The sequence below is a fragment of the Solanum lycopersicum genome, chromosome 1, assembly GCF_036512215.1.
Source record: "Solanum lycopersicum chromosome 1, SLM_r2.1".
Lineage (NCBI taxonomy): Eukaryota > Viridiplantae > Streptophyta > Magnoliopsida > Solanales > Solanaceae > Solanum > Solanum lycopersicum.
Genome location: NC_090800.1, coordinates 80388654 through 80455790, shown reverse-complemented (window position 1 = coordinate 80455790; position 67137 = coordinate 80388654). Strand labels below are relative to the sequence as shown.

Genomic DNA, 67137 nt, shown 5'->3' with positions numbered 1-67137 from the left:
TTTGGTTTGGTGAAGGAATGTTAGTAGTTCTTGCAAGTTGAAATTTAAATGATCTTACTCATGATCATATGTACTTCTTGAAATGCTACAATGAGTTTTTATATACTTTTTGCTTAATTTTTTTTTGTCAAATATTGAGTTTGATGCACTTTTGATACAGCAAATTCAGGACGTCTCAATAAATTTAAGGATCTAATCAAACTTTATACAAAGATCCTTTTTTAAAAAAATATATAGTTGTCATATTTAAATAAATAAATATAACATATATACTTTGATGTATACTACACCTAAAACAATTTTTATTGGCAATTAATGAAGGAAAAATAGCTTAATTGCCACATAAGACTTTTTAGACGCAATTAACACTCTTTGTAAGTGTCTCTATAACATATAACGACATTGGGCGATAGTTAACTATTGTCAATGAAGAAGTTCAACACTCTTTGTTAATGTGAGTATTTATTATCGCTAAAATGATTTTTATTGTAGTAATAACCTTACAAGTAAAGTCTCGAAAAGGTTAGATGTACGCAGATTTTATAAAGTAAGAATGTAAGCAATGAAAAATTTAATAAAAAAATATAAAATAAAGTTATAACAATAAAACCTAGCTCAAAAAATTTGAAAAGTTTAAATAATGATATATGTTGAATAGTTGTGTCAAAAGTTGATACATTGATATTGTGTTGACAAAATAATATTGGTTTGTTGCGTGCTTGAAATTTAAAGAATACACTAAAAAACATATTTTATCTTTTTATAACACACAATAAAAATTTTTACACCATTTGATAGATTTTAAAATATTCAATAATAAGAGAATAAAGATAAAAAGGGGATTAAAAGAGATAAATGTAAGAATAGTACTGTGGGTTCTGATAATAGCCAAGATATAAGTAGGTCAACAAAATTGATAGCTACGGAAAAATGATGGTTATAATTAACTAAATACAATTTCATTTTTCAATTATGATATACTTTAGTAAAAATTTGGGGCTCAAGCAATTTTTTAGTGGCCTTATAAATTATAATTGAGATAGTCCTTAGAGTAACAAATATAATAATAATATTATCATTTTGAATATAATAAATTCATTGAGAAATGATATTAAGAAAAAATTAGCAATTAAGTAATAAATTGTATGTTGATTTTTTAAACTGCTGCACGAATAAAAATAAATATTTATTTTTAATATGATAAATAAATAAAAATAAACAAAGAGAGTATGAGATATTTTTGTGATGTTAGAGTTATAATTTCGAGAAAAAATTTAAACAAAGTAAAATGGTGAAGAAGAGATTAGCCAAAAGATTGGGGACAAAAGCTATATCTTGGGATTTGGTAATAAAACTATAGCTTAGATTAAATCGATGAATTCATTTTTCTCGATCTTCATGATGTCTGCCAAGCATATTACTCCCTTCGTTCAGAATTGTTTGTCATGCTGCGCTTATCAAAAGTTAATTTAATTAATTTTTAAAAGTAAATTAGATCATATTAATTCGATATTTTAAACAAAAAAATAAATATTCTAAAACTACATGAAAAGTACTATAAATTACAATTTTCCGCATATTAATAAGATGAAAAAATACAGCTAATTTAACTCTAAAATAAAAATCATGACAAATAATTCCGAACGGACGGAGTACTATATTAAATCATTTTACATGGAAACATATTGGAGATATATATCTGGACATCATTTCATTTATGCAACAACTACAGCATACATGCACTATATATATATATATGTATGTGTGTCTAAGTTTATATATACTACAATAGATATGATTATTAAAATATGAGAGGTGATTATTGATTCCTAAACAAGAATCATAATATAATCAGGTGTTTGCGTCACTATAAGATCTTGAATTCTACTGGCACAACTTCCACGAAATAAATATAATGTTCTAAATCATAGTAGACTAATAATCAATTGACTACAACTTTTACAAATTTATTACTAAATAATTATAAAAGATCATTTTCATCGTATTTTATTGGTGTTATACAATATTTATGAATGGAAATTAATTTACCAATAGGCCTCTCGAAGTAAGAAGATTTCTAGACATGAAGTAAACAATTAGTTAAGAAAATACCAAAAACTTATTTAGAATAGATTATTATAGAAAAAAATATTGAATATTTGAGCTCTCGTAGCGGGTCAAGCCATTAAATTGGGCCCATATCAAAATCAAGTTGGGCCCATGTCGAACAAGCCCATAAATGCTTGCATCACGAGCCTGTTTAAAGCCTTAGACTTGTTTTGGAAATAGTTATTTCTACATTTCACTATTCATCCAAAATCCACAAATAAATAAATAAATATATAAAATCAAATTGTTTTTTTTTCCTTTTTAGTAGTAAAACATAGAATCAACTAGTATCTTGAGAGCTGCCATAGGTTTTAAAATCTACAATTCAAATGAGATATACATAATTCTATAACACGATAAAAAATGGAATATAAATATTGAATTTCGAACCGATTGAGTAATAATTTAAAAGACTAATTTTTAATAGTAAATTATTTTTCCTTTAGTATTCAAACTTTTTCTCCTTTGCAACTTGTGAAGGTTATTACAAAGTTTTGGCCACTTCAATTATTTTTATTTGTGAAGGTCCACTTTCGTAATATAATATTTTTAAAGTTGTTATTCAAAAGAATGTTTTCAAACGAGCAATCAATACTCATAACTGGGACATATTTTTGTTCTTTTATTAATAAGTGTGTGAGAAAATAGTATTAGTAGGCCCAGCTATCAAATCGGGCCATATACAAGCCCATATATTTCGACATCACGAGCCTGTGGGCCTTAGTTTTGTAAATCCTTGTTTCTGCTTTTCAACACAATTATGTGAGTGTTATCATCTGAACAATCTCTCGTGTCAAAACAAATTGTATTTGTATAATTAATAATGTACTCCTTATGAAGAGGTCGAGTATAAGAATAGAAGATAAGCATGGATGGAGTGTCAGCTTGTTGTGCATAGGTTTAGGTGTATTAGTATCTATTATAGTACTAGTTGTACTCTTATTTATTGTGTTTCGATTATCACACTATTTGATTTTTTATTGTTTCTTTTTTGTAGATTTCAAATTGCTTTTCTTATCAATATGTTCTTTTTCATCGTTTACTTAGATTTGATACATTTGAGATAATGGTCTTTTCAGAAAAAATCTTGATTTTCATGAGATTGTGATAAGATTTGCGTATACTCTATTCTCTCGGAGTCACTTGATAGAATTTCACTAAATATATTATTATTAATCGAAAGTTGATGTAATTAAAAAGAGAGAGAAAGAAATTAAAGATATAAAATTAAAGCTAAGAGAAAGGAAATCCAGCACCATATACCACTTCAAGATTAGTACTCCTATATTTAAAATAATTTAAGCTTAAGTAGTTATAGAAAAAGTAATTCCAAGAAACCTTTAGCTTTCTATTATTAATTAAAGTTAAGAAATTTTCTCCTTTTTGCCGTTAGTAACTTTTCTACTACTTTTTTTTTTTTTTTGCCCTCTGAATGGCGTGGAATTCATAAATCATTGATAATTAAACATTTTTATATGTATCATAATTGAGCACAACTTTTGCACCAACAAAATCAATATTGTTGTGACAAATAAAGCAAATGTTTGCAAATCTTGGAGGTGTTATTCTTATTTCAAGTGAAAAAGTTGAAGATTGTCTTAGTTTCTACACCAATTAGAACACAATAATGCCCAATCTTTTGGCCAAATAAGTTTAATTACAACTTTACGTGCTGGCCTAACTAATCTTTTTTTGTTTTCTTTACTTTTTGCCCTTTATTGTTTAATTTATCCATGATATATCTTCTATTGTAGGTTTGCTTTTTTAAAAAATTAATGGAGAGCACCTATATTGCGATCTGTTTGCAAGCAATAAAAGGAGCAAAAGCCTAGCTAGATGAATTCAAAATGAGTACTATGATATATCATTATTAGAAACATGTGTTTTTTTTATCGTGAATTAATGATAAAGTTATGTTATAAAATATAATTTTTTTACTGAATAAACTTCATTGAAATACTAAAAATGGCTATCGAACTTTCTTATTTCACCAACTCAATCAAGAATATATTTGAAAATAGCATTTCAACATTTTTTTTTACGGAAAAAATTTAATGGAAAAAAAGTATAAAAAATTAAGGAAAACCATACATAATTAGACCATAGATATTTCCACCGGCATGTTTCCAACGTAGTAATTATGACAAAACATCCATAATTACTTAATTAGCTATTACATATTTAGTGGTGGTACACAGCTCAAATTAAATAACCTAAAGCAAAAAATAAATTTGAGGCTTCGCTTTTATTTTTTTATTTTGAAATCTAAAGTTGTTTCTCTGTTTTAATGAATAAAGTTTGTTTTTTTCCTATTATCTCAAACTATATCTATCTATCTATCTATATATATAGAAATGTTTAAATAAACAAATATAAGATATATATAGTATAATTATTTTGCTAAAAAGCTTATAATATTTTATTATTTTTAAAATTAATCTCGCGGATACATATTATTCAACAGTGGTAAATTAATACTTCCTCTAGTGCAAAACAAATTTACTTGCACTTCTTTTTTGGTCTTTTTCTAAAATTACTTTTCTCTTTAATGGAATTTTAAGTCATCCTAGTTTTAAGAAAAGTCTAAAAAGAAACAGATGGAAAATATATGACAAATTATCCTTAGATAGATGTGATTAATTAACTTTCTTCCCCCAAAAAATATTTATTTTGAACTAGAATGAATATGATTTGATAAAACACTAGATATGCGATTAATTTTAGTTATCATATAAGAAATTTATTTAACTTATTAATATTGAAGTAAACTTACCCTAACATATGATTCATGCTAACGGGTGCAAACACGTTCTTGGCTACTGTTACAATAGAAGACTTTGAAATTTAATATTATTAATTATGTAAATATTTTGTACTTTTATAAATTGAGTATAGATGAGGAAAGGTATATATGCAATGTATGTGAATGAAAGTCTAATTAAAATGATAGATTTTTTTTTGTTTTGTTTTTTATGTAGCAGTTATATATAAACGAAATGGTCCCCGTGATATATTTACTGACTTTCCCCTACAATTCATGAAGTTTTGTTCATAATAATATATATAATTATACAACCAATTTTTTTTAAAAAAATACTAAAGCCATGTTCACATGGTGTCAAACTCTAAAATGTGTATTGATAGATTGGATGGCTACGTTGAAATTTATGTATATCTTAAGATAATGTACATATATATATTATATGTCTCTTTTTGTAGAACATATACATTATTTTTTTGTTATTTTAACGTGTTGAATAGTTGAGATTGTCTCCCTTTGTAGCCAACAGGGAAAAGTGGTGAGGTTGTAACAACACTGTTTCTGTTTCTTTTTGTTTGTAAAATTTCATTATTTCAACGAACCTAGTGATGGGGCACTAATGCTTCATAATAAATCAAAAGCTAGCTATGCTTAAAGTCATTTATAATAATTAATTTGATGTAGTTAAAGAGACACGACAGAGTTATGTATTATTCATGTTTATAAACATAAAAATATTTATTTCAAAATTTTTAATATCTTAAAAACTAATTAGCAACGATCGTTTGATGAATCCATTCACTATTTACATACATTGGGTTCTTGGAACGTTGTAGTATATGTACACATATAATTTTACAATTTCTAAGTTTTGATGATATTATTATTTATATATTAAAAAGTAAGTATGTGGAAGCAATTGGTTTTGGGATTTATTATGTCTTGAGAAGTAAGTTTCCTTGAAAAGAGAGAAAGGAACATGTCAAGCTAGCAAATCTATTTTAAGATTAATTAATTAAATTAAGTGTTATTAAAAAACTAAATTATGAATATTAAATTATGATTAAAGAATTCAAAAAAATCCAAGAGAGAGGCAAGTAAAGAGGATTTGAGTTGGATACACTTTGCACTACTAGCTAGCTTAGAGGAAAAAGAGGGTTGTTTGTAACCCTAGCACATGGGGGGTTAACCCTTCTTCCTGACAAATACAAATCATGGTTTTCCTAAACTATTCATCATATAAACCCCCCCCCCCTCCTCAACCCCATCGTCTCATTTAGAAATACTATTATCTTACAATAAAAAAAATATAATAGGATGATTAGATTTTGGTTTGTGTCTTTAATTACAAACACTATAATAATACAATATGAAATTAGTTATGAAATGTATTTGCAATCCCTAATTAATTTATGGCTAAAAACATGTTAAGCTAATTTGATTTTCTTATAATCTATCGCTAAATGAGATTAACATGAAATAATCGCTGTTTAATTCCTCATTTTCTAGTATTGAAAGTTCATATGTTCAAACATCTTTTGATTGCATCTTATTCCTCAATAAACCTACTCAACGTGAATTCTAGTTTAATTATTTAATAATTAAACTTATGAATTTCAGATAGCTAAATGTTAGGAAAAAGAGGTACTGATATGATATTTTCTTTGTCCACTTTTAATTGTTAATTGTTAATGTTACGCATTTTAAAAGTCAATTTAATTTAGTTTTATTAAATTATATTAATTCAATATTTTAAATTAAAAAATTTATATATTTAAATATTGTACAAAAATATTATAAATATTTTACATTGTAAAATATCAATTAAAATTCTTATCGTTTAATTCTAAAAAAACAAAACTACGAGAGACAAGAAGAAGGCTTCACCCATGATGATGCATGAAATAAATTTAAAAATAAAAAAAAGAACACTTCGTATAATAAATTTATAATTTGTAGAAAAATGATGACTGTTGACCCCATTAGTTTCCTTCTGTTATATTCAGTTATATACCTTTCTTCTTGTTATACTCAACTTTTCGTTTTTTCCACATTTGTCCCACCTATAAATTCCTTATTAACCCTATAACTAAATAGCTTCGAAATAATATTTAGTCATAGTAGTAAAATAATATATTTTATATTATAATATTATTTTATTTTTTTAATTTTACTATAATTTAATTAAATATAAAAAAAATAAAAAGGAAGATCAATTTATTTTAAAGTAAAAAAAGGATATTTTAAATTTTAAAATTTCTGATCAAATTAATTATTCTGGCCAGAAAAGATAAATATTTTAAAGGCGTTTGGATATTAATAAAGTAATACTTGAAATTTTATGTTTGACTATATATAACCAAAAAAGAAAATCCAAATATGACTCAGCTTTATCTCTATTATATTATTTTTATAAATTATACTAATGACTACTTGGATTAAGCCAATTACAGCCAGAAAATTGTGGGTAATTTAATATAATAATAACTAAACTAATATTTAATGTATAACATAAAAAGATTGGTAAATGGGAAGAAGAGTTGAACATGAAAGATCAAAAAGGCTGGCAATGTATATAGAGGAAAGGACATGTTAGTTTTTAATTTTGGTTAATTTTGTCGACCAACATGCCCCTAATCATATTGATTGCCTATACGACTCCTTTTTTCCTTTCATCTTATAATATAAAAAATAACCTTTTTATAATAATGGTTTATATTTGCTCTTTATAATTCATCAAGATTTTGTTGGATTCTTGTCTTTTTCCATAGATTTGTTAAAAAAATATTGATATTCGTATTAAAATTCAATATTCATATTTTAAAGTGTTATATTGAGAAAATAAAGCAGATTATATTATATTTGATATAATTCAAATATAATGTGTTTAATTATGAATGAAAAGGTACTTGTAATCGAGAATAACTTGATAATTCAGTTGGTTATTATAAAATATATTGTTAGCTAAAAAGAATGTAATAATTTGTTTCAAAATCAAAATTCACAAGATTTTATAAAATACAACTATATATTTTATTATAACATATGTATATTTTTAATATTTCTTGTACTTTTTGTCGTGTATAATTTACATAAGGTGTTCTTCCTTAGGATTCAATGTTCTCACTAAAATTTATCATTTTAAACTTTGATTTATCTTTTCGATATCATTATATTTGCGTAAAGTTTGAAATTTATTCCAGCTCACTCATAACATAGTTAATTTTGGATTTAAATTTCATATTCATTTCAAAATGCATCAAAATCTTCAGCGTGATTCTTTATATACCTAATAACCAAAAGTAATCACACTAATACTACAACATATAGTTTAGTAGGTACCATAGAAAAATATAAGATTAAACAACAGTTAAATGATGAATGTTCTTCATTACGAAATTTGAATTTGCAATTATTAAATTAAATTATTACAACATAAAATTAGAAGACATTGTTGAAACTTGAAAAGATATTAAAGAAATATATAGTATCTATTTAAATTTAATTGCTTGATAGTTTGGAAGTGTCACCATCTATATCATACTCATGGTTGAGTGAAAGCCAAAAACTATTACTAATCGAAATTCGACATTTCATCTTACTATTAAAATATTGCACTAATTAGTTAGTTAATCATTCATGGATCATGCTTAATTAATTAAATTATAACAAATGGGTGATTAAGATGGATGTTCATTATTATTTTTTCCCCACATATTATAATTTGCTAACCTGCCATTTCATGTTAAAATACTAGTGAAATTATATTTCTAAAATTTGCCAGTAATAGTGAAAAATTAGCGCGGTGTTTAAGATATAATTAGACAAAATAAACGCAAATAGAAAAGGATCTATAATTGGATTACTTGAGAATTGTTACACCTTTTATTTTAATCCTCATTTGCCTTTTTGTTCTTTCCATCCCAATTCCTAGGGGTACCTGATTGGGTTGATTTGTTTTTTTTCTCCAAATATTAAATCAAGTTATTTGTGTTGAATTCACAAATTTATTAATCAAATTAAATTAATAAAATTCAAATTTTTCAGTTTCATATTTCCAATTTTTTCATATTTTTTTGATAAAGTGTTCATAGTTCATACAAACATATAATTAATTTGTGTTTCAAATATTTCTTCAATTGTATTAAAATATATCTATTTACGATGCTTCTAAAGAAAATAACACAAAATATGAGATAAGGGTTGACGCTAAAATATCCAACAAAAATTAAATAACATAAAATAGATATTGCAAATTAATGAGTCATTAGAAAATGATTATATATTTAAAAGTCCTAAATCATGCAAAAATAAATCTATGTATTTAAATATTAAAGAAAAATTAAAATTATGTATATTTTAATTCTCTAAACCAATGTTAAACTAAATAACGAATATATCAACATTGTTATTGTCATTCTTAGTGTTGAATTGATTTATTTTGTTAGCATTGATATTATTTTGATTTTAATTTGAGCTTTATTGGAGATTTAGAATTACTAACATTCACTTTAATTTTTTTCTAATATATAATCAAGTCAAACTAAATCACTAATCGAAATTTTTTTCAATTTAACTAAATTTGTGATTTGATACAATTTTTAATTCAATTTTGTACACCCCTAACAATTTCATTATAACGTATATAATATCAACAATTTCTTTTTCCTCTAACGAGACTAACACTCTAGGTGAAATAATATTTTACACAACAACAACAATATTAGGTAATATAGTTCCACAAATAAAAAATTCCACAAAAGAATATATGTTAACTTTACTTTCAACTTTACAAATTAAAGAAATTGTTTTTTACACATCATTAACTAAAAAAATATTTTGACAAAATTGAAATGTAAGAAAAACAACAACAGCAAAATAACAAGCTAAACAGAACTAATAAAATAACAAAGAGTATAGTAATAAGAATCGTAGCAAAGTACTATGTTAATACAACATAATATTAATTCTAATTTTTACTTTCCCACACGCTAGTGAAATGTGATAATATTTGGATAATATATTTCACCTTTTAGAAAAAATAAGATATATCCTAATAAGTTATTAAAATTATCAAAATTAACAGTTTGTATTTCAAATCAATTAGATTTTCATTGTAACAAATAATAAGTAATTTTCATGATCGGAGTAATGTGGTAGTTTGAAGTAATATAACAAATATCTTTCATATATTGTGAAGTAGACAAATCACATTACTTTGTTATTCTTGAGTCGATCGTTCATCATTTTCATCAAAAATCATATCATTACTTTCATATTCACTTTCATCGTTACTTTGGTGTTCACGTAAAAGAATATGTAATACAACGCAAGCAACTACTATAGAACGTGTTCTTGTAAAAAATTAAAGTTTGGTGTGAAATTTTAACTTTTAAAAAAATTTCAAATAATGAGAATTTGCCCAAGTCCTAAAAAAACCAATATTTGAGAATATTTATCAAAATATTTGACAAATCATGATAAATTATATGAACAAAAATTATTCGTTAAATTTTTCTCTAAATATTACTTGAAAAATCTATGGCTAAGCGAAAAAAAAAAAATATAGGTTAAAGTCGTCGATAAGGATTATAGTATTGGTCCCAAAGGAATTAGAACATGCATTTTTGGCCCCAAGGACAGCTAACAAGAAGCTCTGAACCTAGACTTTTCATTAGCTTCTTAATTTTTAACAGTCATGAAGAAAAATGCAAAGAAAACTAAAAACTAAATTAACGTGGAGTTTGTTTTACATGAGATTAATTCCTCATTCAAATTGTCTTTTCTTCTAGTTCGATTTTAATAATTTGTTCGATTACTTTTTTTCTTTTTCGACATGAAAGTGATTACTAATAATCTATCTTATATATATTTTATTTTTTATTTTAAAACATTTTTTATACTGTTTAACGTACTTCTCCAATAAATAATATATTATAATTATCATTTATTTAAAAAGTCCAAATCAAATAAGGTAATTAGTGAATGACTCATAGAATAAAAGTACATTAGTTTTAATCAACCAAATCAAATTTTAGTGACAATTACATCACTCCTACTATTCCAAAATTAGGTGCCCTAATTTGGATTTATTTTTGTATTAAGAAATAATCTACTATTTTGAACTTTCTTAAATAAAAAAAAGTTGTAGCGCTTAATTTTTAACTTTTTTTTCTTCACAAAGTTACATAATTGTATTGAAAATGCAGGCTTGGTGCTTAATAAGGCCTTCTGGGCCGAGAATTCTCAATGCAAATTTACTTGGAAATCATGAGCCAATTGTTTAATAAAGGCCCTTTTTTCTTTTGTAATTAATTCTTCTTTTAGACCACAATATAAAGATTTTCAAATAATATATAAATGTGCTAATTAATTTGATTTTAATTAATATTTGCATCTTTAGTTCTGAGTATGCACAATTAAATAAGTACACTGGCAATTTAAATTGATTTATTTATAAAGATGCGTGTATGATACTTCTTTAATTTTATACAAATTTAAATATTTATTTGTGCGTACTTAAAGTTGAAAAAATAGAATACCAGATGATGCCTTTTTTCTTTTTGAGTAAATTGAAACAACTCATATGAAAACACACTGGACTAGGAAGTACTGTCTATAATTTTGTAAATTATTACAATTTTGTCCGTAAAGTTCATCAATACATAACTAAATATTTATCTAATTTAACAATGTCTAGCAATATAAATTTCTAGATATATTTCCTAAACCATCGACATTTAGGGCATAAACTTTCATTTAGTTATTCCTTTATAGCAAACAATTTTTAAAAATTAATGCATGAACCTTTCATGTCGTGGTCTAAAGATATTTTGTAAACAAATTGAAAATAAAAGTATTTGCTTAAATCAACCAATTTTGTATCTTTTTTTTTCCCACAATACATTGTTTATCCCCCATCAACTGCCATAGTACTATTTTCCCTATTCCATATACGTGATACTATATTTTTTTTTGTCTGTTCTAAAGTATATGTCAATTAGAAAAAGTTTGACTCTAAATTATTATTTTTACTATTAATCTAATCAGACAAATATATAAGTTTAAGTATGGAAATTTAAAAATCTTTCAATTCTTATCAACTTAAATAATATTGTAAAAAGAAAATAAAAATTATTTTTGATAAATTAGATAAATAATCTCCCATATGTTTAGCATAAAAGTGATTTTCATCACTACTTTAGAACTTCCTCGGCTAATCTGAGCCGTACATTTCAATCCCACAAACAAGATCTGAACCGTTAAAAATCCGTCTCGATATTTTCAAAACTCACACTTACAACAAAAGCCTCTCATTATATCGTGTCGTCAGATTCAGCTTCGAAAAAGTAAAAACAGTACATCAGAAACTGCTGCACTCGAAAGTACCAATAAGCCCTTCACTTCACACTGAACCACTTCTCAAATCCTTCACCCAGCTCAAGGGCATTATAGGAATTTCACAACACGACGCCATTTGAGCCAGTTCCCTTTTCTCTGTATCGGTAAGAAATAGTGCACAAATGAAAACTCAAATCTCCACTTCCACGCGCATCGGGTGCGCGTGGGTAACGATGCCATTTTATGTGAAAATATTTAGGATAAATAAATATTTTCTCTCAATAGTTTAAAAAAAAAAAGGATAATGTTTGGTTAAAGTAATTAAGGGAGTGATTTTGAAAATTCCTTTCTACTCTTTATTCTTTCTTAAATTGGAAATTAATTAGGTAAAGGTAAGCAGTCACATCAAAATTGAAAGTTCACTTATCCTATTTTTGCTAATGTAATGAACTTTTAAAAAAGAATTTATTGAGAATGTTTTGGTTAACAGAAATTGATATTGAAAAAAAAGTTTTATTTAAAATATAAAAATAAAATGATTAATCGATTGTCTTCTGTAAATTTATTTATGTGAAATTTGAATAGTTATTTATCGTTTTATATTTTTCTTTGACTTAATGATATATAAAAAGATCAATTTTTATAATCGAAGTTTCAATGCTTTACATTTTCTTAAATATATTCTTTTTCACGTGTCTATATCAAAACACAAGAGACACGTTTGAAGTTCCTGCAATACTCAAAAGGATTGTATATAATTAAAATGTTCAATTAATGAATATTGTTGGTAACAAAATGTTTATATTATTACTTATAAAGTAAAGAACCTTTACCTTCCAAAACAGGGAGTACTCAACACGCGCCTTTATTTGCGAGTATGTATGTAAACCCTCGCAGAAAAGATAACTGCGTCTCCAGACAAGCCACAAAAACTAAAATATGTATATATATATATATTTTAAAAAATAAAAATGAAAAAACAAAAAGATAGAGAGAGGAGAAGATGAAGGGCACTTTACTACTTTTTTATGTTGCACGCATCCATGGCAGAAATCAGAAGGAAAATAAGAGTAGTATTACAAGGGCAACAAGAAGAAGAGAAGAAAATAGCTAAGCCAAATTCTTGCTAACAGAAAGAAAAAAACCCCTTTTTATTTTTCTAAATCTTCTCCACAAACTTTGGCTTAGCTATTTGGTCTTATTGAGTAAATGATTATAGTATATGAATGAGGTGGGTGTCCTTAGATGGACATCTCCAGTTTGATGCATTAATTTAGTTTTTATTTTTAGGTTTTGATTTGTGGGTTGGTACTTTAGATGAAGGGGATGCCCTTACCCTTTGAATTTGAGGGGAAGGGGGTGTTAGAATTAGACGTTTTGTTCAATAAAGATAGTATCTTGAATTCTTGGAGTAACCACAATACCAGCAAAGAAAGTAGTAGTTGTTGTTACTTTGTAAATAGTCCAAGTGCTGTCCTGGATACTATAAGGAGTCCAAGGCCTATTAATTCCTCTTCAACACTGTCTTCATCTTTGGGTGGTGGTGGTGGTGGTGGAGGCACTGCTTCCACAGACACTGCAGGAGGAGGTGTGGCGGCAGTTTCTGCAAACCCATCTTCTAAATGGCAGCAGCAGCAGCAAGACAATACTACTGCTACAAGCTCCAATGTGGGAGCTGAATCTGAGCTTCAACAAGTTCAACCCCCATCTTCTCTTGAGATGGGTGCTGCTGCCACGGGAGGGGATAAATGTGCTATGGAGGAGTGGGAAGGAGGGTTATCAGAGTCCGTAATGGCTTCACCTTGCCAAGAACAGTCTATACTAAGGTGGATCATGGGAGATGTCGATGACCCATCCATGGCTAACTTGAATAAGGTGTTGCAGGTTAGTGGTACAGGGGACTATGAATTCAATGGAGGATTTGGGGTTGTGGATCAAGGTTTTGGTGTAGACCCAGTTGGCCAAATTGGTAGTTTTATGCCTGCAATTAGCTCATCTGTTTCTATGTCAAGTTCAAGTTTTCCTACCAACAGAATGAACAGTGACAAGATTGGCTTGGTTTCTAACCCACCCACAAATCTCCCTCAAAATCCAATCTTTCCTTCATTGTCTAACAATCTTGGGCCAATTGCATTTGGCCAGACACAGCAACAGCCGTTTGAGAGCACTGATTTGAAGCCTCATGCTTTCAATTCACAGTTCTTGATAAACCAGCACCAAACACAGATTCCTCAGAACCCATCGTTTCTTTTGCCACTACCATTTGCACAACAGGAACAAAATCTTGCCTTGCCACCGCAGGCGAAACGACACAACCCCGGGACCATGGGAGGGCTTGAACCGGGCTCTCAGATCTCCAAAGGATTGTTTCTAGATGCAGGGCACCAGCAGCCAACACCATCTCAGGGGCTTGCTCATCAGCTCCAGCTACTTCCCCATTTTAGGCCAGGAGCAATGGGGACAAAGCCAAAGATGGTGGGGGAAGAAATGGCTCAGTTTCATCAACTACAACAACAGCAGCAGCAGCAACAACAAGCGATTATTGACCAGCTATTCAAAGCTGCAGAGCTGGTCCAGACAGGGAATCCGGTACTCGCGCAAGGGATATTGGCGCGGCTCAATCACCAGCTCTCTCCAATTGGTAAGCCTTTCTATAGGGCTGCTTTTTATTGCAAGGAAGCTTTACAATTGCTACTCCATGCCAACACCAACAACTTGAACCCATCAATGGCCTCTTCGCCTTTTAGTCTCATTTTCAAGATTGGTGCCTATAAGTCCTTCTCTGAGATCTCACCAGTTGCACAGTTTGCTAATTTTACTTGTAACCAAGCCCTGCTTGAGGTCTTGGATGGGTTTGAAAGAATTCATATTGTAGATTTCGATATCGGTTATGGCGGGCAATGGGCCTCCCTTATGCAAGAGCTTGCCTTGAGAAGTGGTGGCGCACCTACTTTGAAAATAACTGCATTAGCCTCACCATCCACACATGACCAGCTAGAGCTTGGACTCACCAGAGAAAATTTGATCCATTTTGCTAGTGAAATCAATATGGCATTTGAGTTTGAAATTTTAAGCATTGATTCTTTAAATTCAACGTCATGGTCACTGCCTCCTTTAGTCTCAGAGAATGAGGCAATTGCTGTCAATCTTCCAGTTAGCTCGCTTTCGAGCTATCAGTTGTCCCTTCCATTGGTTCTTCGTTTTGTGAAGCAGTTGTCACCTAGGATTGTGGTTTCTGTGGATAGAGGTTGTGACCGGACTGATCTACCATTTCCAAACCATGTAATTCAAGCCCTTCAGTCCTACTCAAATCTTCTTGAGTCACTAGATGCTGTAAATGTGAATTTCGATGCCCTCCAAAAGATTGAAAGGTTCTTGCTCCAACCAGGAATTGAAAGAATTGTAATGGGTCGTTTTCGATCCCCTGAAAAGACGCAGCATTGGAGGTCACTGTTTTTGTCATCTGGATTCGCCCCATTATCTCTCAGCAATTTTACAGAATCACAGGCCGAGTGTGTAGTCAAGAGGACTCCTGTTAGAGGTTTCCATGTGGAGAAGAGGCAGTCTTCACTTGTTCTCTGCTGGCAGCGGAAGGAGCTCATCTCAGCTTCAGCTTGGAGGTGCTGAGGAGCAGGAATTAAACTTGCAGTTTCCAACCAACCATGAAAAAGAAGGTGCTGCATAAGTCACAATCACTGTTTTAGTATCTGAACCTTTCAATTTTTGTTGCCCGCAATTTTTATTTGCTAATTTCTTGTGGCATAGGCAGATTGTTTCGGCATTATAAGAAGAATCAGTCATTCTGTTAACTGTTATGCTATAGTTCCTTATATCAGGGTTTATGTTAATTATGGTATTACTATCATGGTGCTCTATGATTTTCCGGAGGTAGGCCCTCCGATGCTTCTAGTTATGCCAAGAACCTTGTTGTAATCTTGACAAAATTACAAACCAGAAATTTTAAAAAGATGGAATTTTAACCCATTTCATTGATGCTCCTGTGTGATATATAGCATTGATTGTTCCACTAGCATGACATGCTTTAGTTTTTGATTATTTACGTCCTGATCTGGATATTTTTGTTGTTATTCCATGCTATTCCTGAAACCAGGTATATAGTGAATCCAGAGTTCATATTTTCTCCAGGGATTCCACGGGTGGAATATCTGTGATATCGGTGAATCTTCTGATTAAGTTGCTAACACATGTCATTGTTCTGTCTTTAGCTCTTTAAACATTATATTTGCTCAAACTCTTGCTCTTTATTACTAATTTGAAGTTATGTCATCTGCATTAGTTATTCACTAGAATCCACTCTTCAGACACAGAAGGAATTGCGTAACATAGATAGGAGATGGTCAGAGAAGTTATATGAAAAACATCCTCATGTTATACCTTTAGATTTAAGAATATTTGGTTATGATATATGCTTAAGTTGACACACTGTGATTAGCTACCACACATTGCATATACTTGTAGCAGGGCAGATAGAATGTTCCTTTCTTCAGTGGATATACATGACCATTTCTGACTACTCCAGTTGTCTAGGAAATGTGGAGTTCTAGTCGTTCTGTTATCCTAGCTCATCCTTTTGGAGAACTCAATTCATCATGTTTTCTATGGATTTCGATGTGTTCTAGGAAACAACGGTGGGATGTTGGCCTAAATTACATGCAACCTTAGAAACTATAATGCTACTTGCTACGGCGTTGCTAATTATCTATGAGGTAGTTGCATTATAGTATTACTTTTGGTATTAAATAATGAAGTTGATTATTTTTGTATAATGTATCACGTTATTATGCATGCCAACACTTGTATTATATGCATTATAAGACATTGAATTTGCTGCTCTTTATAGTCTATAATTTGTTTAATACCTGTCCTAATCAAATCACATGGGGTTAGCAATATTGGACCCCCACATGAGTAGTTTAATCTCTCTCTCTCTCTTTCATTTCCTTGGAAGTTCTGCTGCATTCATTACTTTAATCTGGCAATATTTTATACTTAATCACAATATTAAACAAGAACGGCCATGTCGATGGAGAGAGATGTTTGGCCTTCTTATTAGTAAAATGATTAGCTGACGTTTATTATGTTTCTTTATGAACAATAAACGGACAGAGGTGTTGTGCCCTGGATGTTACTCTGTCGTTTATTTATTTTACGTTGTTGTTTTTGTTACGTGTCTTTGTAATTTCATATGCATATACTGAATGTGGAACTTAAAATGGTTATTTCCCTCTTCAGTTTTGACCTATTTTAGAGATTCTTTACTTGTGGAACTGTAGAAGCTGTAAATTCTAAGTAGAGGCAGTCACACTGTTTGTCCTTTTTCTTCCTCCTTTATTCAAGGTTCTCTGAAGGAAATGCCCTTTTCATTAGAGTATTTTCTTCTTCCAAGTGTTTAGGAGAAGGATGATGAAATGTTATTGTACACTATATGTCATCCACTCGATACTTGTGTTGGTGAGAGGTGCTAGGTATTCGTAGAATAGTTGAGGTATCTCGGAAATCACCTTTGTAAAAAGGAAAATAAAAAAAGAATCTAATTTTATGTATGTGGCTTGAAATGGCAAAGCATAAATTGTGATGGATGTTGTGGTCCTTGAGATACAATTAAAGTGGTAATGCAAAAATGTTGGGATGTTATTAGAACATGTTCATTTATGAGGCTAGCTTTGAAACAATGTGTTTGTTTCATTGTTGTTGATGAAAATGAGAACAAATAGCCAGCCTCTTTCATCACTTAAAAGTAGTAAAGTATTATTTAAGGTTTCATTAATTAAATTAAATTATTAAAACATAGAGAGATGGTGACATACTGACAATGGTTCTTTTATAATGTTTACCCTCCTCCTTACTCAAAGATTTGATGATATGAGCTCTCTTTTTAAAATCTTTAGCTTTAGTAGTCTAAAGCACTTGGGGACACACTTTTCTTTGGTCTGTAGGGGGTCCCTTTTTTTTTTATAACAGTATTTATTTCTAATCGATTCAACGTCACATTGTGTACCTGCACTTCATTAATTCCTTTTTTTATCTTCCGTTTGGTTACGGGTATTAATTAGTCTCAAAATTATTTAATTCCACCCATTTATATTACAACGATGAGATAAGTTATTCTATTATATGGTGGGATATACTATTGTAAAAAGGCAACACGGCTGAGTTGTTATTAACTTACATATAGTTGATCCTAAGCGATCGTTTGGTTAAATTATACACAATAAGTTGTATTAGTAATTTTACACACTATTTATAAGTTTCTATATAAGGTTTTGAGTTTTATTTAGGAGTAAAACACATGCTTTGCTATATAATTTTTGTATTTATGACAAAGGTAGTTTGTTCTAACAATTGGGGTGTTCTAAATGTGACTTTTCTTAATTTGGATTCAACGTGGATTTGCTGTCTCTTGTCTAATTGTCTTTGGCGTTTCCCACATTACCTCTTTATTAAGTATACCTCCCCATTTCTTTTCAATATAAATAAATTTATTTTAATTAATATGAATTCTATTAAAAAATTAATTAATACAATGTCTCGTTTACTAAACTAATTCTAATTTAATTGATTTACTAAATCCACTCTAAATCAGGCAGCTTCTAAAAAAGTGGCGTGTTAAGTCATCTTTTTTACATGTTCCTTAAGAAAATATTTTAAGAGGGCTTTATAATCTTTTTATCCTTATTTATGTTATAAAAAATGTAATATCTTTTCACTGAATTAATATTTACTCATATGTCATTTCCTCATAATTATAGTGTTTGTAGTCTTTTCACAACAATTATTATTAGGATTAAAATAATTTTATCTTAAAATTTTAAAATAACATCTTAACTTTGAGATATTTATTTTTTTAATTTAAATTACAACAGATAATTTGAGACGATAGAAAATTCAACTTAAGACTTTTTGGCGTAGCAAAGTAGGGAAACTTTTGTAATTATCTTTTCATATTTCCTTTTTTACTTCTTTTTTTTCCAAATCAAATGCAACTTATTTACGATAGTGGACAAGCTTTTTTCCATATCTTAAAAAATAACTAATGAGGTGTGATGTTTACTTGCCTTCAATTTTTTCCTAATTATAAAAATGGTTAATTTTACACATAAAAAAATAACACCATAAACTGTGGAAATGTTTAAATAATTCCACAAAGCCATGAAGCACATGGAAACCAAATTATTGAAATGAACGGCGGCGCATTCTTTTTTTTATACCTAAATATATGATATTATAAAAAAAATTACAATTTAAGTAACCATTATTGTTCTAACAAATTTTCAATTATAGTTGACTTTAAGCTATAATTATCCTCTGCAGTTGACGAACCGACACATAATATCAATTTTCAATATAATTAATTCGAATGTTTTAATATAGGATTTTTGATTATCTATGACTCATAATGGATCCGAGAATGGGTATATTTGTATTATAATCATAATATTGACACTATTTTTGTGCGTATAGTATAGAAATAAAATTCGTGACTTTTTATTTGAGAAATATCTTTCTCAATATTTCAATTTTAGTTACAATGGAATTTTAAAAAAATTAAAATTGAAATACATTTCATTTTATTTAAAGAAGTTAAAGATTTCTTAGATCATGATTTTGCTTGTGTTCTTGACAACATGATTAATTAAAAGAGTTATCACGAGAGCTTAGCTACTTTTGTGTTTTTCACGAGTTGCGTAAAAACAAAAAGAGAAAGTCAGTTTGAGATAAATTTATGTTTAAATAAATAGTGCTATTAAAATAATTTATGATATTTATGGGCTAGGTACTATTTATATTTCTCATCTCATCTCACTGTTAAAATGAAAATGACAATAGATAACCTTAAAACAAATATTTATTGTATATTGAAGTTGCTAGGACCCAATGTTTTCACTACGATTTGTCCCAATCAAAGCCCTTATGCCACATGTATGGCTTCATTGATATATTACAATCAATGATACATGGACTATTGAGGATATGATTCAGTACATATATATATAAATTTTAATTCAAGTACATGAGATAGATTATTTTATTTTTAATAATAATGTTCGAGTCAAATTTTACGTGTGCACGTACCTTTAAACATTCACAGAACACACCAAAGATCGATTTGACAAAGGAAGTAGACAAGCACGGACACAATTGTTTTATTACCTGATAGTATGTTGATATTATAACAAAATAATAGTTTCAAACAAGTTTGAGTTGGTCATATGGATTAATTTTCGTTAACTTTAAACTTAATTAATTCTGATATATATATAAATATAATTAGTATGATTATATTTTAATTCAATTCACTAATTATGTTGAGATTCTTTTTTTTTGTTTCAAGGTGATTTTCAAACGTACTGAGATTATTTTTTTCAATTTGAATTTCTAAATAATAATGTTTAGATTGTTTTTTTTCAATATTCAAACAGTAATGTCAAGTCTTTGAGAGGGGCATATTTGTTCAATTAGCTATAACGATAAAACCATTTTTGTATCTAAAAGAAGAAGAAGAAGACGTAGTTGCTCTATTTTCAATATATTTGGCAAATAATAAAGTTTTTTATGTGAAAAAAAGTAAATAAAGGGTATAATTGCTCTATTTTCAATCACTCATAAAATTAATTAGAAAAAAAGGACATATTTGAGGTTTCAAACAAAAGAAATTTAAACATTCAATCCCTCGTTTTATTACACAAAAAATGATTTTAGGGACAATTAATTAATTACTGTTAAATATGTAACTTTTAGATAACATTAACACTCTTTGTAATATTCTTCAAGCCTATAGCGATATTGAATTCAATGACAATTAACTAATATTAATAAAAGATTAACACTCATTGCTACAATAAAGTTGGTGTATAAAATACGTTGATAGTACATATATACCATGTAGCTAATTAAAGAAACGTGTATTACACAAGAAATACTTGGGTGTGTACGAAATTTCCCATATAAATTTGGATACAAGTTGAGGTTCAAAATATGTACTAATATATATATAAATTTTATGATATGGTACTAGTACTAGTACATATAATTGCGGATTTGAAGTGGTGTAAATTAAAATGGTACACTATATGTAAAGGCAAAATTGAAGTTATAAGGGTGTGCAAATGAAATAGTAGTAAATTGACCCACAATGTCTGGCTATAGACAACATATTAACATATGTCCCTTCAACATCAATTTTCACAACTCTTGACAAGTCTTTTTCACATTTCACATTTTATATCATAATAAAATTTGATCCTATCTTTAATTTGCTTCTTCTTTTGGAAGAGTTTTTGCATGCTATTGGTGCATACCTAAGGCTCCATCCTTGTTATTGGTGTCATTTTTCTCCATACCAAGGCCATTTGCATCCAAAAATAGTTTCCAATACTTGTCTTAAACTAACTAAAAAACCAATCATTTGAAACAAAATTTGGTTTTTCCAAAATATTTTGATTTTCCAAAATTGACATACATCTTATCCAAAAAATCAATTATTCTATTTTAATCTAGGGTGTATTTGAAAGGAATGAAAATTGTTTTCTTAAAAATGAGTATTTTCTTATGTTTAGTAAGTATTAAATAGAAATAGATAAATTAAGAGATACTACTTATGAAAATTGTTTTCTATTCTCACGAAGAATAATTTTTTTTTTATTTTTTTACGTTTTGAATTATATTTTTATGCTCACTTTAATTTGGTAATTTGAATAGATTATTTCAGATTTAGGTTTCTGTTACTTGGTTTGATTTGACAACATTTATTTTTCTTCGTTGATAAGATACTATGTAGCTAATTTTGAAAAAAAAAAAGATCAAACAGTCAAATTCATAGATTTGAGATAAGGAGTAAACAATAATTAATAACCCCCCTCCCTCCTCCTACTAAGAAATTTTGTTTCTTTTATTAGTATATTCTTTATAATTTTAAGTGTCGAAGCTAATCTATGGAAATTAAATAGAGAAACATTAATGATTATATTGTTGGAAGAATATTTTAGGATAATGATAAGTTGTAAATTTTAGGATCGAAAATAAGCAGGTGTATATGTGGAAGCTGAAATCTCGAAAGATCACGAGTAAGAAGATAACGAGAAATATATCAAAAGAGACAAAGATTTAACGTGGTTCGGTCAATCAACCTATGTTCACAAGGGAGATGAACAATCCACTATAAATATGAAAATACGAAATACAGAGAGAAACAACTTCAACCAATTACTCGAAATACAGGGGAGGTTCACACAAGTGATAACGTATCAAGCTTGTGACGCATAAATGCTTTCTCTAACCAAAACTCTCAAAGACTTTAAGACTACGTTGTGAATGTTGATTAAGTTAGAAGGGACATATCTCTATTTATAGAGTCCTAAATCTTTTCCTACCAGAAAAAAATTAATCAAGAAAAACCTATTTACAATAAAACCATATATATGTTGGATCTTACCAATTTATAGGTTACGATTAATTTTGACTTATAAACACTTCTAATATTTATTAGATAAATAAATCAAAAAATATTTATAAGCTAATCAGATTTGCTTATCAACTAAGCCAAATTAAAACTTTCCAAACAAACTCTTCGATTTTAACATGCATAAAATATTGGGATTATGATTGACTTGCTATATATTACCGCGATTAGTTTTCATAATCATATAATTTTCTTTAACATTTAGACTAAGTTTTTTTTTTTAATAATAAAACCTGTGGTTATCAATGCCACTTTGACTATTGTGACAATATAGAAATATTAATTCTACTGCCTATAGGATTCTTTGTATGTGCATACCTCCACTCAACCTTCAACAATATACAAAAATAAAATTAAAAATAGAAAAAGTATAGAACTCAATGATCACTTGTAATCTTTAGGTGTTGAACATTTCCTTGCCATTTCTTGTGAAGCTTTTATAACTTCATAAATCATAATCACATGTTATTATTCTAACGATTTTTCTATCTTCGCGAGATAAGATTAGATATACGTTATTCTTCAGATGATATCGCACTTATATAATTATACTATTATTTTAAAATGATTAAATTAGAATTTATTTGCTTGTACTTTAATTATTAATTGAATAAAGTGAACCGTGTTTAATTATGTTTCAAAAGAAAAACAAAACTAATTGTGGTTCAAGTGTGGGTGGGGGATAGCCTTTAAAACAAAATCATTGATGGCACTTTATACTTCTCGTTGATTAATTAATTATCATCATTGCTTTTGCCTTTCAGATTTTCTCATAGATTTTGATTAGAGGTAAGGTCCCAGATTAGTGGCATTTTTTAATAAACTTTTTTTGTTAATTACTCTCAATGATGTTATAGCCAATGAGTAAGAACATCAAATCCATTAGCGTGATCTAGTGACAAAAAAAAACATTTATTTAAAAAATATTGTGAAAAGAAAGTGTCAAAATGGTTGATTTACGTTTTGAAATTAAATTGGAAAACCATCTAACATGATGGTTTGGTATGGAGGAATATTTTCAGAAAATATTTCTCAAATTTTCAATATTTTTATTGGTGAAAATAAATGGAAAATATTTTTTCTATAAAAACAGAAAATGAGTAAAAAATTCACTTATTTTATTCTATAAACACACTCGATTACTAGAAATATATTAAACTAATGATGACTCCCCTGGTAAAATCTTTTTTATTTCCATAGAAATAAAAAAAAAAAATAGATAAATGTTTTAAAGTTTGAGGGACTTTCAACAAAGGCCCTTTATAAAAAGAAGCCTCATAGGATTAAGGGTGGTCCAAAAAAATCAATAAAACATTAGTCCATATAAAGGCCCAAAATAATTAAACCCTAAACCACAAAGATTTCAAAATAATGAAGGATTTATATAACAAAAGTTTCCTATAATATTATTTGAAATTACCACCAAGGCATACCTATGTTGATCTAGAATTTAAAATGTACGAAAACATATACCAGATTCAAACGAAAGTTATTAAGTTCACGTGAATTCATAAATTACACTGTAGATACATATCGTTAACTAGATATCTCGAGTTTGTTAATATATGAATTAAAAACGGTAAACTTCGCATGAATTTGAATTAGTTGAATTATACTTAGTATTTTGAAATTGAAGCTATGAGTTTATTGTACCTCAAACAACAATCATTATCATTTAAATAGATTCTCAAGCATGACCTTTTTCTTCTTTCTTCACGAAATCTTTTTTAGAGTCACTTTTTTTTTATAGCTTTACATGGTGACACTATTTTTAGTGTCCAATTTGGGGTTTGTGGGGTTTCCATACTTTATTTTACAAGGCTAAAAACTCAAAACAAGTTGTGTTCAAAATGAGAAAGAAAAAATAGATTCCTCATTTAGGAAAATGAGAAAGAAAAAATTAAAAAAACTTTATATAAAAGGGAAGAAAAGTAAAGCCAAAAGAAGAGAGAAAGTATAGAAGTTTGGAATTATTATAATTAGTTGAAACTAGTGATCAATTTTCCTTTTGTCTTTTCTCTAATTTGATGTCAAGTTTGGCTCCCTAATTTCAAGCTACAAAAGTTCACTAGCAAGTATTCTTACAAATGTTGATGATGTAAAATAGTGGAAGAGTGGAACACTATCTTCATATCCTTTTTTATAAATAAATAAATAAAAAATACTACTACCAAAGTTTAGATAATGGAGAAAGATTATTTTTGTGTACAACGTTTAACTTCTATAAATTGTCAATATTGTATGTAGATATTTGGTACATTAGCTTAAAAAATGGGATATTCAAAGTATATATAATATAAAATATACATTTGGTTTTACACTAGATAAGTTAGGAATTTTAATTTTAAATTTCTTGAAGGATTTGGGGAAAACTTAGAGAAGACCATCTTTGTTATTTTTATCTCTGGATTAACATTTTCGAAATTATTATCCCACATTGGGGGCGATACAAAAATAATCCTTGGATTATGATGTGATTAATTCTCATTGCCAATGTTAGAATTAAAAAAATGAAACAAAATAATTATGTATTTTATCCTAAAGGTTTACTAATGACCTCTAAAGATTTAATAGTGAGTTATAATTATGCAGATATTAGTTATTCAATCTTTTATCCTGTATAAGATGATACATAAGTTTCTCGTATCTAATACATATATTAGATTATAAGTCATATGAATTTCTAAAATAATAACTTAATTTTATACGTAAAAACACTTACTTTCTAACTAGCTATCAGATATGATATAACTTACTACATCTTTACTAATATGGGGGCGAATTTGAAGTGTCAATCATGAAACTACTCCAAATCTCCAAACAATGTACAAAGTTCTTTAAAATAGATATATAAAAAGAAAAAAGAGAAAAAAAACCTATTGCTAATGGAGACCTTTTATCAAACCAAAGCCTGGTCAAATTAAGGTCTAAATCATTATAGGGTCTTGGTCCTCTTGGAAATTGGAACAAAGTGAATTTGTTTTTTATGAATAAATGTGCTTGCTTTAGAAAAAGGTGATTTTTCCCCCAAAAGTGAAAAGGATGTTTTGTAAATTGAAAGTGGTTATACATTGAAAATATACAACATATATACCTTGCTAATTCTAAGAAATGGCACAGCCCCACATGAATTTACCTTTTTTTTTGTTTCTACAATATAACAACCATCTAGGTTAATTCATACTAAAAAAATATCCTAATTTTATTTTATTTATTTTCATAGCACTTTGAACATGGTCTAGAGAAATATATGATTAATACTATCAATTATCCAAATTGAGTTTGGATGGAAACAAAAGGACCACAAAAAAGAAATACTTTTCCTTCTAGTATTAATTTCCACTCATTCTTGAAAATATCATCTCTATTTTTGTGGAGTTTCCACTTATATCTTTTGTCACTTCAATATGTTAAAGCAATATTCTTGAAGCAATATCTCATGAGCATCTTCTACATACATATCATCACAAAGCCAAAAAAGTTTACAACACTTTTGCAACCTCTTTTTTTTTTTTTTAAAAAAAAACATCCTTCCATGGAAAGTATAATCATAAATAACTTTTCATTAAGGAATCCAAGTGCCTTTACTTTTGTCATGGGGAAGACTCTCCTTGGAGTGAGGGATTTTTTTTTTTTTCAATTTTAAAATATCATTTCTCATGCAAATAGATATTGCCACCCATGACCTAGGGTTAGTACTTTATTAAAAAAAAATATTATATTGTACCAGCTTTAAAGATTACATTATGTTTGGAAATGTTAGAATATGTGGGTCATATATAAGTAAATTTTAATTCCCTAAAATAAACTTCTTGAAATAAAGCTAAAAAAGAAACAAGTGGGGACCTTAATTCATAATTAGAAAACATTTGGATGTAAAAAGCAAATTTTTAACTTTTATATCTTTTTTAAATTAAAGGAGAAAGCATAGGGTATACTTTAGCCCCATATTTCATAAGCCAAATTAATTCCCATAATTAAATTAAGAAACATAATAAAGGAAAGATAGATTGGAAAAAGTCTTTGGTTAAAGATTATGATAAGAGTGCTAACGAATATATTCTATGATTCTATCCTTAGCTATTAAGAGAAACTGTAACAATTTTCTTTTATTTTATTAAAAATAACACACAAAAAAATAATTCAGTCTTTTCTTTTTAATAAATGTGTTAAAATTATGCATTATTATCATTTATTAAATTCCCAATCATTGTCGAAGTCAATTATTCTCAAGATTATATATCAACTTAATTAACGCGTTTGCCTTGATCTTTCTTTGATTCTTGGAAGGCTCTAACAATTTTATAAACCTTTCGACCAATAACACATGCTAATAAATATATTTAATATTAAAGGCACAAGTAGGTGTTACATATATTTGATCAAATGTAAACTAACTCACATGGGGTACATAATATTATTAATTATTCAAAAGCAATAATGGTGTTTAAAATATAGAAGAAAAACTAAAAAGACAAAGTGTGATTTAACGTATAAAAATATTAGGCGATTTGTTTTCATCTGTTTTTATCACAGTGAACAAAGTTATATCTGATATCAATACTGATATATATTCTGTAAAATTAATCGAGATAGATATAAACTGACTCGAATACGGTGATTATATATATTAGTAACAAGATCAATGGAAGCATGTGAAGGCATCCAAAGCTTAGCTAGGGCATATGGGGAATAAAAGTATGATCTGCTTGCTATATTGCATGGGTGTTAGTAAAGTTTTAAAAGAGTTGTCATCATGACTCTTTGCTTTTGGCTTTTTGGCTCCTCTAAAAATTAAAATACAAAAGAACTCCCACCTTCCCACACACTCACTAACCAATATATGAACTTTACTAGATGCTTGCCTTGACCACCATATCTCTCCAACTATTTTCCCTTCCCTTTCTTTTTAAACCTTTTTGTTTGTTTGTTTGTTTATACGTTGTGGGGGAAGAAATGGCAAAATGGAAAACAAACTACTTTGATATATTTTGTTTTTTTGTTTAAATCAAACAGTTTGAATTTAATCGGAATTTGCGTATGAAATTTGTACATTGAACATTCAAAACATTTAAAAGATACATGAGAAGTTTACGGTAAAAATAAATATATTTAAATCTCGTAATTCAAAATATGTGTCATATAAATTACTTTCTCTGTCCTGATTTATGTGATATATTTCGTTTTCTTTAAATCAAACAGTTTGAATTTAAGCGGAATTTGCATATGAAATTTGTACATTTAACATTCAAAATGTTTAAAAGATACATGAGAAGTTTACTGAAAAATAAATATATTTAAATCTCGTAATACGAAATATGTGTCATATAAATTACTTTCTCTGTCCTGATTTAGGTAAATGAAATCTTAAACTACGTAAAAAGTATTATAAATCGCATGTTGTAAAATTAGGTTTTTTATGTCTATTCACACCCAAAAAAAAAGTTCAAAGAAAGGAGGATTGCCCAAGCCTTATAAAAAGTCCACCCATCTTGTTAATCACCGATGTGGAATTTTTGTCATTCTTTAACACCACACCGCAAGCCTAGTGCTTAGCATCTGGTGCATGGGCAATTTTAAATTTGGAGGCCCAACATCGGGTGAGATAGACCCTGTTCTGATACTATGTAAAATTAGGTCTTAGGCCTAACTCAGACCTCAAAAGCTAGCTCAAAGGAAGAAGGATTGCCAAACCTTATTAGGAGTCCACCCATCTTATTAACCACTGATGTAAAATTCTTTCACACGTTAAATATCCAAATTATTTAAAAGACACATAAAAAATTTACGGTAAAATAGACATATTTGAATCTTGTAATTCGAAATATGTATTACATAAATCGAGACGACGGAAAATAGGTTATAAAATCTACCCTCCAATTGGTATCACTAGATTATAAGTCATGATAATTTGTTTTCACGTTTGTAACTTTGTGTTTTCATTTTTTTTAAAAATATGAAAATTAAGAAAATAGAGAAAACTTTATGGTTGGTTGCAATCCATTAGTATTTGATAGTCAGCTTTAGAAGAACGCATTGTTTCCTCCCCACATATATTTCTTTTTGTGTTTTACTACTATATACCAAAACCCTAAAGCAAGCACTCATTTTCTTCTTTCTTGTAATAAAATCTACATATATTGTAGGCCCCTTGATGCCAACATAACATCCCTATTACCCCTATAGCTCCTTAGCTTCTTCGTTGGATGGCTCATGACAAAAAGGAAAATAAAGATACATCACTTTAATGTCTCTCTTCAACTTCAAGACTCATTATATACGTCATTTCTTTTTTTCCGTTTCAGTTTGTTTATCTTAATTTTCTTTTAATATCATTCAAAAAGAATAATTTTTTATGATCTTTTAATTTTAATTTTTAATATAATATGTTTAGGACCATGTGAAAATTTTATTTATTTTTTTAAAATTTTATGTCAAATCAAAAATCAGAAAAACAAATCGAAACTGACTGCATGTTAGGGAATTTGGGTGGCCAGATTTGAATTGTGGATTGAGTTTGGGATTACTCCATTTGCATGGTGCCGTCTTTTCTTTAATGTCCACTACTTGCTCCAACTTATCATATATAGTCAACTATGATATAAATGTCTTTTTTGCTTTGTTTATTTTTGTCTCAAATCTCTTCCTCTAGTGTTATTGTCAACTTGATCACTAATATTTAGTCTTTTTTAAATTAGTATTCTGTTCGAAACATGTGATTTTTTTCTTCTTTTGTCTCATTTATTAACTCTCATTTTTTCCAAGAATTGTGACAAAGTAAAAAGTGGAATTAGAAGAAAACGTAAGCAAGTTGATTTTGGTGATATTTGATCCGTGATGATCTCCTATACCTAGTTAGGATTTGAACAGAAAACAATGACCCTATGATCTATACTTCTTCGTTTTAATTTATATGGTATAGTTAACACGAAATTTAATAACTATGAAAAACTCTGCATGTTTTAAAACTATCTTAAAATAAATAAATTCTCAAATAGTAGAATACACATTTGCAGACTTTGATAAATAAATGAAACCTAACTTGAGTATAATGCCGTTAGTGTCATTAAATATTTACTTAATAAAGAAATAATTGTTTTTAAAATTGGCTAAAAAAATATATATCACATAAATTGAGACGGAGATCGTATTATATTTTATCAGTCTCCTTTGGAAAGACCACATTTTAAAATAATTTGAGTAATGAGACATAAAATCGATCTACCTCGGAAAGATAATAATGAAGTATTGAATTGATTTCTTACAAATTACCTCCACCTTTAAAGTTAATAATAATAATTTGGTTATGCTCTTCACAATCTTCAATTGCGAGTGAAATTGACCTTCTTTTGGACACAAATTTAATGGTCTACCACAAGTACCAAAATATGTTCCTTTTCCACGTAAACGTTACCATTAACACAACCTCTTTTTCTTTTTTTAAATAGATTTATAGGTCAACATTCCACATCTTAGATGAAGCATAATTGATCCATTATATTCTACATCATTATTCTTTCTTCTCCTAATAAATTGCCACCTTTTTCTGTTGATTTGATTGTTTAGTTGACACGTTTGAGTATTAGAAAGTGACCTAACTCATGTGACACCATTCGACTCTATAAACTTTCAAAGAGAATGTGCAAACGAATACCTCAAGTAATCTTACATCAAAATAAGAGAGAAATTACATAATACACATGCCTTTAGGCTCAACATGTGTGACCCAACAAACAAATTCAATGTATTGGGCCAAAGTGGAAAATAAGTACCAATCTTGAACCATAACAATTATGATATTAGAATCGAACTCTCGTTATACGACAGAGGCTCCTCAAAAAGGGTATTTATGTAACATTCATGGTGCATGGAATGCTCGTTAGAAGTAATAACGTAACAGACTTATAAGCTGACAAGCTTCAAATGAAAGAGTGTATATGCACCTCCGACGAATCCATAGGAAGGCGATACAAATAAGGAAATTTTTTTTTTCATAAATTCACAAACTTAAAAGATACCATAATCTCTAAAATTCTCTATCATCTAAAATAAAAATCCCTCTTGGATGCATCCCTACCCCTCTCGAATACATCCCTCTCATTAAATAATGTATATCAGAAAGCAATGAAAAATCTGAGATTTTTGTAATTATGGAAACTTCAGGATAAGATACAATTTAGGCCGAAATATATGAAATTTCTGTATTTTATACAAAAAATAAATGTGTGATTTTAAAAACAAAATCTCGCAAAATAAATGATGAATTCAAAAATACCTTTATTAATTGAGAGATTTTTTGATTAATTGATAGATCTAAACAAATTGTGACGAACTTGAATAATTAGTTCATCTTCAACAATGAGAGATAATAATGGTGAAATTTTGATGAAAGAAAAAAAAAGAAGAGAAAAAGTGAATGATGAAAATGAGGATGGTGAAAACTGAAAAGTTGATAAAAAAGAAAAAAAATTGAAAAGTGAAAAATGAAAAATAAATTTAATAGTACTGAAGCATATGAAAAAGTGTAAATGAATAACGGGTGTAGAATTTGATTCAAAATTGAACTATTTTGAAAAATAAAACTTGAATACAATTCACTTTCTAAAATATTGACATTTTCAATAGTTATTTTAAAATGTAGATGTTTTTACTAATTAAGTTAGGAATTGTGACTAGTTTGCAAATTTTTCCCTAAAAATTTATTGGGCCAAAATGAACAATTTGTACCATGAAGAAGAACAAAGTCTTGGTTCATAAATTAGTATCCATGCATTTCATAGCAGTTGGTTGCCCCCCAAATCTACATAACATGCTTATGATTTATCCTGCAATCTATATTCGATTGTAAAATGCCTTTTAGACATTAACAATTTCAGGCTAAAAGACATGTTTAGATCTTAGCTTATAGAGCAGAACATACTCAAATCATTCAATATTTTCTAACATGACTTTGGAAAAATGTTAAAATCTTGCCATTTCCATTATTAAGATGTCGCGGCACCTGTAATTATATCAACAAATTAAGCAAAGACTGAATAAATCAAGATATAAACCTAATAATTTTTGCGGACATTTCTAAAATACGAAACAAAATGTACACTTAAAGAATCAAAATGATGCAATGATTCTAATATCACAATGGGGAGCTACTCAACACTGATATCCTCAAAACATCACGCGGATTGCTGGATTCTTTCCCTGTTGTTTCACCCTAACGTCACTTCCTCAATCGAGGAATCAGGTATATGACACAGTAGAAACTCATTGGGTTGCAATGCAAACAGAATCCTTTCGTGTGGAACTTAACTTACCTTCACAATCAAACCTCATATGTCGGATGTTGCTCTACAGTACTGATTATGGCACCTTGTGATTGCTCCTTCAGTTAAGAAAACGGACATGGGAGTATCTTTTTTTCTTTGCAGGGAATTGTTATTAGGTTCATCAAACTCCATAAAGTGGTAACAACATTTTCACAAAGGAGTACGCCAATGCACCCGTAAATATGTAGCTGTCCACCCTGTCCAGTATTCCTCCTGCAAAAAATGCATTAATTTGCTCAAGAAAGACCCAAGAGATCTGCCGCGAAGCTAAGATAACAATGCTAAAGGATAATAAATTTCGAATTGGGTAAGTATTCCATAAGAATCCAGTATAGCTCTACCCAAGGTCATATCAGATGGGGATTAAGAAAGTTAATAAAGCGAAAAGACCTACAAGAAGTAGTAGGTTTACATTGATTGTACATCCTGGATTGTTATGCTCAAGTTTGACAACTCAACATATGGCATCAATTGTTGGTCTTAAACTGCTCTTCGGCCATGCCAACCCAAAAAGTTTCAGTTACTGAGTCCATATGATGGCAATGACACCATTTAGAAAATCATTAATAACCTGCCATTTTTAGTCCTGTTTATAACAAACAACGGAGGCTTAATGTCATTATAAATGAAGCATCCGTCTTATGCCCCAAAATTTGAGCGCCCCATTTTTTAGTAATAATAGAATTAATATAAGTATTTTTAACCAAAAAAAAGATTATATTATGTCTTTCTTTTAGTTCATTTCGAAACATCAAAGAATGTTTTTTCTTTTTTGTCAATTTTAAAAATTAACTACCACATGACATGTTTAAGACCACAAGAAAAATAAAAGCTAAACCTCCCATTTGTTTTTGGCTTTAGGCCAAAAATTAACTTGAGCCGCCACTGATAACAAATTAAATGGAAGTTGATAAATGAAGAATAACAATACTCCGTTCACGACACAGTAATACATCAGAAATTCTTAGATGCAAGGACCAAATAGGAAGTTCACGTTAGACTTTGAGAAGGCATGAAACACCGTCAGTTGGGGATTTCTGAATAAATTCATCAACGATATGGTTTTAGGAGAAAACTGGATTGAATTAAAATTTGCGATTCTGAAGTTAAGTTTTGTGGGCTTACTATACGTGTCCATAAGGATCGTTTCATTCTTAGAGGAGTTTGAGGCACATTTCTATTATTTTGTTAGTGATGGAAACTAAGTTGAATGCAGAACACTGCAAAAAGTCCACACTGGTTCAACTATACATCAACTTGGAATTATCAGTGGTACACCAGTCACAATGACCCACATGTTATACGCAGATGACACACTTACATTATGAGGCTAATGAAGCGGAGTTGAAGAATCTCAAAATATTACTGTTATAAACATTAGGAAAAAAAATCTCTATAGTTAAGGCATGCCTATAGTCAGTACTTCAAGTAGGCTCCAGGTAAATTCAAAGTTCTTCAATTGATTTCCTCAATTACTTTAAGGCGTTAGAGTAAAGCCACTTTACTCCTTTTTTTTGATATTTATAGTAAAGCCATGTTACTAATTAGGTGAATCATCTCTTTTTGCTAAACATTTTGGTGTAACATGGCTGATATACATGATAGAGATCAGTGATGTTTCCGTAGTTTGTTGAAAGTATTATAGTAATTGGTTTTCGGTAACTATAATTACACACCCCAACGTCTCCTTTTCGCTGGGTAGTTTCTTCAATCAAATAACCTTACAAAATAGGTACAAGAAAAAGGAAATGAACTTACCTAAACTGTAATATACTGCTTATTTTCTCAAATTTATACACATTGACCAATTCATTCTGAATAGATATTTATTACAGCAAGTAACTGATGTATTTTATAGCAGTGAGGCTAGAGTTCACCTTAAGATGGTAAATTGTTTAATAGATTCAATTTCCGGAGAGTCCATACTTATTGTTTAGGGATAAAACAATATGCCTACTATGTTATGGCACCACTAGAGAGATCAATTTATCACTGAGAACAATAAGAGGCACAGAGGTAGTTACCGTGTCCAGGAATGAGAGATCCTGAGTCTTTCACACCCGCATCACGTTTGATCATCGACTCAGTGAGGTCACCAAAGAGAGATCCAAAAAAGTTCAGAAATCCAAAAGCTACCGCACTGAAATGCCGTTAAGACACAAATATCAATTCAGAAAGACATAATTTCCCAATTTAGAGGTTCATAAAATTTTAAAGGCTCAAACTGCACCAATCTACAATGTGGAAACACCCACAATAAAAGAGAAAAAAAAGGCTCTTTCTTCTGTATGATGTACTAGTTTAGAAATTAATGGATGGAATAAATTCCAAACATGGATTTTCAAAACAAAAGTTGGATTAATAGAACTCATAATATGGTTTCTAAGCGCTTGGCAACTAAAATACTACCGTCATGACAAGTTCTTATGACTAATAGTATCCCACTACACCTGCTGAATATACCAACTTTTACATGAATATACATAATTATATATAGTTATTAAGACTTGAAATGGCACTTGGAGAAATGCTATGGAAATAGAGCTTGTGCCAAAAGGTGAAAGAGCCACTGTATATCATTCCATTCTTTAAGTTTCATCAGAAAAAAATTATTAGCTTACCTCCCTGAAATGGAAAAAAGAAGAAGATAAATTTGAGACCAATCAAATCCTTTCCCCGACCCTATCTATACTCCCTCCTACAAGGAGAATATTCTTACTGCAGGCTGCAGCTATAGACATATCAAAAGGTCTCAAACAGATGGCACTGCATAATGATACCATTAAAAAGACAATTACCTTAATGTGGATATAGGCCAACAGAACGTTCGTGATAACACCACAGAAGTGGCTATACAACCTCCTAAGCCTGCAAGAGCTCCCTCCCAAGTTTTCTTTGGGCTGATATTAGTAAGTGGTGTCCGACCAAAAGCCTGAAAAGATTTCAACTATGTTATGTGCTTTCCTCATAAGCCCACCAAAGAGACATCTGAATTACTTGGATTTGTTCCACTAATCCATATAGAAATACATTAGAACTAACAAATATTTGTTGTACTTCCAGCATACAATGATTAAAGGACAATAAGAGGAATGAGATAAGAAAAGGGGAAACCAAGAGATGCATACTTCTTCGTAGAATCATTATTACAGTATTGTGCTCATTTGCTAGCATTAGTTTCTAAGTTGCTAAAATGGCCAATGTTCCAGGCAACTTTAAAACAAAATCAAAGAACGTATATCTTAAATAGTTAGAATGGATCCTAAATAGTCATTTGAATCTATAATAATTAACTAATACTTCCATGGTTAAGAACAGCAGAGGATTCAAGACAAGCCAATTCAACGTTTATCAAGTCCATCACATTTCTCATGATAGGATGACATCAAAGATAGAATGACATCAAAGACAGATGTACTAATAATTATGATAATGCCAGGTTAAGTTCTGCACTTTTAACAAGAAAAACACCTTCTTTGGAGGGTTAGTCAGAGACATCGGAACAAGGATAGAAGTGATTTGAAGGAAGAACATCAACAGTGAAAAGTACCTTGCCTCCAACAAAAGCAAATGTATCTGCTGCAATGATACTACTGATTGAAATTAAGGTTGCCACAAGCCCCACGGTCCACTGAGTTGGGCCTCCAAGAATGATAGGCCATGATGCTCCCAGTCCTGTGTAAACCAATTGAAATGCCAATAAAAGTCAGAAGACCAGTTGCTGATCAGCTGTTGGAGAAACCAACAGCAATGAATTTTCAAATACTATATCAGATATCAAGTTATGCTTCTGAATTATCATCACATCAGTAGGCGCAGAAAGAAAATCTTGGTATTGACTTATTGAAAATCTCTTTGAGATTGCTTAGACAAATCTTTTTGTGTGAGGCCGCTGTTCCCCACCTTTCTTACCTTGTTTTTTGGGCTTCAAATTAAATTCTAAATAACCGTAGCGTCTAAGCCAGCTAGCACGTATCTCAACTAATTCAATGGATACTCAGTACATTCAGAATAAGAAAAAACATAAGTGTTCAACTCTATAGACAAATCTCTTTCACCTTTCCACTTTGTGCCATATCGACTAAAGAGTTTTAAAAATTAGTCTACTCAAAAGATTTTTAGAAAGTATTTAAAATCAAAATAATAAACTAACATGTTTTTTATGAAGTAAATTTAATTAATTTACAAAGTATGGATGTAAACACTCGACTGGAGATTATTCTTGCAGAAAGTTAATAAACTCTAATAGTTTCTCAAGCTCAAAGAAACTATTTAGATTACACCAAAAGCTAGTAATAGAGGACATATAGAACCTTTATTCTAAGAACATTATTCTATTTTGTACCCAAAGAAAACAAATTTTGGAAACAGCAAAAGCTTTGGAGAACTCGTCTGCCCAATAGGGTGAGAGTCGTGTCTCAAAACACATAAGACAGCACACTCCATCAATTTATGGATTCTTAACATCCTGCCAACAATTTTTCTTCAATATTTTCAGCTTGATCTAGTTTTTTCTTCACAACTTAAAAAATTCAGTTTGGTCCCTAAATAATGGAGGAAGGCAATACAACAACATATCCAGTGTGATCTCATATGTGGTGTTTGGGGAGGGCGGGGTGTATGCGGACCTTACCCCTACCTTGCGTGAGGTAGAGATAGTTTTTGATAAGACCCTTGGCTAGTAAGGAAAACAATATAAAACACAATATCCTTTGGATGGGCCATTTAGGCATACTTTTTTGATAAGGATTTTTTTTTATAAGGGAAAAAATAATGCAAAAAAGGGTGAAGGACGGAAATTAAGGAACTTTATGTTCTACGGAGGAGACACCATGTCTGGAATTTCAAAAGTACATACTTGTGCGTGTCCAACACATGTCGGTGTCTCACTGGAGCACACTGATGAGTAACTTGAATACAGATCAATGTGTGTGCATGTACTTCCCGTCTACCTTTCTCCACTTCAATATCAAGCGCTTATATATGCAGCAGTTTTCGAATTTGTAACGTGCAACTAACTCGTACATAATGTGTTGTGCTGTTACCACTAGACCAAAGCTATGGGGGCTAGCACATACGTATATATTCTACAATTTCTTGACAATCAGAACAAAGGGCATAGATTCTTACTAGTGTTAAGAGCTGGTACCGCCAAACCACATCTCAACTTAACCCAGAAACAAGGGAGATATCCACAATAGAAGAGCCCAAACATGGTACTGGTAAGTTGAGCAAAACGAGGAATTCGCCTTTGCATCAGCAGCGCCATTGCAACAACAAAGGCGGCAGAGGTAACAGAAACATCAATGTGACCTAAATATCTGACACAGTTAGAAGATCAATCAATAAGAAAAATTTCAACTTAACAAATTCCAGAAAATAAATAAATCATAAACAAACAAGAAAGAAATAATAACTAAAACAACTCTAAGATATTACATTGCTGCCTTTGAGATTGCTTATCAAGCTACTCCCAATCAAATTGAAAAACCACCATCCATTTACTTTTTTTTTTTTTTTGGGGGGGGGGGGGGGGGGGGTTCTTCCCTTCAAATGCATAGCATAGAAAATTTGAAATGGAAGAATTTCAAATCCATCTCGCATTTAATATATATAGTTCTTTCTTTCCAAAATATAACAAATACATTTCTCATCTATTCTCACAATAGAAAATGTCATGCTACATACTCAGGACAGTTGCAAGAAGTAGAAACTGAGTTTAAATTTTGCACATGAGGCATATCCAAAAATAGTGATAGCATGATCAAGAGAATTTCACCAAGTGGTGCATGGAGAAGACCTTTAAGATGACATTTATAGCTCTGTAAATTTATATCTCTTAATTCTTCTTGAAGTGATAAATCGTGCAGTTTCTAACCTAAGCGATGAAGCAAAAGACATGGACTGTCTAAGCAAGCAAGTTCAACCACAACAGAAAGGGTTTAATCAAGTGGGCAGGTTCAAGCCTCCAGGTTTATATTGAGGAGGATAAAATGAGTCTCAATTCATAAAACATTTGGAGCCCAAAAAAGAGTAGAAAAGAAGACGTTCCACCCAATACTGCCCAGAGCAATCTATTGTCCAATAAATATATGAATGATGGATCAATTCATCATTTTCTAGCATTATTGGCCTAATTTTCTGAAGACTGGCATATACAGTCAAAGTTATGCAGGCCTTTACGACCATAAGAAGGAAAAGAGCAAATGGAATGCATGGTGGAGGTGGACATTTTGTAAAATGCAAGGTCTTTCTGCTGCGCAATCATTGACCTAATGATAAGAGACTTCGTGTCGTCCATATGTTATGTCAGAATATAAGCTGTTTAGACTTTTTTCAAGATGTTGAGTATATCTCTTTAGGTACAATGAGAGAACACAAATTGAGGGATATGATATACAAAAAAAATTCTTGGGGTTCTATCCCTTGAATATACTGGCAAGGATCAATGAGACTGCAAATTGATTTTGCGTTAATCTTAATTAGCAAAGGATATGCATAGAAATCTAACACTAGATAACAGGAGTCTCTTAATGAAATGGCTTTGGAGATGCAACATTGAGAAGGAAGCTTTATGGAGACAGGTCATAAGTTGCAGGTATGAGCAACTGGGATACTGGGGTAACCAAACCAGTAAGAACAATCATATGGAGTCGGCAACTGGAAATCCACCAGGAATCTTTGGAAGGAGTTTGTAGCAAACAGAGTTTCAAGATGGAAAATGGGAGGAGAATTTCCCTCTAGAATGATGACTGGCTTGGTCATGGAACATAGGGAGAGACCTCTTCCCTGATCTATTTATCCTTTCAAGTTTCATCTTCACCTAATGCCACAATGGAAGAAGCTTGGGGCTGAAAGGTTGGAACATATCTTTCAAAAGAATTATCAATGACTGCGAAATCACTAGTGTCACCGGATTCCTCACACTGTTATAGGATGACTCTCTTACATGAACAGGACACAGCAGCTCAAAATGCAGAGTCAGAGAAGCATACAACTATCTATCATCTACAGGGCAGTCATTGCACCTTCTGGCGCTGGAGATAGATTTGGAAGATCAAAGCACCTTTTAAAGTTGTTTATTTTTCATGGCTAGTAATAAGAAAAGCTTGCTCACACAGGAAATCCTTCAGAGAAGAGGCTTTCAGTACAGTCTCACATGCTTTCTATTCCAACAGGAAGCTGAAACCAATGGCCATTCGTTTCTAAATTTGGCCTAATATGCACCTGCAACGGAATAAGGGAAAAATAGGTCACAAGGAATGGTGGAAGATTATTCTAGCTTGCATATGGTGGACAATCTGGAAGGAGAGGAATGTAAGATGTTTTGAAGGCATGAGCCGCTCAACCCAGAAAATCAAGAGTACCTGCATCTCTCTTTTTCATTTTTGGTGTAAAGAACAGTTAATAGTTGATGAATATAATATGTTACCATTCCCAAAAAGAATGAATATTGAATTGGTAACATAAAAGTAAATGCTAAAAATAAATTTTGCCCAAGCAGTCCAGATAACAACAATGATCCATCAACATACAAAAGATGATGCTGGCATGAAATCTTGTTGTTATGGTTCTAGTTCCTAAATATCTGTGGCAAGAAATTAATGGCACAGTGTCTTCCGAGGTTTAAAGTGGTTTACCAGAAAATAAGGAGTATGTTTCTTATTAGAGAGAGAAAATTGAGAAAGATGTTAATGACTTACAGAGTGACTACAGGCATGAGAGCACAGATGACAGAACAAACTCTTGATACGTATCGAGGAGGAGGAGTCATTCCATCAGCAATTCCACGACTCCTTACCAGTTCAAAGTACTCTCGTGCACCCACAAAAACAGCAGCAGCAAGGGCAACAGTGAAAACCCATCCTCCAGTCAATACCACACCTCCGACTAAAATACCTATGCCAAGTCCAAAGACTACCCTTTTCTTCAATTGACTATTTTTCTCCTCAAGTTCAGAAGTGGAAATTTCCCCCGCCGGTGTACTGTTGCATTTGTTAACTTCCTACAACATAATTATCTCAGTGGTTCCAATTCAATTATCTGAAAAGTCTGAACATAATACATGTTGTCTTGCTACATTGACTCTGATGCTAATCTTGGAAGTAGCGACCCCAGAAGTTAAACAATGACTTGGACACTTACCCAAAATCAAACAATGAATACAGGATCAAAAAGCAAAGGCAGATCCCCATATTTAATGCCTTTCCCTTGAGCATTACAAAAGGGACAACAAACTAACAACTGACACAACCAAAGATACTCCAGAATAAGAAATGGTTATAGTTTCTCTTTATTGGTAATAGAAATGGTTACAGGCTTTATAGATATTTATAGTTTTCTAGTCAGAATTCCACACTAATACTCATACACATTCTAATTACAGTTTCAGGAAAACGTGAACGTTTATCACATTGCAAATCACCTAGTATTACACGTGAATTTTAGGAGTATCAAGTCAGCAATTGCACTTAGGCTATACACCTTTTCTCAAAAACTGATAAATACCGGATGACCATTCGAAACTCGGTGGATAATGGACCCTCCCCCCTACTCTTACACACCTACATTTAACATTATACCAGTTTTTAAAATAAACACCTGTTGATTCAGTTTTGTCCACATTTCACTCTGCTGCATCCCTCAATCACTCAGAAGCCTTTAGCCCATTAATTGTAATAATAGATCCCGAAAAATACCCTTTCCCTTCTTGACTGATAAGAGAATTTGGCCAGTAAAGATATCGAGAAATTTAGTATTTTTTTACCATGTGTTATTATTATTACTGCTATATATATATAACTTATTTTTATTTGGTATAAGATGACATACGTTAAGATTAAATTGATTCATATGGCTGACTCAAACTAATTAGGAGTAAAGCGTAGTTGTTTTAAACTCTCACCTCAAACGTCTGTCTCTCCAATGAATAATCTTATCCTCAAAAGTGTTCCCCCTGATCTTTTCTCTTAAAGGTAGCTATACAATTTTTTTTCTTTCTCCGATTAGATACATCTTCGACTATCGACCTTCTCCTAATAAAACAACAAACTTTAGACTTCTAAGTCCACTAAAAATAACCGCTCTATTCCTCTGCGTCATAATATCATAAAGAAATGGAAAAAACACTTTGATGAAAGAAATGTTAACAACACTAGTGGATAAAATAGAAAATATTAAAAAACACTTTGATGAAAGAAATATTAACAACACTAGTGCATAAATGAGGATATTAACTAACTCTCTTTTTAAAAAATGAAGGATCTTTGGGAAAACAAAAAACATATCATAGTTTATCCAACTACAAACCAGTCCTCCTAAACCATATTTCTCCAAAGCAACTGCACTCGAGTTGCACCCCTCTAACATTGACAGATTTTCCAGACAGTTTTGCTTTGACCATGACATGTATAGATCAAACCAAGATAAGAAAAAGAAAATCTTATGCAGCTCCCTAATATGATTAATTTGATCAAACAGCCACCATGCCCATTGGCTAATGCAACAGTCAACTTAGAACTATAACTAATGTTAAAATCTGAACCACTCAGTATCATCAGATGAGAAGTGGCAATTTTGTTTGTCCTGACAAACAACTAAAACCATTACTAGCCTGATATTTGCAAAAGTTCACTTGGCTTAATCTAAAGGACAATCAAAAGTAGAAGACAACAAAGCTAGAGTCAAATCATTCTATTACTATCTCACTTACATGCAATTTGTCACATATCAAGAATTCTTTAAAACTAGAGATATCAATCATACTTATCCCTACACAAACTGAAAAAAAAAAATAATAATAAATTTTACCTCTTTGGATTCATCATCAAAAAGGTGGCCTGGTTCAGCACGAGCAACAGCTGTGATAATTCGAGGGTGTTTCAAGAAGATGCTTCTTGGTATACCCGAAACCTCTGTAACTCTAGACCCATCAAGAAATAAGCCAATTCTTGAAATTGAACATCTGGGTCGGCTTAAATTTAAGGTTCTTGTGGAAGAATGGTGAAATTGAGATGATGTAGAAGGAAGATGATGAGAGTGGCAACTGCAGATGGAAGTAAGGGATACCTTAAATCTATCAAAATCTAGGGAAGAAGCCATAGATGAAATGGGATAATGGGTATTCATAAGGGATTATTAGCAGTGTAATTGAAGGAAGAAATCAAGATTCGACATTGTCGATGGGAAGGGGGAGAGAGAAGAGGATATGTCCAATAACAGAGGTAAGTGATAAAGACGGGAAGGGTTGATATTCTTGAACCGTGTGCTACACATAAAGAATAAGCCCATCCTTTTTTTTGTTGTTTTTAACGGCCTTGTTTCTTGCCTTAGCTTTTTTTTTTTACCGAGCCTTATTAATTTTCATTCGATTTGTTCATTATAGGCTCAAGGTAGATAATGCTCCCAATGGAATTAGTGATAATTATATATAAGGTCAAATTTTATATAAATAAACAAACACATGAAATTGAATTGAGAGGCTGTCAATAATTTTATACAAATGGCTGTCAGTGAAATTATACCAATCTGAAGAGGAGCCAAAGAATTATACAATTGCTTATTTTGTATATAGTTCAAATTCATAGTTGACCCACTAAACTTGACACCAATTTTCACTTAGACACCTCAATTAGATGATGTTCATTCTAGACACCTCATCTAGGGTTCTGTTGTGTCGTTTTGACACTTTTTGCTGACATGTCAAAGTGCGTGTGACGCACTCAACAATAGCGCGTGAAAGGCTTAATTTAGCCATTTTTAATTGGAAAAATTACTTAACTACACTCCTTTAATTATCTTGATAACCATTTATCCCTACTTATTATAAAAATTTCAAAAATCCATTATTCCCCCAATTAAAAAAATATGAAAGATACATAAAGATGTTCCACCCTTTTTTCACCCAATTGGCAAGTTTTACTTTACTAAAATAAAATCATATTTTCAAGCTACCCACTTCCCCATTAACAGCCCCAATTAAAATTTACCATATTAATTTTTATTCTTTTTTTATTTTCCTACATTTTAGGTGTATAATTTTCTAATTTTAATTCCTCATTCCACACGTTTGCAGTTTAACAAAATTTGAATTCAAGTACAAATTTGCAGCCATATCTATTTGATATTTTGTAGAAGTCTCCTTCTTTCTAACCAGATTTTCTAAGTTTTTAAAGGGTAAACATTTTAGTCTCCTTCTTTCTCTTCATCGTGTGAGTTTACAAATATTATGGAAGAGTGTAAATCTGGAGATGGTAATTCACAACACCAACTGAAGATGACATTGTTAACATAGATTAGTAATTAGCTGAGACGGGATGAACAAGTTTTTATGTTGTTTTGTGTTGAAGACAATTATCTTTTGTGTTTTTTTTAAAAGCTTATTGGTATTACAATAGTTTGTTAGTTATTAATGTTATGTGTTTTCAAGTTATTGTTTTAGACATAGTTGTTGCTTTATAACGTCAAGGTACAAAATTTTTATTGTTTCAGTTTAAGTAATTTTGACAGTTAATTTACAAAATGAAGTATATGACACTTAAGATCGAATGTGTATGATACATTATTGTTTTGAGTTTTAAGTATTTTTCACTTATAAAAATAATGTATATGATACATAAGTTATAATATATACATGTACAAATATTGCATTTATATATTTAGCAACTTGAATTATACGAATGTATATGATACATCATATATATAAACAAAATAATCACAGATTGATATTACAGTGCAAAGCACCACTAGAATGTAATATATCAAAATTATAGTTCATAAGGCTAAACACACGAAACATGTAGTATACATTTGAACAAGTCAAGTTTTGGGACACTAGAATAACTCATAAGGGAGTATACACGAAAAATATAACATATTTTCAATCATATGAATGTCTCTGATACATAATATACATAAATAAACTCATCTTTAATTACTGTTACATTGAAACACAACACTCTTGAATATAATATATCAAATTTATAACTCATAAGGCTGTATACACGAATCATATAGTAAACAATTGAACAAGTCATTTTTTTTGTACACTTGAATAACTAAAAAGACAATATACACGTAACATATAATATATTTTCAATAATATGCATGTATATGATACATCACATACACAAACAAACTCATATAGCATTACTGTTACATTGAAAACGCACCACTGTTGAATCTAGTTATTTATAAAATTTTATCAGTTGTATCAATACAAAGCGGATACATGCCGATTCCAGATGCATTCTTTTTTACTTCGAAATAAAGTTTCACACCTATGTCGTTTTTGATTTTCAATGGACATAAGCTTCCCTCGACAATGTATCGTATTTCAATATCCTTTGTAACAGTGTCGATCTCAAGCTCTGATAAAATCAGCGTTTGCAGATTCACAAATGAAATGGAATGGCCAACAACAATACCATTAACTTTGTAACCTTCATAATTAACATCGCTTAACCAAATTCTAGAATGCCGCAACAGAATTGAGATATTCATCTTCAAACCTTTTTTTTTGCAGATCAACTTTTACAAGAATAATTTTGATTTATGAAGATCATCTGATTTAAAATTTGAATTTACTAATCAGTTACACAAGCTGTATAGCATTAATTACGTGATTTCAGTTACAAATAACAGAAATCGCGGTAATTACTCCTAATTAATAGCAGCAGATGCAAAATATGATGTATCAGGACTTATGTATCCCGTGCCATTAGGATGTATCCCGCTTCCTTGAATTTTAAGGGATTTTTAGTAATTTCAATTCTAAAAGGGATAAAAGGTCATTTTGTATTTATAATATGTGGTTCCTATAATTTATACTTTTTAATTTTATTTTCACTTCTTCTTATCCATTTTTCAAGCCACCACCATTTTTTTTTCAAGCTTAAATTCCTTCATCAGAGGTCAAATTTTTTATTCAAATTCATTTTTAAGTAATTTTCTTCTTCTTCATTGTATTACTTATCTTAGACTATCATCACCTCGCTCCATCTTTTGCCCAAAAAATGGATACCAACACGATATTTCATATTTATTCTCTTCTTCTTTCTTCCTCTCCCTCTTTTCTTTCCAAAAAACAATACTAAAAAAAAGAAGACGAATAAATATGAAAAATAGTAAAAGAAAAAAATACTTTTTTTTGAAAAAACACAAAAGAAATTTTGAGTGTAATGAAATAAGAGATTTTCTTAAAATAATATTTTTAATTTATTTACTAAATAGATTTTATAATTATTTTGAATTGAAAATAACACATATAATTATTTAATTTATTGTTTGCCACGTCATCAACGAGTTTATTACACTCTCCTTTAATTTTTTGTTTATTGTCAGAAAAGTGTCAAAATGACACAGCTCAACCCTACATAAGGTGTCTAAAATGACTATTGCCTAATTGAGGTGTCTAAGTGAAAATTAGTGCTAAGTTTAGCGGGCCACCGATGAATTTGACTTTATATATATAGCAAAATAGACATATCATATTTACAATGAAATACAATTATGTAAATTATAGCTATAAGATACAAATATAAATTTTGTGTTTGCTATATACGAAAGTTGCTCAAAAAATTATTAGTATTATTTTTTATAATTTGAATTTGAATTCAACTATCTAGCTTTAAAAAAAATCCAAAAAAAAAAAGAACAATATAATGATTAGGCTTTCCTTTTTTTAAGATTTCTTTTTCAAATAAAATTCATATGTAATTATATCTTGAATTTATATTCAAGCTTTATGACTTAAAATTTTGGATGTGTCATATATATATATATATATATATATTAACTATCTATACACATTTTGAATCAAAAATTATAAATACAAATTAAAATTAAATTAAAAAGCACATTTAAAATAGTGAACATGGAATGAAAATTTTAAAAACTAAAAAATAAAAATCATACCATATCCATCAAGAATGATATGGTAAATTGAATTGGGATCCCCATGTAGCCAAAATTATTTTGAAAACCAACATTTTTGAGATCTTTTATAAAGTTTAAATTATTATTTTTTGATAACTTCAATAATGAAACACATTAAAATATTACTTTTTAGTTAACAAACTTCTTAATAATATTTTAGTGACACTCTTAAATACTTTAAACCTTTTAAAGTACTGAGATCAAAGATTTTTTTTTTAAAAAAAAATTTGGTCAACTAAACATTAAAAAAAAAAACTTAAAAGCAGCCTAAAATGCCAAGAGCATACTTAATGGACTAGTTTAAACATAAGCCTAAACGTAAGGGACCTTTTTAGCTATTCATTTGATTTTTCTTTTTCCTTCTATTCGCGGATTAGCCACTGTTACAACCCTTGTGCAGTTCCCGCGTTTACGAGACAGCAATCCTTCGAATCCAATTGAAAATCCCAAACTATACTCTTGAAAATGGAAAAATCAAATGTCTCGGACTCAGAAACTGAAGAGAGAAACTCAGATTCAAGCTCAGACTCAGAGGAGTCTCCGGCGGAGCCCCAAAGAACAGGAAAACTCACTGATTATGAGAAACAGAGAATGAAGAGAATCGAAGAAAACAGAGCAAGAATGGAGGCTATGGGTCTGCACAAAATGGCAACTTCTTTGATGGGTTCTTCCCCAAAACCCCAGAAGAAAGGCAAGGACAGAAAGGGAAAAAAGAAAGTGGCTGATGAAGATGAAGATTACGATCCAGTTCAAAGTGAGGACCTTTCTTGTGATACAGGTGAAGAGGATGATGGGGACTTTGAAGTTTCAAAGTCCCAATTGAAAAAGGTACAACATTTTTTTCTTTTAAAGCAAAAAATTTATTGATTGACGAAAACCTGCACTAACATTTTTTTTTTTTTTTGTATCTGAACATTTTAATTTGAAAAAGGTACCATTTTTCGGATGGAAAATACACATTATAATCAAGGAATTGTAATGCTTTATGTTTACTTAGCTTTTACTTGTTTGTGTCATTTTGGGTAAGAATATTGAATGCTTTGGCTTGATATAGATTTACATGTTGTTAGGTGTCTGTAGTAGCACAGGAAACTCTATAGTTTGTTGTTTTTGCTTTGGAATGAATCATTCTTTATGAGAGGACACCGTTATTCTGCTTGGTGATATGCTGAGTTAAAAAGGATCATAAAGTTTTCTTCTTCATCGGTAGCAAGTGTGTGATGAAATACTTTTGATATTGAAGATTTGACATATAGAGCACTCACAATTGAAGTTCAATTTAACACTTTATGTTGAACCTTCATTCGGAGAAAAAAACTGCTGAATGATGCAGGGAGGAGAATGTATTGTGATTTTGTTTTTAGTGCTTATGATTATTAGTATATAAGAAAAGTAAGGGAACACAAGAATGTCATACATTTCCTTTTATACTGTCTATTAGAAAATCTTAACTAACAATCTAACATCTTAGAACAGTTATGTTTGTGATTATTGTTTAATGAGTGAATTCTATGCCAATGATGTGATCAACTACTATCAGTAGAGCCTATTATATGCATCTTGGGCTCTGAAACATTTCATGAAAACAGGCTACATTCCTAATGTTATCGTGTGTGAGTGTTGACATTTAGAAAACTGATGTTCCTTAATGTTGTTAGCTGGGGCAAACAATACATGAATGTACATCTGATCATATTGCTTCACCCACGAGGTTCTTATTTGTATAGCATATTTGATGTCTTTCGTAGAAAACCATGTCATTTTGTAAGGTTTTATACTTTTTGGTATACTTCTTGTATACAGGCTTGTTTTTGCCCTTCTTTTAATGAAACTTGTTTCTATGAAAATTGAGTCCAAGTAAATCTGATTTCTGAGCTGTCTGTTGGATCTCTTGTTGCAGTCAAAGAAAAAAATTCAAACAACTAAGAAGAGAGTGTCTAACACAATGGATTTTGTCAACGATGATGTCACAATGGATTTTGTCGACGATGACGTCGCCTTAATGCAGGTGACATATATTATTATTCAGTCTCATTAACGTGCATATTACTACATATATAAAAACAGAGAGATACATCTGCATCACCCTTATGTGGGAGGCTGAATAAAACATTTCCTTGTCAATAAGCCTGCAGCTTTCCTTCAGCCATCCAACAGTAAAGTATTTATTTATCTATATGCAGGCTATTGCTTTGTCACTACAAGATTCAGCAGGTTTTCTGAATCTTGCAAATAAAGTGCCTATGCAAGGCACTGATGCAGATTCCACTAATAAGTACAGCAACGGAAAAGCTTCCTTGAAAAAGGTCAGCAATGAAAAAGCTTCTTCAAAAGAGGCCAGTAATGAAAAGGAGGTAGGTACCTGCAATCAGGAAGATGTTACTGGGAAAAGGAAGAGAAAACAACAGGTATATTTCATCATTTGCTTTACTAAAAGCAGTGAAAATTCTGAACATTCATAATCCTTCCTCATACTTGGGTACTTTACAAATGTTTTCAGCAGACAAGAAATCGAGTGCAGATGACTGAGGATGACTTGATTATGCATTTCTTTCAGTTTGATGGTAATGCTGAGTCTGCTTATTAGGTTTTATCTTGTACATGTGAAAGTGATAAGCTATACAGTTCTTTTGTCCACAACTGAAATCATTATCTGATGTGTCACGCACTTTTACCATCAATTTTTTGCTAGCATTCTAGATTGATTGTATACGCCCATTAATTAGTTGGTACTCTCTCACAGAAGCTGGAAAAGGGAGTATAAATTTTAGAGATCTACAGAAAATGGTAGTTTCCCATGATTTTACATGGTCAGATGAAGACATGGCAAATATGATTCGTTGTTTTGATTCTAATGGAGACGGAAAGGTACTCCTCTCCTTCAAATCTTTTGTTTTTTTTGGTTTAAAAAAGTATTTGATAAGATTTAATATAGAACAGATCATGGGGGATTGGTGCTACTAGTACCAAATTTTTATGTCTCTCTCGCTTGAGTTGAATGTACACAAGTCAAAGCAATTAGTCATAAACTAGCCATTGGGGCACACTCGACAAGTGTTTAATGCTTAAATATAGTAGATATTAATTGCATATATTATATTTTATGAAATATATAACACAAGAATGAATCTAAAAATGATAATGTCACTACCATAAGTTAGAAAGTTAAAACCTTCTATTGATGTCCGGCTCAACTTGCAACTGATTCCTTGGGTTACCTGCTACCCTCCACCAACACAGATTCTGAGAAATTGTGTACACCAAGGCTTGGACAAATAGAAGAAATCACCTAGTCTTTTTTTGCATTCACTGGATTTGAATTTGAGACCTCATGGTTCTCAACTCACTTCATTTACCACTAGGCCATGGTATACCTTCTTTTATTCAAGGGAAGTACAATATGTAACTCTCATGGTTATTGTTCCTTGTTGCCACACTTATTTTACACACTGCTATTTCGGTGTCTCTTTTTCTGTCTTATTTTCCTGCATCAGTTACTTTTCTTATGAGGGTCTACTGAAATAGCCTCTACAGCATCAAGGTAGAACTAAGGTCTTTGTACTTCCTACCTTCCCCACAACCCACTTGTGGGATTACACTGGGTTTGTGGTTGTTGTGATGGGTTTTGTTCATTGGACATCAAACCATGGAGGTTACTGTGAAGTGTTTGGGGACTTACAGATTAGTTGGTAGCATTTAGTTTTGTGGAGGTAGGCTATCAATCATCTGCAACTGAAAAGGGTAAAAGGTGGCTTTTCCTGTTTGGTGCTCTGATAAAAAAAAAAATCCATGAACTTCAGTGGCAAAAAGCCAAAAACTGCCTATAGAAACATGAACAGTTGTTTGTGGCTATTTTGGTTTGGGTTCTTTTGGTGTAGCTTTAGTGTTATTTCGTAAGTGCTGTCTACCAAGATCACAAAAATGATGACGATATCATTTTTACTTGGTAAGATCCACGACTATCTGCCCTCAAATGTCTGTTTTACAAGCTGTATGCTTTTTTAAGTTGAGTTCATGTTTTCTCTTAGTCCTTATTACCTTTTGATATGGTATATTGCAGTTGAGCCTGGATGATTTTCGCAAGATTGTGGTCAGATGTAATATGATACAAGGTTCTGAAGATGCATCCAAAGAGTAGTTAAATCTTCTTAAGAAATAGAGGACTATGCCATATTGTACATGACTAGCCAAGAAGTTGACAGCGTGAAATAGAAGGTACTCAGAATCTTGCACATCCATTTGTATACAGTACAGTAGTTTGGTTTTTTCAGTTCGTCAAGCTAACATGTTTTCTTCGAGAAGATGAGCTACTATGCATGGTATATACCCCACCCTAAGCCAAACTGTAAGTCCAGAAACCGGAAAATTGCACGACTTACCAGGATGAAATCTCAAGAAAAGAAGGTTGTAATTGTAAAACTAGTCTAAGTAAATCCAAGCCGTTACAAACACTAGCCGCAGTTACAAAAGTCCATAAACGGGAAGTATACTTAATTTGCAAACTAAAATGTCTCCTTCACATGTTGGCAAAGGATGTTAAATGCAGTTAGTCACACGATGACACTCTCGAGCTCAGGCATTACAAAAGCAGATCAAAACCTGTCTTGTACATTTTTAAGTCAATCAAACAACTAATGATACAAAGCTTTACTGGATTAGTCACCTTTTTCTTCAAGGTTCTAGAATTTTTTAAACAGTTTGGCTGCACTGACAATGTAGCAGTAACCTCTTAGCCATCATGTCTTCTTGAGTAGATAACCAAGAAGGAGGCCTACCAGTCCAACAATAATAACATACATAAATGGGATTCCGCCACGACGTTTGCTGCTTTCTCGCCTCAATAATTCCTGCACTCAACAAGGTTCGTGAAGTATAAGGATAACGTCAAAAGGCTACAATAAATTTCTTGCAGCTCTAACAAACACAAAGCTACTTATCAGTTCCATGTCAATCATTTTTCCAATAAAATTTCAGTTCAAGAACTAGTGATTTCAAAATGCAGAAGCCTGACACTAATCTTAAAATAGCAATTAACTAATCATACAGAATTAATGGCTACTCTATGCATGTGTACAAACCTCAAGACTCATTTAGGTAGTAAACATATCTGACCATGTTCAATAGAAAGATCTAATTTATCCCAACCACCCTCTTTTTGAGAGAAAGGTAAAAACCTTGAAACTCATTACAGGAGAAGGGGGACAAAAAGAAAAAGAAAAAGAAAACAGAAACATTTCAACTCTGAGATTGCTGATGAGTGAAACGTAACAAAAATTCTGATAAAACACTAACAAAGAAAACCAGTAAGATAAATTTATATCTTAAGACCCTTACCAATTCTTGCTGAAGCTTGTTATTTTGCTGTATCGCAGATTTTTTCTCCTCTGACAGCTTCAAAATTAGTGCTTTTGTCTGCAAATAAAACAAAAGGAAACATCAATATTCTTTTTCTTGAATAGCTATGCTGCATCTTCTTTTTCTTTCAAAAGGGAATAACAGTGTAAAATATCGGTTTGGTTATAACGACAAACTTTACATAACTCCACCTTGTATTAAACAAGTATTACGTTTGCTGAAGCCAAAATAATGTAGGGGACAAGCAGTCATTAGCTACTTGTAATTTACAAAAACCTAATAAGTGACTGGAGCTTCAAAAGTTATATATAGCAAACCATATATGCAAGAAAATGACAGTGTCTTATACCATGATTGAACCAAATGATTCCACTTATGCTGACAGGTTTAATCCTACTTATCGAGAGGTGAGTTACAGAATCATGTTAAGAGACTACAATCAATTTCATCAGAAGAAAAAAGAAAAGGAGACTACTGCCCATGCCCTTAACCAGTGTAAAAATCTTAAACATCCCCGCATGCCCAAGACTGAATATTTGGAGCATGATAAGGATCCATTGAGGATGTGTTTAACTAATAGATCTTGGACCTGAGCCAACCCCAAATTTAGCTCGTAAGATGAGGATCATACTAGACCACATAAAGACAAGATGGACCACCCCTCAACCAATGCCAGGCTAACACCTTCCAATCACAAACTCAATTATAGATTCAAAATTTAAACATCAAATATTCCAAGATAAATTTTGGCAACTGTATAAGAACACAACATAGGAAAGGTGTAAAAAATGGACACAAACCAGACAAATTCTAAATGTTCAAAACACAGAGGCCCTAAAAGATTGTAGTCTTCAGATCCCTACGTTTTTTAAGAATGGTAACAAAGTCTTGCAGATTGCTATATTTAATATTTTTTTTTGCTATAACACCCCTCAGAATCCTTATTAAGATGCATCCAAATACTGGATAACTACCTTCTGTTGTTTCATTTGGTCATCAATTTTGAAAGTTTGGATTTTGATGTAATCATAGCAATTTATCCATTCTTGTCTCCCATCCCCCCTAAAATTCAAGAAACTTGGTTCTGTTTTGTATAAGGTAAAGTTTTAGTTATTTGGCTCATAATTACAGCATTTGCTTTAATTTGACAAATGAAGCATTTTGCTATTCATGTTCTCCATTTAGCAGGTGAGAACACAAAAGCTTCTCTACCTATTCGTCATGCATTATTGGATGATGGTAGATTTATAAGAATAATCAAACAAAAAAAACAAGTAGTATTCAGGAAGATTTTGTCCAGTGCTAGCCATATTGAACCTTAATTCCCATCAAGGACAACCATTAAAAAAAAAGTGTCATCCTAATCTCTTTATCTTCAAACAGCCTACACTGGATGACCAATACAGACCAAAATCTATCTGTAATCCCCTCAGAGAACTAATTATTATATACGAATGTTTCCTATATAACATCTATAAAACATAGCAGTTATTTTTCCTTTTTGTCTTTGAGAGGGTATAGGGTGTGCTCACAGTTAAAACAAACAAGACAGGATGAAAATACTTTCTCAAGCTAACCACGGAACACAAGAGTTTGTTAATCAGAAAAATCCCAAGCAGCCAAAATGCAAATAACTGAGGATAAAAAAAACTCAAACCGGACTCAAATGAACAACAAGGTTTATGATGAATAAACATCAATAGAATTTCTCCATAAATGCACAGAAAGCAATATGGTAGATTACAATGTGTAGGAAGTTCTTGAAAACTGCAAAGTCATGGAACTCAAGTGATATATACTGAATATCCAACAATGTGCTACAGTAACAATAAGCAAAATGAACGCTAAGCAATTCATTGATTCCTAGACATTAGACACTTAGTTTAATTCACAAAAAGACATTAGAAACTTAGTCGTTCTTGTTGGCGTGTGTATATACTTGTCAACATAGACAATAATAGAAAACATGGAACTTATCAGTCACCATAAGAAACATCGTGAATTCTGGAAAAGGAAATCTACCTCTGATGAATTGTCTTGTGGCTCAGCATATGTCCTTGAAGCCTGTACAACAACAGCATACTCATATTCCAAATGAATTCTGCTAACTTTTTACCCCCAAAAATAAATCTTTAATTGTCAATAACATGAGAAAAAGATGCCTAAAACTCACATTGTGAAACTCAGCACCATTTTCAGATATTGAAGCCCTAGGTGAGGAACCTTCCTCGGACCCCTCCCGCACAGGTGATGGTGGTTTAGGTAGAACATAAGCCACTCTCAACTTGACCTCTTCAACATGATTCCCAGACTCTTTGTTGAACTAAAAGAACAAAAGAAACATGTATAAAACCGTGTTTATTCTCATCAATCGTACTGCAGAAACAACAATAAGAACAGAAATTGCTATCAGTTAACACTTGAAACAACAAGAACACTACTTTAACAATCTTACCATTTCTGGAGTTATATCCTTAGCCGTAGTTCTGGGGCTTACTATGACACTTTGAAGCAGGAACTTATCCTTGCATTGCATGTCCGGTGGTGCCTCTTTTTGTGCTTGCATTGTAACTGAATCCATAAATTGTAAGAACAATTACAACATCAACTAATACACTAAGTAAAAGTGAAATTATTTTTAGTAGCGTTTGGCCATGAAAATATAATATTATTCACTCTATTTGGAACTTTTGAAGTCGTAAATGGAATTGTGTTTGGCCATACTTCTTGCAAAGAATATTTAGAACATGAATGTACTTTATTTTAAATATGGTCAGGACTAGCAAAATTATCCAAATTGAAAAATTCACCTGAAACATACCATCAAATCTGCTCTAAAAGTGTAATATCTCAAAATAGACAGTCACATAATGTCGTATAATATACGAGCTACTACATGCCATAACAAGTACTTTTTCACTTCAATAAGAATTTTGAAGTTGGAGTAGCGGTTGGTTATAGTTTTACAAATAACATTTGGTTGCTTGAATATAATTTTACTAAAAACAATATTTAAACATGAAGTGTAATCTATAAAAATAACAAATTTAAGAGTAAATTTGAAAAAAAAAAGAAGTAAAAGCTGAAAATGAAAAAAAAAGAAGTAAAAACAGGATTTTGGATGTATTTCAAATTGCATACACAATAACGAACAAACACTAAATAAAGTGAGTCAGTGGATAATTCTCATAGTCAATCGGGTGCTTAGTAGAGGGATAAAAATAAATAGTGATGAGATAAAATTTTTGTGTCTTGCTTGGTTGTTGTCATGTTTGAGATAACTTATCGCACCATTTATACCAACCATAATAATGGTATAAATTTTTTGTGTCTTGTTTGACATAACTTATCGCACCATTTATACCATAGGGCTAAGTTATCCTAGCATAGCTAAATTTTGGCATAACTTGTTCCCAACCAAACGACTAAACGGAGGAAGTACTAACTATAAAAAAACTAAAAAGATAGGGAACTGAAAAGAGTGTGAGAGATAAAGACCTGTGACTTATTTAAACGAAAAGAGTGTGAGAGATAAAGACCTGTGACTTCACAGGTAGAGCGAGGCATCACAATTCCAGTATTGGGCCTTACACAGTACTTCTTTGGATTCGTCGTCTTCACCTGAAATCCAAAAAGTTCCAAAAACATAAAACAAAATTGTAATCTCAAAAAATTAAAAAAGAAAAAGAACAAGTCATTGCAGTTCATTTCCATGATACCTTGAAGGCTACATAGTCATCTGATTTGTTGCTCAATTGCAAGGAGCATGAGATCTGCTTCTTCAATTCGACTATTTTCCAAAAAAAAAAAACCAAATCAGAACAAAGGGAACAACACACGGATCTGAAAAGTTCAAATAAGGTAGAAAATGTTGTAGAAGTTTCTAACAGAGAGAACGTTACATGTAAATGTAATTTCTACTGGTTCGATTTGAAGTAGCTCCCCGTTACTCATTTCGACAGGGATCTTTTCTATAACTTTATAAATCAGCCGGGAATTATACTTCTATGACGGTTTCGGGCGGAGCAGCAGCGGTTTCCCGGCGACGGAAGTGGGCGAGGATCTCGAGGAGATGGTTAAAGTGATGCCAAGTAAGAAACGTGGGATAGTGTCGTTTGACTGACTTCCGTGCTGGTTATGTTTAAATTCGGTAAGCGGCTTTTTTCCTTGTTAGGTGGCATATATTAAAATATTTATATTTCTTCTCTTTTTTAAAAAAAAATTGCTATTTTTTCACTACTCTACTTATTAGTACTACATGATTATTTTAAAAAATAAATAAAAATTGAGTTTGGCCGATTAGAAATATTCTTAAATAACATGTTTTATTCACATGTCGGATAAATTTTATATCACATATCTAAACGTAAGATAAATATTGATTTACGAAATAAAATTAATAGTTTATTTCTCATACAATTTACGTATTTGTTTAAATTATTTTAGGTAAAAAAGCAATGTTACCGATGCCAAAGGTCCAGTGGATTAGCATTAGAAAGCGAAGACAAAAGGTGATCGCAAAAGCACAATTAACAAACTAATGTATTAAAATTTCACTAATGGTTCCTTTTTAGCTGCCTTTTTTTAATGAAACCAAGCCATCATCTTTACAAGCTGTTATTGTTGATTTTTTTTTTTTTTTAAAAAAGTTGTTAATTATATGGACAATTCTCAAATTATGTGTTTGTTGATTAAGAATTTAGGAAGAATAAGTGATTTGCTTGTTTATTTATGGTATTGGATTTGTAGCTAAAAAGAGTATCCTTAAAAAATACTGCTAGTTGTCAAAGGTTGATATTGACATCACCAAGTTGGATGGTGACTGAATGAAATATTCCGAGTATTAAATACTATTATTAATAAGAAAATATAAAAATTAGTTAGAACTAATAATACGATTAATTACCATGTAGCTTCTTTGAGTCTTCCTTTTCAGATATTATATATAGTAAAATTTTTATTAAATCAAATTAAAAATAACTTTTTAGTACTCTTACAAACAAAAATGACTTTACTATAAGGAAGAAAATCATTTTTTTGGTTATCGAAAATGTTTCTCTCACCTAACTAATAAAGGCTATAACCAATAATGAGAAACTAGAGTTTTCTAATATGTACTGGTGAGATTATTTTATTAATAATTAATAAAAACATGTGATAACTTTGAAAGCTAGCAAAAGCAATAAAACATTTGCCAATCATATCATTTTAAGTCGAAGGAAGATATAGTTTGGTCATATTTCCACCACAAATGATTTCTTACAACCATTGAATTCTTGACTGATCAGTCACTAACAACCAACAACAATCAGCCCACCATCTTTTAAACCTTTATCTTCCAAGATTATCCTATAAGTAGCTCCAACTTTTTAACAATAAAAATAAATTATTTAATATTTATTTGTTATTGTTAGGATTTTTGCGACACAGCCAAAATTAGAAGATTCGGCTGCGGTGGGTGTTGAGGGGAGCAAGAACACCTCTATGAGAATTATACCTTTCACAGTTTATGCAGCAGGCAAACAGCACAATGTCCATATGTAGACAGAATCTGCAAGCATCTTTCAATAAACAATTATCTAGATGTATAAGCTTTTTTACTGTTTCTTCTCTGGTATCATACATCATTGTTGTAATCTCTGAAGGCCAACTTCTTATGTATAACATTACAATAACAAGGAATGGAAAGAAAAGAGGGAAGTGTGTAATAACTGAATTACATATACAGCCATTTTCTTTAAACCCGGAAATGAAGTTATATCATTTGGACCTAATCGGCGCTGGGCAAGGCATGCAGATGTTTCTGATGAGCCCGAGCAGTGAAACCAGCATACCAAGCGACTCTCATGAGCTGCATGCCAAGAATGAGAACCCACCAACAGACTAGCCCCCTAATGGTATGCAGCATCCATGATGGTGCATTGAGTTCTGCACTGAGCTTTAACCCCCTCATTAGTTGTAAAACACGATACGCTTCATAGACTACTGGGGTCACCAACCATACTGGTGACTTCCAATGCCATGTCAGCATCTCTGTGAGTATCTGTATAGATAGAAGCAGAAGATAGGGACCCAAGAGCACAGCATAAGAAATGAAAGGAAGTTGAGGCTGAAGGAAACTGTTCTGAGAAGCAAAATATACTACCAAGGGAATGACTAGACCCATAATGTTCGCGACCATGTTCCATAACTGATAACCGAAAGGCGGCTTGCTGGTGGAATCTTCACTGGTGTCTGGTGAGCGAGCACAAGAATCAGCTAACAGAAGAAATAGGTTTGCTCCGAGATTGTAAATACAATCAAGTCCAGTCAAGGAAAGAAGGCTGGCTATGTTGGGACCAATGAAAACTGATGAAATAGGTAACCACAAAGTGGGCACCATCCCAGTGGCTAAGAGAATGGCAGGGCCAAGAAGCCACACAGGCCATTGAAGGTATTGAAGCTGCATTAGTGGCTGGTTTTTTGCATCAGTGAGCCCTTCAGCCTCAGTTAATGTAGATTCAGATGGTTTACTGGAAGACATGGTTTCAAATATATTGCTTGACCCTTCCAGAAATTTATCTTCAATATTGTCACTAGGGACATAAGTGACAGGTGAAGGTTCCCATGGAGACTGCTTTGAGCAGCAGACAGAGAATGGCTTACAGCTCATACATGGAAAGGTCATACGGTTTGGCACTTTTTGGGTTTTCACCAATTGTAGCTGTTTATGACATGCACGTCGCAGAGTAACCGCCGATGTGGCAGATAGCAGGTGGGTTAAAGATCCCATTACCCTTTGTTCATAAACTGAAAGCTAGGTGACCAACAGAGTAACTGTGACTGTAATTGCCTGGATCGAATAAATGGCACCATGTCAAGTAAAGTTAGATCATCAACAATCAGAAGACAAATCATCATATTACTTCGTAAATCAAAAAATCTAATATTGATCTAAACGTTTAGGTGGTTATCTGATAAGAGATTCAAGTTCTGACATAAGGCCAAGCAAGAGATGAGTAGTTTGCAGATAACGAATGTCCCTCATCAATCATTGGGCAAACAAAGGACCACTTCACAAGATGAAGCTACTTGTCTGAACATGTACATGTCTGATCAATTCATATGCTCCCCCCAATATTTGAATTTTAATACGAGCACTTCAAATATCGAGAAATAATGTAAATGAAGCTGAAGGAACCGAGCAGAAACAGAGTGGGTATTAATCAGCAAGAAAAGCAGTTCCATAGAAACAAAATAAGAAAGAACAAGGTTAAACCCTTTTCCTACTTGGGCCCTGAGAAAAGTCTCATTTTGTTGAAAAGTTTGAAACTGAAGTCATTAAACACATTATCACGCTTAATTAGCTGGTTGAAAGGCTCAAAGTTGAATCTAGGAAGAATTTAACATGTAAAGATTTGTTTTGGACAGAATAAAATTACAAATTTGTAACATTTCACTCCATGCTTCTCTATTGCACCCAACATCTTCATTCTGCAGTCGACATAATTGCAGAGAATAGAAGCAAATGAACTTGGTTTTATCTAAAATCAGCTTAGCCCTATACTCAAATAGCAAACTAGTATAATGAGACTTGTCCTACATCAGGTTGTCACCACATCTATCTGTATGTTGTATTGAACGATTTCTGGTGACACTGAATCGATTTGTTAAGTAACTACTATACTCAGAATTTGCAGACCAACAACAGTGAGATCATTATTTATTTTTTTTTGACGACATGGGAAACCCGCAGCCGCTACCCTTTTGGGTGTACACAAGGTAAAACCCCGCTCCTATGCAATAGCTCGCAAACCACATAGGGGAGGTAACCCGCACTAGGCAAGCCTGGTGCGACGAGCTCGACCCAGAAGGCAAACCCCTTGCTTTCGCTGGCAAGGGGTTTCGAACTTGAGACCTCCAAAATGGAAGTCCCAAGCTCTGGGCTACCCCGAAGGGACAGTGAGATCATTATTTCCAGGGAGAAATAGACTAGATTGGGTTGGACAACAAAAGGTTGATACAAAGATACCAAGGAGTACAGAAAGAGAGGTCAGACGACGGACTGAGATGCAATAGAGATATATATGCAAATATGTCATTTTACTTAAAGAAACATGGAGATGAACTGCACACAAAAATGGATTTCCATCTTTAAGTTAAATGTAACAGGAGCCTGCACTCTTTTCTGAAGTTCTCAATGTAGACATATAGAGATTAGCAATAAAGAAAATCAAATTACCAATCAATAAAAGTTATATTTAAGTCAATAGGAGAACACAAGCACATGACAACATAGAGAAAGTTCTTCACAATGGATGGAGAGGCAGTAAGACACCTGCCTCACAATTTGTTTTTACCTCAAACACTGTTAACATTTTTTCTGTATTTCAGTTATTAATCCTTGACAAAGCATATCTTTTATTAAAAGAACATGCTCGCACATCCCCACTAAAGATTTAGAGAGAGATCACACCAACTAACCAAGGGTCATGTATCCAAAACTTGGCCAGAGTAATTTCTGCAGCATTACTGTCGTAAAGGATTTACTTGCTCAAGGCTCAAAAGTTGCACAGATAAGGTGGTTATTAGGATAGGATTAGGCGTACCCAATTTATCAAGTATAACGGGTAATGCTAATCCAGTTGAACAAAACCTAGTTAGACTATGGGAGAAGGAGGAGGAATCTAGATGATGAGGAATTCGTTACTTGTGAGGCGTGTTAGTTTCTGGAGAATCTGAGAAGATCTAATGAAAATGTTGTGAATCTTGCTCTCGTTCAGCATTTCCTTTCTTTCAAGACAAGTACAGCTTAGCAACAATCCTCAAATCTGTCTTTGCAACAGCTGCTATATGCCTATATCAGCTCTTCTAATCTAGAGATCTATCTATTTTAGATAATAAGACCGCTAATTTCTTTTTAGCACCAAAAGAAGCTTATCATGGCATAAAAGAGCGGAGCTACAACATTAGGTACAAGTTCGGAAGAACCTAGTAGCTTTTGCTTAGTCCTTATATTTGTATTAGGAGATCCATTAAATATGTACAAACATTTACTTAACAGCGAACCAAGTAATGAAAACGAACTATGGGTTTAGTAGAACAGTTTAGAATTCATAAACTTCAAATCATAGCTCCCCTCTATTACGCTTCATTTTCACTAACAACCATCAAGCTCCACAAAGAATACAACGTAATGTTGCTTCTCCATAGGCTTCGAATTGTACTTGATCTTTTGCTTGACGATGAGTAAATAGTCACTTACCCTCGAAGTCTTTGCAAGGAAATCCATATCTCCATAACAAAGATTTCTTTTTCCTCAACATTTCCAATACAATTTAAGCCAAAAAATCTCATTGGGGTTATCAAATATCGTGTCATATGCATCACGTCACATCAATCATCCTAAACTCTTCGGCATATGCAGTGTGAATTGTGAAACCCCACTACGTCAATGGTGTATCATCATAAACTCTTCGGCATATGCAGTGTGAATTGTGAAACCCCACTACGTCAATGGTGTAGGGACGTATGAGTCAGCTCGAATCCACAGGGGAAGAAAAAATCGACCAAACACAAGAATCATTTTATTAAGATAAATATTGACAATAACAGTAGAGAGTAGGGATATGAAAGTTGAATTCCAATTTCCAGACCCAACGAAGATCAATCAAACTATACTAACAACACACACAAAAAATAAATCGAAGAAAAATTCAATCCCTTTATATAAATATTTAGATAAATAAAAAGTAGATGGAACAATCTAATTAAAGATACAATCTTGTGCAGTATCGATGGAGAAAACAGAATAGGAGTAATTCATCATACCTCTACTGAAATTCGATATTGCAATCAATCAATAGCGTATTCATTCACTTTCAAATTTCTCCATTATTTTTCACTGCTCTGGAGAAAGAGTAGATAAATAAGAAAGGAAAATGCCAAAGAGGAAGACGAAGAAGAAGAAAAGAATCAGGAACACGGTTGATTGTGTTGCCAAAGGTTAAAAGGGATGCTATTGTTTAAATCTTGTTTACAAAGGTGACTATATTTTAAATATTAGTAGAATGGTTCAACTTTGAAGAGTGGAGTTTCAGCCCAAATATGTTTTAGACAAGCAATGAGGAAAAAATATATGAATTAATACATTTTAAAAAATAATTATTAATTTTAGCGATATTTTTTTTATTATTATTTATAGTAATATTGTGATAAATCTATAATATGTATTAAAAGTGAATTATTTATGTAATATTTTTGAATTATAATGTTTTTAAAATATATTATGTTTGTTTGGTAAAAATGGTCAAATTGTATTATAAGTGTATTAAATTGTGTGATAAATGTATCATCCATCATTAAAACTTGTATTATATGTGAATAATAAATTGTTCTTTGTAATATGTATTAAACTTGTATTATAAATGAATTAAAAGTGATCAAGTGAAAAAAAAATGTTATTGCTATCAATGATAAATATTTTTTTATTATAGCACATTTATGTAAGTTTCCCTAAAAATAACTACACAACTTTACTTTTCCTATTCTCAATAATTCCCTACTCTTTTATTAAAATTTATAACTTTTTCTTTGACATTTTAAACCATTACTTTTTACCTTGGAACTAAAAATTAGCTCTTTTCCATTTCCAAAAATTTTCAGTTATCAATTTCAAGTAAATTTGAAATTCAAAAGAAACATTATTCCTATACATTCGGATTAGAGTCAAAAATAGGTCAGCATCATCTACATTCTGATTTCTTTATTTTTTTTTCCTTTTTTGTGTATTTTCTGTTTTTGTTTACAATATCAATCTAACTTCTAACAAATATTTAGTTTTTATTTCAAAATGAAAAACATCAAAGAATTGAGTTCTAAAAAGTCACATGACCCAATAGTCATGACAAATCCAAAATCTAGTAAGAGAAAATATGTAAAGAACAAACATGCATTAACTTCAAAAGATTCGAAAATTCCAAAGAAAAGGGGTAGAAAGGTGACACCTCCAATTATTCGACCAACACTATCTATAGTATGTACATTTTCACTCATTCGTATCTTTTTCTTTAGTTTGATGATTCTTATTTTTTCATTTAAGTATTGTCTATATCAACTTTTCACTGCACACATTTTAACGCAAGAATTTTGTGATACTTTTATGTTTTCACATGAATATTATGTATCCTAGATGCTTTTTTGAGTATTAATTTAACCTATTTATTTTTTTACAACTTAATATAACGACTAATGAAATTTGTGTATTTGCATATCTTTTATGTTGCACATGAACATTAATGTATGTAATATATATGCTTAACTTTAATGTTTTGTTGTTATTTAGAATCAAATAACATGAACATTAATGTATCTAACATTATTGTTTAAGTATCATATTGCCCCGTAGGTTTTATTTAGTGTCAAATAACATGGACATTAATGTATCTAATATTATTGTTTAAGTATCATATTGCCCTGTAGGTGTTATTCAGTATCAATATACATGAACATTGATGTATCTAAAAGTGAACGGAACTCATAAAGTACCAACTATTTCAATGCACATAAGGAATATTGATTTTTGTGATACTTTTATGTTTTGCAAATAAACATTAATGTATCTTAGATACTTTTTTAAGTATCAGTTTGACGTGTTTATATTTTTGTCATTTTATATAACGACTAATGCAATTTTTTACCTTTTATATGTTGCACATGAACATTAATGTATCTAATATATCTGTTTAAGGATCATTTTGGCCTATTTCTATTTTTGCCACTTTATATCATGACTAATGAAATTTTGTATAATGTTTATATCTATTGGAGATTGATAAAAATATTTATTTAATTTGCAGAATATGATTAAATATATTCTAAGGAACGTTCTATAGTTTGGTCCTACCTACAACTCCAACTTTATTGAGCATTTAGCACTATCAATAAAAGATCAAGGTATGAAATTATTCAATAAAGGATCAAAGTATGATATCGACAAAGTCAAGGCTGGATATGTTAGCAATACTGAAGATTCTACAAGGCCAAAGAGTGGCTACACTATGCCAGCAGAAGGTGGACTGATTAACGTAGAATAGTTAGGTTTTTATTGTGTTAAAGTTACGTTAATTAGTATTTCGTATTATCAGTTATCCTTCCAACACAATCTTACTAAGTAAGTATTAATTTGAAGAATGTTATTTGTCAAGAAATGTATTTCAATTTAAATTTTTGTCTCCAATTATATAATTTAATTTACAGTAACTTGTTATAAATTATTTTTTATAAGTATGATTTACACAAATACTGTTGATACAATATTACCATCGTATACAGAATATCTGACACTATATTCTATACACCTGTTAAACAAATTGATTTTCAATTTAAGTAGTATATATTAACATGTGGTAGCCTTGAAGTAAATCACAACGTCTGATACTATATTATCATCAAATACACAATATCCATAAAATTATTAAGTATTTGATACACATTTTATTATAAAAATATAAATTTGTGTATATGCAACAATTGATACAAAATAATTCACTTAATATATTTAGTATATAACTTTGATTAAATCATAATAACAAACAAAATTTTGTTAGCAGATACATAATATATTTGATGTTTAATGTAAATGAGACTAAATAGCTTATCGATATATCTTAGTAAAATTACATTTGATACAAAATAATCAAATTCGATATATTTAGTATTATTATACATTTTGATAATGCATCATGTTTATAGTAATCAGAGCAATAAGGGTGCACATTTGTTATATTTTTCTTCTTCAAAACGGTTATTGCATGCGGACAAGGCATCTCGTCATGTTGAAATCTATCACATGAACAAGTTTTCCTCTCAAGACAAACGATGTATTTTATCCCACCTTCATACTCTAAAAAAATAAAATCAAAAGATGCAACAACCTGCAATTGTTTATAAATTAGAGATATTTAACACGTTTTTTTCATTTGATTAAACAATAATATAATGGAGACGAATTACATTCAACAACTTATCTGATCTCGATATTTCTTTTCGAATTATCAATACCCAACGAAGCCGTCAATTGCTGAAATAAGATTCAAGAACGAAATATTTTCTCCAACCACTATCCCATCACTTTTGTATCACTCGTATATAGCATCACTTTCCCATGATCCATGCCTTAACAAGATCGAAATATTCATTTTTGAATCTTCACAAATTGGCGTTCCAGAATTTTTTGAAACAAACTTTTACTATTTTTTCAAAGAACAATGAGAAGGTTTCACAATTTGAAATTCAAAAATGCCCAAATCAGTTAGAGGTTTATGCAGACTGGATGTTAAATTTATTAAATGTCCGCGTGATTTGTGGGGTTAATTTTATCCCCTTTTTTACGCATTAATTGATAAAGTATCGTTCTGTAATATTATGTATCCGAAATACTATAAAAAAAGGAATTTTTGGTAAATAGTGAAAGAGTAGGGATAGAAAGTAATTTGTCCCTTAGACTATATGATTTGCCTAATTTTTATTTTCGACAATTCAAAGTCCTTATATTATTAGACATTTTTTGAAATCTTTGTCATTATACTGTAAACATTTCTTTATGGAAAAATGACTGAAATTTCACATTCAAGTTCTCTTATTATCATTAACCCCTAATAGTTTTACAATTTCTCATTTTCACGCATCATATTAATGTATCAGCGCATCAAATTAGTGTATCTCGCGCATCTGCTTAGTGTATCTCGTGCATTAGATTAGTGTATCATGTATAAAATGTACTTCATATTAGTGTATTATGTATAAAATTTACTATATCTTACTTAACGATTAATATATCTTGCTCATCAAATTAGTGTATGAGCGCTTATATTATTGTATCAGCTTGAGGGACTTTTGTAATTATAACCTTATAAGGGACAAATGGTAATTTTATCTTAAAAATATGTGATTTCTTTCATTTGGCTCTTCTTTATTTATGTTAATAATATTCAACAATTAATTAAAAAAAACACACGTAATTTTCTAACAAAAAATGATTAATCATTCCACTCCATTACATCAATGTCTCGTTCCAATCTCTAATCTCGATTGACTATTGTATCACTGTATAATCGATAAACTTTAAATTCTAAGTTAACGTCTCTATTTTTCCTATGGAATTCAAGGCATATTATGTTTTAATGGTTCATTTCATTTCTCTTATTGCATTTTTTATGGATAAGGTGTCATATTTTGAAAATGACATTTTCAAAGGAAGAAATTACCATCTTGTTAAAGCATGAACCATGACTACCTGGACCAAGTCATATATATATAATTTTTTTTTAAAAAAGTCACGTGTTACTACTAACAAAGATTATATTGATCCGTTTCCCACACTATACATAAAAAAATAAATAGTACTTCTGGTTTTCCTAATATATAGGAAACTTAAATATTCAAAGGCCAATGTGTAGTGCGATGCAGCAGTTCAATTTGATCTATTCAAAATTGTAGAACAAAAATATTTACATCTTAATTTAGACCGGAGAGGAAAATTATTATTATTTTCTAGGCCAAAGTTTGCTTGTAACCGCAACAAATTATGTACACTAGTGAATGTTATTAATTTTTTTTTTTTTAACGATCGACAAAATGTATCATAACTTTGATCTTAATTAATTGCAAAAGTTAATATGTTCAAGCTAAGATTTCAAATGTTTCAATTGTGGACTAAACAGTTAGGAAAAGAGGTATGATCCATGCTAAAATGGATGATTAAGAAAGACTTGACAAAACCATGCATATGGCCCAATAAATGCATGCATTGACGAAGAAAATGGTAATATTATTAATTGGAAATACTTTAGAAAGATTAAATAAGATAATTTTTTTTTTATCCTGTCTACTTTCTTTATACTATTATCATTTATTTGCTCTCATTTTTTATAATTAAAAAAGTGTAACCTCCTCGTTCATGGGTGTGTGTGTTTAGGTCGTTCTTTTTTTACTCTAGTGGCAATATGAAGATAATGTTTAAGGATTATATACTATGTTTTCTATACTAAAAAGGTGAGAAATTTCAAATGTGGATGTTTTAGTCCTAATAAATTGATAAAAAAAAAAAAAAAGAGTCTATCATTTATAATATTTTAATTAAAACAAGATATTGGTATCTATACGTCTTTATCAATTATAATAAATAAAATATAACTCAATTCCGATTAGTTACGTCAACAATTGAATAGCTTGAATCCATTCTATTCTATTTTTGTTTTTAGAAACAATAAACAAATGGAATATTTTATCCGGTCTAATTTATTTATTTTATTTTCTTTTTTAATCAATTTCAAAAATAGTATTTCTTCCTTTATCTAGTAACTCTTTAGTACTCCAACTTTCACACATTTCATGTTTAAGACTAAGATATATTTTGATATATTCTACGTGTAAATTTTAAATCTAAGACTATAACTTTCAAAAGTCTTCTTTACTCTATTAAACAATGAGAAAAGACATAAAGTCACTATTGAATTTGTTTTAGATTTTCAAAAAGATACCTTAACTTTGTGTGTGTCCTATTTTCCCATTGAACAATTTAAGAGTGTTATAAATATCCCACTTTTTACTCAACCTCAATTGCAAGAAAAGAGGTGCAATAACGCACCAATGATTGTTTGACACGTATTAAATTCTTTTAATTTTTAATTTAATTTCACTTTCATTTTTATTTATATTTTTTCTATTTTTATTAACTTTATTTTTATAATTTCTCTCTTTCTTCTTAAATCTTCATTACTTAAATCCTTTGTTCTTTGTTGTAAATCCTCCAAAAGTAGCAGCTATTGTCGCCTTCATCGTAACCTCCATGG

At 30.8% G+C, this 67137-nt stretch overlaps 5 protein-coding genes and 1 long non-coding RNA gene across 8 annotated transcripts; 3 read left to right on the top strand and 3 right to left on the bottom strand.

Moving 5' to 3' along the window:
* The first annotated feature begins 13204 nt into the window (after positions 1–13204).
* On the top strand, positions 13205–16195 carry GRAS24 (GRAS family protein). The gene has a single exon (NM_001346910.1). It carries the CDS (start codon positions 13529–13531, stop codon positions 15836–15838), a length of 2310 nt encoding a protein of 769 aa, NP_001333839.1. The 5' UTR covers positions 13205–13528; the 3' UTR covers positions 15839–16195.
* Positions 16196–31640: 15445 nt separating this feature from the next.
* LOC101245291 (phosphatidate cytidylyltransferase 4, chloroplastic) lies at positions 31641–42296 on the bottom strand. Of its 2 annotated transcripts, XR_742923.4 has the most exons (8): positions 41825–42296; positions 39718–40019; positions 37145–37335; positions 35565–35689; positions 34813–34946; positions 34039–34154; positions 32427–32600; positions 31641–32227 (listed from the first exon to the last, which is right to left on the bottom strand). XR_742923.4 is itself a non-coding variant. In XM_010327283.3 (7 exons), the coding sequence occupies exons 1-7, from the start codon at positions 42140–42142 to the stop codon at positions 32136–32138; spliced, it is 1278 nt and encodes a 425-aa protein (XP_010325585.1). In that variant the 5' UTR covers positions 42143–42296; the 3' UTR covers positions 31641–32135. The 2 variants fall into 2 exon arrangements, 1 of the variants encoding a protein (XP_010325585.1); XM_010327283.3 differs by lacking the exon at positions 32427–32600.
* A 3979-nt stretch (positions 42297–46275) lies between these two features.
* Positions 46276–50250, top strand: LOC101253139 (uncharacterized). Of its 2 annotated transcripts, none has more exons than XM_010327277.4 (6): positions 46276–46777; positions 47850–47957; positions 48133–48357; positions 48453–48513; positions 48693–48817; positions 50010–50250. In XM_010327277.4, the coding sequence occupies exons 1-6, from the start codon at positions 46415–46417 to the stop codon at positions 50085–50087; spliced, it is 960 nt and encodes a 319-aa protein (XP_010325579.1). In that variant the 5' UTR covers positions 46276–46414; the 3' UTR covers positions 50088–50250. The 2 variants fall into 2 exon arrangements, with proteins under 2 accessions (XP_010325579.1, XP_010325576.1); XM_010327274.4 differs by having other exon boundaries at positions 48450–48513.
* Positions 50251–50410: 160 nt separating this feature from the next.
* LOC101244994 (vesicle-associated protein 1-1) lies at positions 50411–55490 on the bottom strand. The gene is made up of 8 exons (XM_004229740.5): positions 55207–55490; positions 55024–55094; positions 54844–54925; positions 53760–53875; positions 53478–53627; positions 53327–53368; positions 51284–51361; positions 50411–50796 (listed from the first exon to the last, which is right to left on the bottom strand). The coding sequence occupies exons 1-8, from the start codon at positions 55256–55258 to the stop codon at positions 50686–50688; spliced, it is 702 nt and encodes a 233-aa protein (XP_004229788.1). The 5' UTR covers positions 55259–55490; the 3' UTR covers positions 50411–50685.
* Positions 55319–56033, top strand: LOC109121170 (uncharacterized). The gene is made up of 2 exons (XR_002028646.3): positions 55319–55454; positions 55751–56033. It is a non-coding gene; the product is annotated as an uncharacterized lncRNA (long non-coding RNA).
* An 833-nt stretch (positions 56034–56866) lies between these two features.
* Positions 56867–61325, bottom strand: LOC101244710 (uncharacterized). The gene is made up of 2 exons (XM_004229739.5): positions 61115–61325; positions 56867–58136 (listed from the first exon to the last, which is right to left on the bottom strand). The coding sequence occupies exon 2, from the start codon at positions 58074–58076 to the stop codon at positions 57075–57077; it is 1002 nt and encodes a 333-aa protein (XP_004229787.1). The 5' UTR covers positions 58077–58136; positions 61115–61325; the 3' UTR covers positions 56867–57074.
* Positions 61326–67137: the final 5812 nt, after the last annotated feature.

Coding starts and splice junctions, on each gene's coding strand:
- GRAS24 (NM_001346910.1), top strand. CDS start 13,529: ATGAAGGGGATGCCCTTACCCTTTGAATTTGAGGGGAAGGGGGTGTTA.
- LOC101245291 (XM_010327283.3), bottom strand. CDS start 42,142: ATGAATACCCATTATCCCATTTCATCTATGGCTTCTTCCCTAGATTTT. Junction 34,947..35,564: donor TTGCTTTTGTTGGAGGCAAG/GTACTTTTCACT, acceptor AAATCTTTTCAG/GCTTTTGGTCGGACACCACT. Junction 34,155..34,812: donor TGGCCTATATCCACATTAAG/GTAATTGTCTTT, acceptor ACGGCATTTCAG/TGCGGTAGCTTTTGGATTTC.
- LOC101253139 (XM_010327274.4), top strand. CDS start 46,415: ATGGAAAAATCAAATGTCTCGGACTCAGAAACTGAAGAGAGAAACTCA. Junction 47,958..48,132: donor ATGACGTCGCCTTAATGCAG/GTGACATATATT, acceptor ATCTATATGCAG/GCTATTGCTTTGTCACTACA. Junction 48,514..48,692: donor GCATTTCTTTCAGTTTGATG/GTAATGCTGAGT, acceptor ACTCTCTCACAG/AAGCTGGAAAAGGGAGTATA.
- LOC101244994 (XM_004229740.5), bottom strand. CDS start 55,258: ATGAGTAACGGGGAGCTACTTCAAATCGAACCAGTAGAAATTACATTT. Junction 53,628..53,759: donor AGGATATAACTCCAGAAATG/GTAAGATTGTTA, acceptor TTGTTCTTTTAG/TTCAACAAAGAGTCTGGGAA. Junction 51,362..53,326: donor CACAAGACAATTCATCAGAG/GTAGATTTCCTT, acceptor TTTTATTTGCAG/ACAAAAGCACTAATTTTGAA.
- LOC101244710 (XM_004229739.5), bottom strand. CDS start 58,076: ATGGGATCTTTAACCCACCTGCTATCTGCCACATCGGCGGTTACTCTG.